Source organism: Lissotriton vulgaris, chromosome 7, assembly GCF_964263255.1.
Source record: "Lissotriton vulgaris chromosome 7, aLisVul1.2, whole genome shotgun sequence".
Taxonomy (NCBI): domain Eukaryota; kingdom Metazoa; phylum Chordata; class Amphibia; order Caudata; family Salamandridae; genus Lissotriton; species Lissotriton vulgaris.
This window is the reverse complement of record NC_141695.1, coordinates 937,841,790-937,913,582: the sequence shown is the minus strand read 5'-3', so window position 1 is coordinate 937,913,582 and position 71,793 is coordinate 937,841,790. Positions and strand designations below refer to the sequence as shown.

The window sequence follows — 71,793 nt, the reverse complement described above, 5'->3', positions numbered from 1 at the left end:
ACATGTCCTAAATGAAGTGTTTCTTACTTCACTTGAAACTCCCTTCTCTTCTCCTGGGCCCTTAGCAGAGAAAAATAGACAACAGGGAAGCTGTGAGTGGGACTATCCCTGTTATATCCGCTGCGGTCAAATGGCCTGCAATGTCCCATTCTCTACCCCTAGCATTTTGTTGAATTGATGTCCTCTGTATAAAGAAGTATGACCGCTAGGCAGCAAGCTAGAAAACCTAGCTAGAGCATGTAGGAAAGTGCCTGGCCTTGTTTCCGTGTCCTGGTATGAAGCTTTTACCCATGGCTCCCATTGCCTGCATCTTGCCCAGAAAGGCTAGCTGTGCTGTTCATCATTTAAGGGGCACAGCATGGTCAATGAGACCGGAAAAGCCCAGACAATGTGTGCATTGACTATGCCGAGTGCCCCTGCAAGTTACTAATAGCTATTTAGCCACATACCTTGTGATTGTTTCTTCGTATAAGCAGAGGTAGTTTCGGGGGCTAAAGGAACCTATGAGATTACATCAACAGAAATGGAGAGATGTGTCCATGTATTTTAAAAGTATAATGTCAAAATAATGACAGGGAGGAAGATGAATGGTTAAAGCAGCTGCTGGTGGGTGTGAGTAGTTTACATTCACATGGGTGGGCTGTGGTGCAGGTGCTTTGAGGAGCTTGGTGAATCGACATATTACAAAGCTCATTATGCATCTGTTCATGTTTGACTTCTTGTTGTTTTTTCCAGAAGTCTAAACAGTCTTAGATAGAAGTTACTGTCAGGTCAAAGGACTCCTCTTCCTAGCAGTGGTTCACACTCTGATGTGCTGTTAATTCAGCCCCATTGTTCTTTGATTAGTGAACTCAGCCTTACTGATAAGAGTCAGAACCCCTTGATGTAAGGTAGTTAATTCAGCCCTTTGCATCTCTCTGTTTAGTTGTAGATATGTTACGGAGCCTGTTTTTACTCCACGTGTGCTGGAATCGTATCTTCCCTTCCCAAACCCCCCTCGGTCTATCATATTGTTAATCAAAGCAGCTTATTTCTCCGATCCCTTGATTGATGATGCTGGTGCTTTATTTCTATGTATTTTCGTCGAGTCACAATGTTTCCTAGTTTAAATTGGTAAATGCGCACAAGCAGCGAGAAGCCTTGCAGGTAGTTGTACATTTTAATGTCTGCCTCAAGGTCAAATGACGCATCTCGTAACAATATATGATTCTGTGAAATAGGACTTATGCAAAAGTGGTGTATTTTAGCCCATGGTCATTCCATTTCTCTCAGGGGAAAGGAATTATAACTTCCTGCTCAGGATGGGCAGTACACCTCCATTCCAATCAGAGGGATTCTCCCTCCTGGGTATTTGCGCACTGCACCATGTCCGCCGATGGGTCCTTGGCCTACTGGAGGGCATCCATGCCCAATGTTGTGACCAATGCAAAAACCACAGTTGATGGAAAGAATGCAGAACAATGTCATACATTCACCCCAGTACAGAGATCTGGGCCTAAATCCATCTTTTTTTGCACTCCACACCACCCCAGTTCAGACATGGCCATATGCCAATCAGTCTGACCCTGTGCCTCATGGGAACAGTCCAGCCCGAACTGCCAAGCCATGTCTTCCCTGGACTGGAATCAAGCTTCCGAGGACCGGTTTCTGGCATTCCAGCCATCTTCAGCCCGGCTTGCTTGAATCCAGTGGTGTGGAGAGCATGGGACTCACGTCTGAGCATACCCATCCCACTCGGGGTGACAAATGCAAAAACCACAGTTGATGGAAAGAATGCAGAACAATGTCATACATTCACCCCAGTACAGAGATCTGGGCCTAAATCCAATGTTGTGACCAAGCAATGGTGTAAGGTACTGGGAACGTGATGGTCATGTGACACATTGAATGTCATCTTGGCCGATTGCCTCTTTGAAAGAAGAGATAAGCCCTCTAATCCATAATTCTGCCGTTTTGTGGGATGGTTGCAGTTAAACAGTGGCTATTTAACTAGTCCCAGCTGTCCATCTTCAACATGTCATGCAGCTGCCCTCTGGTCAGAATAAATGCAACACTCACCTGTTCATATGCAAGCTTTGAAGCTACCCAAAAGTTGTCTGTTGATGTCCTGACTTAAAAGAGTTGTCTGATGTGGTCTGTCGACGTTGTATGCCTGGACATAGTGTTTGCTGTTAATACTGGATACTGGTGTAATCAGGGCAGGTCCCTCCTGACCCACAAGAAGATAACCACAGTAGATCAGGGAAGATGCCACACTGCACTCATATTAACGGCTAGAGTAAAATATGGGTTAGTAATTCATTGAATATGAAAATTCGGTACAATGGGCCAGATTTGTATGCTTTCCTGATCCTGGACAAAAGTAGAGTGTATCTGGACTCAGTCAACATTTTGCCAATGCTCAAGAAAATCCACTCGGCATGTTTTGGCCCATGTGTTTGTGATGATACTTACACATGGCACACATACAGACAGATCTGTTCTTGATATCCAGTGCAAGGTTGGTTAAAGTTAATGGTTGGCAAGAGTTACCAAGACCTCAGGAAAATCACACTCTGGCATTGCACTAGAAAGAACACTGTGCTGCGTGAAGAGGTGTGCAGCCCTGCTGCAGCTTTCCATACACTTCTGCTTTTTAACTGATAGCCACAAAGACGAAGGTACCAGAATGTACTGTTAAATCACTTGAATAATTTCCATGCCAAAAATAATGTTTGAGAAATATGTTTAAGTTTTTGGTATCATCATCGTCACATAGGCTTAACGGAGCACGTTTCCTTCTGTGACAGTTTTTTTTTTCAATAACAGCACATCATATCTTGGACGTGCACCAGTTGTTCAGGTGAGAATGTCTAAATCATAACCACTGTGTTATTTAAAGAAAATCTGCCAAAGTGATCGGCTCGTCAGTGGGAGTGAAGGAATATATATCACTGAAATGTAGGAACTTAGGTGAAAGAGAAAATGAAGACAGATCAAGAGGTCTGACCAGAAGTAGTGCCCTGCAGTGTTTCGGTTCTTGCAGTTATCAGTATGGACACTAAGAGAGGCTGCTCAATAACCAGAGAGAGAAAGCTTGCCATGATGCAACCAAACATGTGATGCAAGTACATGGAAGAGCAGAGACTGGGATCAGTGAAGCTTGGTACTTTGCAGGACCATCCTCCATGACCAGACCACTATTATTTCTGGACAGATAAGATAATGTTAAAGTGAGTGATACCTCTTCCTGACATGGCTGAAACAACAAGAAGCTGTTACTCTGGGGCACAGACACCGAGGTGCTGTTACAAAAAGGGGTGGTGCTGGACGGAGCATCTGAATCAATCAAACACTCACACCCAGTCAAAAGATCTGGGTTTAATCCATCACCGTTCTTTAGCCCGCTCTGCCACCCCAGTTCCGTGTGGACACTTTCTCCTCACTTCTGACACTTTTCCTTTTTTAGGTCTCGGCATCGAGACCTATTGTTATGGAGTTCGCTCTGAAGGGACCTAGAGCTGTGAACGCGCCGACCAGGGTCCGTGAACGCGCACACACACAGGCAGGCATGGCCGTGCACACACAGACACACACAGAAACAGACACACGCACACACGCACGCACACACACACCCCATCCCTCTCTGCCCACTCCCTCTCTGCCGCCCCCCCCCCTCTCTACCCACACTCACCGGGCTCTTTCCCTCTACAGTTGGTCAGTCATGGCAGCAGGCAGACTCGTGTCTTCTCCGGCGATCCTTCAGCTGATGTGCACGCCCACGCTGCGTCACGTGCGCGCCCACCACGCTGTTTTCACGCCCGTTGATCCTCAGCTTGTTATATACTTTGGCTATGGACAATTAGACCACCGTTTTGCTCCGTCAATCATGTTTTCTTGGGCTGCGGTGTCTACAAGGCAAGGGGGCAGTGCACTGCACATGGATTTATCCTCGTCACGCCAATCGGTATTGTTTAATTTTATTTATTTCGATCAGCATGTTTTTTTGTAATCTCTGGGAGAGCCGACGCTGGGACTTGAACCCCATTCCACAGTGTCAAAGTCTGGACACGGAGTGAAAGAACGTGGCTGTGCAAGCTACCACTGGACCCACTATACTCAGTTACCATGAGGTGGCGATATCTGCCACTCACTTTCCTCACTGCACCTTTGTGTTAGCCACGATGATCATAATCATTTCTATCCACTTTCATAATAGGCTTGTATTTTCAAAGATATCCTCTAATACTGAAAAAAAATTTAGGGCAATAAATATCTATACAGCAGAGTACGTAAACACAAAATGTCATGACATTTTGCACACTGTTGCAGGTCCGCTGTAGTCAAGGAGATTGTCTTCTGAGAAGTGTTTACATCCTCAAAATGACTTTCCAGTGTAGAGGACCATTGGTGCACCTGCTTATCTGGCAATATGCATAAGGATTACTACCTATCTCACTAATATTTTATCTTCGTAAATAGTTTGTTCACAGTACATTGTAAATTGTTTTCACATCATGGGAGCTCTAAAAATTGAATTCTGTTCATCGCTTCTAAATGAGGCGCTTTTTGGCATTCTTCGACAATGCTTTCAAATTAATTTCTGCTACTGCGGTAGATGGATGGCACTCCGGAGAATATTGTGTTGATCGGTATAGCTCTATAAGCCGTGCGCGCCCCTGGTGACCCTCCCGCCCGACCCCAGGTCTGCCCAGTAGAACGGCGCTCACTTCATCCCTCTGTGAGGCAGAAGGTGAGTGTGAGTGCAGAGTGCGCAGAGTGCGAAGTAGTGAGTGCAGAGTGAGTGTGCAGAGTGCAGAGTAGTGAGTGTGCAGAGTAGTGAGTGTGCAGAGTAGTGAGTGTGCAGAGTAGTGAGTGTGTAGAGTAGTGAGTGTGTAGAGTAGTGAGTGCAGGGTAGTGAGTGCAGGGTAGTGAGTGCAGGGTAGTGAGTGCAGGGTAGTGAGTGCAGGGTAGTGAGTGCAGAGTAGTGAGTGCAGAGTGTTAGACGGACCGGGAGGGTCGGCCGAGATTACGGGGAGAGGTCTCCAGGGAGAGCCGTCTCCAACGACTGTACAGGTAAGTAACTTCCCCCCCACAGACGGACACCACACAAGATTGAAGGTTAACGAGACTTTATATGCAATTCTTAGGTTACGTCGTTATGATACAAGGAGGTCTGGACTCAGGGGTCCCCTCGGTTCTGATCTCTGGTTGAGGAGAAAGGGTAGCGGGACAGTCTTAGTTACCAAGGAGTTAAATAGCTCTCAATCCTCGAGCTCGGCGTGGTTGCTGATCGGGCCGTGGAGGAGCCAAGCAGGTCCCGAGATGGATGAAGGATGGTCGACGGGCCGTGGAGAAGCCAAGCAGGTCCCGATGAAGATGATGGTTACAACGGTCCGCGGCCTCGCCAGCAGATCCGGACGACGGTGAAGAATGAAGGTTACGACGGCTGTGGCAGCGCCGACAGGCAGGACGATGGTGCACAGGACAGAGCTACGGCAGCGCCAGTAGTCCGTCCAGGATGAGTTCCTCTTACGTCTCTCGACTCCAAGATACAACTGACTTCCTGCTCTGGAGCTGCCCCAGTTATAGGGCTGGCGTGCTTTGATGTCCGGACCCTCGCACTTGGAGGTCGGGAGGTCCGGGATGAGGGAGTCCAGACACCCAGCAGGGGGGTGGAGCCAGCGCCCGGGGAGGCGATGGGCGAGCGGCACTGGGCGGGGGGAGAGCCATCGGCACCTCTTTCTCCCATTGACTTGCCAAGTAGCCCGCTCACCTCCTGGGTGGAGGGTGGTGCCGGATTGTCTGAGGCTGGGCTAGGCCCAGGGTTGAGGTCGATCGGGGGCCAGGCGGCCTCGTGGCGAGGTGTCCAAGATGGCGGCCCGGGCTGGGTGCATGGGCCGGCAGTGGATCGGACCCACGAGGTTATCATGTTCGAGGGCAGGGGTCCCTGAGGGGACGCAGGGCGTGCAATGGTGGTGTGTGGTGCTTGCGTGACTGGGCTCGGGCCTGGTCGAGCCGGGGGAGAGCGGCCCGTCATGTGGCCTGTCCAACATGCGTCCCCCCCAGCCGAAGGCGGGGAGAGTTACCCATCCTCTTGGGGACTCTCTTCGTCGAGGCGGAAAAACCGGGACAGGCCATCGGCGTTGGCGTGGTCGGACCCAGGCCGGTGTTCGACTGTGAAGTCCATACCTTGTAAGGAGATGGACCAGCGTAGCAATTTTGGGTTTTCCCCCCGCATATGCATCAACCACTGCAGGGGTCGGTGGTCAGTCTGCACCCGAAAGTGGGTGCCAAAAAGGTAGGGCCGGAGCTTCTTGAGGGCCCATACCACAGCGAAGGCTTCCCTCTCTATGGTGCTCCAGCGTTGTTCCCGGGGTAGGAGTCTCCGGCTGATGAAGGCCACCGGTTGATCGAGGCCTTCGGTGTTCACTTGGGACAGGACCGCCCCAATGCCCTGGTCGGAGGCGTCCGTCTGGACGACGAACTCCCGGCTGTAGTCTGGGGCCTGGAGCACAGGAGCGGAACACATGGCGGCCTTTAACTGTTCGAACGCCGCTTGACACTCTGGGGTCCAGTTCACCTTCTTGGGCTGATTTTTTGACGTGAGTTCGGTGAGAGGCCCCACGATGGTACCATAGTCTTTCACGAACCTTCGGTAGTAGCCCGTGAGGCCCAGGAAGGCTCGCACCTCAGTTTGAGTGATAGGGGGTTGCCAGTTCTGGATGGCGGCAATTTTCAGCTGTAGGGGGGCCACTAGGCCGCTTCCCACCTGGTGTCCGAGGTAGGTCACCGACCCTTGTCCAATTTGGCATTTGCTGGCCTTGATCGTGAGGCCAGCTCGCTGAAGGGCTTGCAGCACTGCTTGGAGGTGGTGGAGGTGCTCGGTCCAATGGTGGCTGTACACAGCGATGTCGTCCAGGTAGGCGGCGCTGAACTCTTCGAGCCCCGCCAGGACCTGATTGACGAGCCGTTGGAACGTCGCTGGGGCATTCTTCATGCCGAAGGGCATGACCGTAAAGTGATAGTGGCCATCGGGGGTGGAGAAGGCAGAGCGTTCTTGTGCTCGGGGTGTGAGGCCGATCTGCCAATAACCTGCCGTCAGGTCGAAGATGCTGAGGTAGCGGGCAGCGCCCATTCGGTCGACCAGTTCATCTGCCCGGGGGATGGGGTGTGCGTCCGTTCTGGTGACTTCATTCAGGCCCCGGTAGTCGACACAGAACCGGAGTTCTGGTGTGGTCCCGGGGGCGGCTGCTTTGGGGACCAGTACGACCGGGCTGGCCCATGGACTGTCTGAGGGCTCGATGACCCCGAGCGTGAGCATCTTAGCTACTTCCGCCTGGATGCAGGCCCGTACCCGATCAGGTACGCGGTAGGCCCGGTGGCGGATAGGAGGGCTGTCTCCGGTGTCCACATCGTGCACACACCAGGAAGTGACACCCGGGGTGAGGGAGAACAGACTGGCGAACCGTGATAGGAGGGCTTGGCACTCTTGCCGTTGTTCTCTGGTGAGGGTCTCCGAGAGTCGGACCCCATCCACGGAGCCGTCTTGCTCCTGGGTCCGCAAGAGGTCAGGGAGAGGCTCGGAGTCGTCTTCAACCCCATTGTCTGTGGCCATCAAGAGGCTGAGTTCTGTTCGTGCAAAGTGGGGTTTCAGTCTGTTGGTGTGGAGGACTCGGAGCGGATTCCGGGCGGACTCCATATCGATCAGATAGGTGGCAGGACCCTTGCGCTCGATTACCTTGAAGGGTCCCGTCCATTTGTCTTGGAGAGCGCACGGTTCTGTGGGGGACATTACCCAGACCTGTTGCCCCGGCTCGAATTCAATGGATGAGGCGTTCTGGTCATACCATTTCTTCATGTCCTCTTGACTGGCCTCTAGGTTGGCTTTTGCTAGGTCTCTGAACCGCCGGGACTGGTTGCGGAGGGTGAGGAGGTACCGGAAGACATCTGGAGGACTCTTGGCCGGAGGCATCTCCCAGCCTTCTTTGATCAGGCTGAGTGGCCCCCGTACTGGGTGCCCATAGAGCAGCTCGAAGGGGCTGAAGCCTAGGGACTTCTGTGGGACCTCCCGGTAGGCGAAGAGGAGGCACGGCAGCAGCACGTCCCACTGGCGACGGAGGGGCTCTTCCAATCCCCCGATCATCCCTTTTAGCGTGCGATTGAACCGCTCAACAAGTCCGTTTCCTTGGGGGTGATAGGGGGTCGTGAAGCGGTAGGTGACCCCACACTGTTGCCAGAGGGACTTCATATATTTAGAAATAAAGTTCGTGCCTCTGTCACTGACGACTTCCCGGGGGAACCCCACACGGGAGAAGATCCCCATCAGGGCCCGGCCGACCACTGGGGCTGTCACGGTCCGGAGAGGAATAGCCTCAGGGTAGCGGGTGGCGTGGTCCACTAGTACCAGGATGAAGCGATGGCCTTGTCTTGTACGCGGGTCCAGGGGTCCCACAATGTCTATCCCGACCCTCTCAAATGGGGTTGTGACTACTGGAAAGGGTTGCAGGGGAGCCTTTAATTTGCGGCCGCTCTTCCCACTGGCTTGGCACGTGGGGCAAGATCGGCAATGCTGGTGCACATCGTTTCTCATTTTGGGCCAGAAGAAGTGGGTCACTAGGCGGCTGTAGGTTTTATCCTGTCCCAGGTGCCCTGCCAGGGGGGCATCGTGGGCCAGGTTTAGCAGGAAGTCTCTAAAGCGGAGGGGCACCACTAGTACTCGGTTGGCCCCCAGCTCGGCGATTCGTTGCTCGCTGTACAATAGATCATTGTCCCAGTAGACCCAATGAGTTCCGGAGGTATCCCCGGCGCTTTGGGCGAGCGCTTGTTGTCGGAGTCCCTCAAGGGAGGGACAGGTCTTCTGTTCCTGACGAAATTGTTCTTGTGTGGGTCCCCCTTCTTGAGCCCACTGATCAAGATTAGCGAGGTCGGAAGGTTGAGCAAGTTCGAGGGGGATGCCATGGTCGGGGGTCTCGGCGGGGGCGACCGGAGGCGGTGGCGCCGGCCATTCGGGTTCTTCCGGGTGATGGTTGGCACGGGCGGCCATGGACCGGGTGGTGACGCACGCCCAGTCTGGGACGCCCAACATCCCCAAGTGTTCTTTTCGCTCCACGGCTGCCCACGGGGAGCTTTCCAGGTCATTTCCGAGGAGGCATTCCACGGGGGCGTCGTCTCGGACCGTTACCTTCAACATGCCGGAGACCCCTCCCCACTCAAAGGGGACGCAGGCCATCCGACACAGACTTTCCGAGTTGTCGGCTGATCGCACAGGGCAGAGAACGTTCGGTAGATATTGTTCTGGGGTCACCAGATGACAGCGGACGGCTGTCACACTGGCCCCGGTGTCTCGAAGGGCTTCGGCCCGTTGTCCATTGATGCTCACCCATTGGCTGTACTTCTGGGTGTTAGCGGGTAGGGGGACCCGCGGGACCATGTCTCCTCCCCCTAAGCACGCGAGAGTCATGGCGGCTGGCTCCCACTCTTGATACTCTTGCTCGCCTGTTTCTTGTTCCTCGGAGATCTGTTCTTCCCCTAGTGCCGCGGCGGCCACCTGGCGGGGTCTTGGACTCTGATACTGCGGGCAGCTTGGGTCGTTTGCATAGTGGCCGACTCGTTGGCATCGGTGACATGTAACATTGGCTCTGTATCCCGGTCGCGCCGGGGTGCTGCCCCGGTTGGCCGGGGGGGTGGTGCTGGTAGCGGGGGCGGCCGGAGTATTGTCTCTTCCTCGTCCTTGGCCCCCTCCTCCTCCTCTGGGTCGGTAGTGACCATTGTTGTTCCTGTTCTGCTCGTAGGACCCATTCCGGCCCACTCTGGTGATCTCCCACCGGTCAGCTTCGGCTGCGAGCTGCCGGGGATCGGTTAACTTGCTGTCGAGGAGGTGTTGGCGTAGTTCAATGAAGCAATTGTTGGACAGATGCTCCCATACCATCAGATTGAACAGCTGCTCGTAGGTCGTGACGTTGTTCCCTCTGATCCAGCCTTCGAAGGCTCGGCTAAAGTACGTTACATAGTCCACCCAAGTTGTACCTGGAATGCGTGTGCAGTCTCGGAACCTCTGACGGTACATCTCGGGCGTGAGGCCATAGCGGGTGAGGAGGGCCGCTTTCATATGGTCGTAGGAGGTCATCTGGTGGTCTGGGAGCTGTAACAGAGTATCGCGGCCCTCATTGAGGAATTTGCCCCATAGGCCGGCTCCCCAGTCGGCTCTATCGATCCGGTGCGCAGTCATCGCGATTTCATAGGCCTTAAACCATTGCTGGATGTCGTCTTCTCGAAAATATTCTCGGACCACATCCTTGGGGATGTGCACTTTTTTCTCCGCGGTCCCTGGGGTGGACGGTCTGTCGGGCACCCCTAACTCTTTATTTTGTTTGCGCAGGTTGATCTCGGCTAGGTTCCGTTCGTGCTCGTACGTTAGTCTTTTTTCCTCGAGCTCCCTTTGCCTCTGTTTCTCCTCTCTTTCTTCTCGGAGGCGAAGGTGCTCTAAGTTTATTTTTTGCTCGGCCAATTTGAGTTCTATGTCCATCTTGAGTCGGGCCATTTCGAGTTCGTGTAGTCGGGCTTTTTCTCTTTCTTGGATCTCGTCTTGCGAGAGACTGGTTCTTTGCCCCTCAGGGGCCGTGTTGGTATTTTTCGCGGTGCTTTGCTCAGGGGCTTCGACATCCCCGGTCTCTGCCCAAGATTCTAGGGCATGCTTAAAATCGTCCTTGGTACTTAGTCCGGTGGTAGCGATACCTAGTTCGATGCAGAACTGCTTTAGTTCACGATGGCTGTATTCCTCTAGTTTTTCCATTTGGAACTTCTCAGTTGATCCGCTCTCTTTAGTCGACATTGTTGTTCGTTGTGGGGTGAGCTACTCTCTGTACGTTATGCGGTGATTCGGATCGCGCCGCTGGCCACCAATGTTAGACGGACCGGGAGGGTCGGCCGAGATTACGGGGAGAGGTCTCCAGGGAGAGCCGTCTCCAACGACTGTACAGGTAAGTAACTTCCCCCCCACAGACGGACACCACACAAGATTGAAGGTTAACGAGACTTTATATGCAATTCTTAGGTTACGTCGTTATGATACAAGGAGGTCTGGACTCAGGGGTCCCCTCGGTTCTGATCTCTGGTTGAGGAGAAAGGGTAGCGGGACAGTCTTAGTTACCAAGGAGTTAAATAGCTCTCAATCCTCGAGCTCGGCGTGGTTGCTGATCGGGCCGTGGAGGAGCCAAGCAGGTCCCGAGATGGATGAAGGATGGTCGACGGGCCGTGGAGAAGCCAAGCAGGTCCCGATGAAGATGATGGTTACAACGGTCCGCGGCCTCGCCAGCAGATCCGGACGACGGTGAAGAATGAAGGTTACGACGGCTGTGGCAGCGCCGACAGGCAGGACGATGGTGCACAGGACAGAGCTACGGCAGCGCCAGTAGTCCGTCCAGGATGAGTTCCTCTTACGTCTCTCGACTCCAAGATACAACTGACTTCCTGCTCTGGAGCTGCCCCAGTTATAGGGCTGGCGTGCTTTGATGTCCGGACCCTCGCACTTGGAGGTCGGGAGGTCCGGGATGAGGGAGTCCAGACACCCAGCAGGGGGGTGGAGCCAGCGCCCGGGGAGGCGATGGGCGAGCGGCACTGGGCGGGGGGAGAGCCATCGGCACCTCTTTCTCCCATTGACTTGCCAAGTAGCCCGCTCACCTCCTGGGTGGAGGGTGGTGCCGGATTGTCTGAGGCTGGGCTAGGCCCAGGGTTGAGGTCGATCGGGGGCCAGGCGGCCTCGTGGCGAGGTGTCCAAGATGGCGGCCCGGGCTGGGTGCATGGGCCGGCAGTGGATCGGACCCACGAGGTTATCATGTTCGAGGGCAGGGGTCCCTGAGGGGACGCAGGGCGTGCAATGGTGGTGTGTGGTGCTTGCGTGACTGGGCTCGGGCCTGGTCGAGCCGGGGGAGAGCGGCCCGTCATGTGGCCTGTCCAACACAGAGTAGTGAGTGCAGAGTAGTGAGTGCAGAGTGCAGAGTAGTGAGTGCAGAGTAGTGAGTGCAGAGTAGTGAGTGCAGAGTAGTGAGTGCAGAGTAGTGAGTGCAGAGTAGTGAGTGCAGAGTGCAGAGTAGTGAGTGCAGAGTGCGGAGTAGTGAGTGCAGAGTAGTGAGTGCAGAGTAGTGAGTGCAGAGTAGTGAGTGCAGAATGCAGATTAGTGAGTGCAGAGTGGAGAGTAGTGAGTGCAGAGTGGAGAGTAGTGAGTGCAGAGTGCAGAGTAGTGAGTGCAGAGTGCAGAGTAGTGAGTGCAGAGTGCAGAGTAGTGAGTGCAGAGTAGTGAGTGCAGAGTAGTGAGTGCAGAGTGCAGAGTAGTGAGTGCAGAGTAGTGAGTGCAGAGTAGTGAGTGCAGAGTAGTGAGTGCAGAGTAGTGAGTGCAGAGTAGTGAGTGCAGAGTGCAGAGTAGTGAGTGCAGAGTAGTGAGTGCAGAGTGCAGAGTAGTGAGTGCAGAGTAGTGAGTGCAGAGTGCAGAGTAGTGAGTGCGGAGTGCAGAATAGTGAGTGCAGAGTGCAGAATAGTGAGTGCAGAATAGTGAGTGCAGAATAGTGAGTGCCTAGTAGTGAGTGCCTAGTAGTGAGTGCCTAGTAGTGAGTGCAGAGTAGTGAGTGCAGAGTAGTGAGTGCAGAGTAGTGAGTGCAGAGTAGTGAGTGCAGAGTAGTGAGTGCAGAGTGCAGAGTAGTGAGTGCAGGGTGCAGAGTAGTGAGTGCAGAGTGCAGAGTAGTGAGTGCAGAGTGCAGAGTAGTGAGTGCAGAGTGCAGAGTAGTGAGTGCAGAGTGCAGAGTAGTGAGTGCAGAGTAGTGAGTGCAGAGTGCAGATTAGTGAGTGCGGAGTGCAGAGTAGTGAGTGCAGAGTAGTGAGTGCAGAGTAGTGAGTGCAGAGTAGTGAGTGCAGAGTAGTGAGTGCAGAGTGCAGAGTAGTGAGTGCAGAGTGCAGAATAGTGAGTGCAGAATAGTGAGTGCAGAATAGTGAGTGCAGAATAGTGAGTGCCTAGTAGTGAGTGCCTAGTAGTTAGTGCAGAGTAGTGAGTGCAGAGTAGTGAGTGCAGAGTAGTGAGTGCAGAGTAGTGAGTGCAGAGTAGTGAGTGCAGAGTAGTGAGTGCAGAGTAGTGAGTGCAGGGTGCAGAGTAGTGAGTGCAGGGTGCAGAGTAGTGAGTGCAGAGTGCAGAGTAGTGAGTGCAGAGTGCAGAGTAGTGAGTGCAGAGTAGTGAGTGCAGAGTAGTGAGTGCAGAGTAGTGAGTGCAGAGTAGTGAGTGCAGAGTAGTGAGTGCAGAGTAGTGAGTGCAGAGTGCAGAGTAGTGAGTGCAGAGTAGTGAGTGCAGAGTGCAGAGTAGTGAGTGCAGAGTAGTGAGTGCAGAGTGCAGAGTAGTGAGTGCAGAGTGCAGAGTAGTGAGTGCAGAGTAGAGAGTGCAGAGTAGAGAGTGCAGAGTAGAGAGTGCAGAGTAGAGAGTGCAGAGTAGAGAGTGCAGAGTAGTGAGTGCAGAGTGCAGAGTAGTGAGTGCAGAGTAGTGAGTGCAGAGTAGAGAGTGCAGAGTAGTGAGTGCAGAGTGCAGAGTAGTGAGTGCAGAGTAGTGAGTGCAGAGTAGAGAGTGCAGAGTAGTGAGTGCAGAGTGCAGAGTAGTGAGTGCAGAGTAGTGAGTGCAGAGTAGTGAGTGCAGAGTAGTGAGTGCAGAGTAGTGAGTGCAGAGTAGTGAGTGCAGAGTGCAGAGTAGTGAGTGCAGAGTAGTGAGTGCAGAGTAGTGAGTGCAGAGTGCAGAGTAGTGAGTGCAGAGTGCAGAGTAGTGAGTGCAGAGTAGAGAGTGCAGAGTAGTGAGTGCAGAGTAGTGAGTGCAGAGTAGTGAGTGCAGAGTGCAGAGTAGTGAGTGCAGAGTGCAGAGTAGTGAGTGCAGAGTAGTGAGTGCAGAGTAGTGAGTGCAGAGTAGTGAGTGCAGAGTAGTGAGTGCAGAGTGCAGAGTAGTGAGTGCAGAGTGCAGAGTAGTGAGTGCAGAGTAGTGAGTGCAGAGTAGTGAGTGCAGAGTAGTGAGTGCAGAGTAGAGAGTGCAGAGTAGAGAGTGCAGAGTAGAGAGTGCAGAGTAGAGAGTGCAGAGTAGTGAGTGCAGAGTGCAGAGTAGTGAGTGCAGAGTAGTGAGTGCAGAGTAGAGAGTGCAGAGTAGTGAGTGCAGAGTGCAGAGTAGTGAGTGCAGAGTAGTGAGTGCAGAGTAGTGAGTGCAGAGTAGTGAGTGCAGAGTAGTGAGTGCAGAGTGCAGAGTAGTGAGTGCAGAGTAGTGAGTGCAGAGTGCAGAGTAGTGAGTGCAGAGTGCAGAGTAGTGAGTGCAGAGTGCAGAGTAGTGAGTGCAGAGTAGAGAGTGCAGAGTAGTGAGTGCAGAGTAGTGAGTGCAGAGTAGTGAGTGCAGAGTGCAGAGTAGTGAGTGCAGAGTGCAGAGTAGTGAGTGCAGAGTAGTGAGTGCAGAGTAGTGAGTGCAGAGTAGTGAGTGCAGAGTAGTGAGTGCAGAGTAGTGAGTGCAGAGTGCAGAGTAGTGAGTGCAGAGTGCAGAGTAGTGAGTGCAGAGTAGTGAGTGCAGAGTAGTGAGTGCAGAGTAGAGAGTGCAGAGTAGAGAGTGCAGAGTAGAGAGTGCAGAGTAGTGAGTGCAGAGTGCAGAGTAGTGAGTGCAGAGTGCAGAGTAGAGAGTGCAGAGTAGAGAGTGCAGAGTAGTGAGTGCAGAGTAGAGAGTGCAGAGTAGTGAGTGCAGAGTGCAGAGTAGTGAGTGCAGAGTGCAGAGTAGTGAGTGCAGAGTAGTGAGTGCAGAGTAGAGAGTGCAGAGTAGAGAGTGCAGAGTAGAGAGTGCAGAGTAGAGAGTGCAGAGTAGAGAGTGCAGAGTAGTGAGTGCAGAGTAGTGAGTGCAGAGTAGAGAGTGCAGAGTAGAGAGTGCAGAGTAGAGAGTGCAGAGTAGAGAGTGCAGAGTGCAGAGTAGAGAGTGCAGAGTAGAGAGTGCAGAGTAGTGAGTGCAGAGTAGTGAGTGCAGAGTGCAGAGTAGAGAGTGCAGAGTAGTGAGTGCAGAGTGCAGAGTAGTGAGTGCAGAGTGCAGAGTAGTGAGTGCAGAGTAGTGAGTGCAGAGTAGTGAGTGCAGAGTAGTGAGTGCAGAGTAGTGATTGCAGAGTGCAGAGTAGTGAGTGCAGAGTAGTGATTGCAGAGTGCAGAGTAGTGAGTGCAGAGTAGTGAGTGCAGAGTAGTGAGTGCAGAGTAGTGAGTGCAGAGTAGTGAGTGCAGAGTGCAGAGTAGTGAGTGCAGAGTGCAGAGTAGTGAGTGCAGAGTAGTGAGTGCAGAGAGTGCAGAGTAGTGAGTGCAGAGTAGTGAGTGCAGAGTATTGAGTGCAGAGAGTGCAGAGTAGTGAGTGCAGAGTGCAGAGTAGTGAGTGCAGAGTGCAGAGTAGTGAGTGCAGAGTGCAGAGTAGTGAGTGCAGAGTGTAGAGTAGTGAGTGCAGAGTAGAGAGTGCAGAGTGCAGAGTGCAGAGTAGTGAGTGCAGAGTGCAGAGTAGTGAGTGCAGAGTGCAGAGTAGTGAGTGCAGAGTGCAGAGTAGTGAGTGCAGAGTAGTGAGTGCAGAGTAGTGAGTGCAGAGAGTGCAGAGTAGTGAGTGCAGAGTAGTGAGTGCAGAGTAGTGAGTGCAGAGTAGTGAGTGCAGAGTAGTGAGTGCAGAGTAGTGAGTGCAGAGTGCAGAGTAGTGAGTGCAGAGTGCAGAGTAGTGAGTGCAGAGTGCAGAGTAGTGAGTGCAGAGTAGTGAGTGCAGAGTAGTGAGTGCAGAGTAGTGAGTGCAGAGTAGTGAGTGCAGAGAGTGCAGAGTAGTGAGTGCAGAGTAGTGAGTGCAGAGTGCAGAGTAGTGAGTGCAGAGTGCAAAGTAGTGAGTGCAGAGTGCAAAGTAGTGAGTGCAGAGTGCAAAGTAGTGAGTGCAGAGTGCAAAGTAGTGAGTGCAGAGTGCAAAGTAGTGAGTGCAGAGTAGTGAGTGCAGAGTAGAGAGTGCAGAGTAGAGAGTGCAGAGTAGAGAGTGCAGAGTAGAGAGTGCAGAGTAGAGAGTGCAGAGTAGTGAGTGCAGAGTGCAGAGTAGTGAGTGCAGAGAGTGCAGAGTAGTGAGTGCAGAGTAGTGAGTGCAGAGTAGTGAGTGCAGAGTAGTGAGTGCAGAGTAGTGAGTGCAGAGTAGTGAGTGCAGAGTAGAGAGTGCAGAGTAGAGAGTGCAGAGTAGAGAGTGCAGAGTAGAGAGTGCAGAGTAGAGAGTGCAGAGTAGAGAGTGCAGAGTAGAGAGTGCAGAGTAGTGAGTGCAGAGTAGTGAGTGCAGAGTAGTGAGTGCAGAGTAGTGAGTGCAGAGTGCAGAGTAGTGAGTGCAGAGTGCAGAGTAGTGAGTGCAGAGTAGTGAGTGCAGAGAGTGCAGAGTAGTGAGTGCAGAGTAGGGAGTGCAGAGTAGTGAGTGCAGAGTAGTGAGTGCAGAGAGTGCAGAGTAGTGAGTGCAGAGTGCAGAGTAGTGAGTGCAGAGTGCAGAGTAGTGAGTGCAGAGTGCAGAGTAGTGAGTGCAGAGTGCAGAGTAGTGAGTGCAGAGTGCAGAGTAGTGAGTGCAGAGTAGTGAGTGCAGAGTGCAGAGTGCAGAGTAGTGAGTGCAGAGTGCAGAGTAGTGAGTGCAGAGTGCAGAGTAGTGAGTGCAGAGTGCAGAGTAGTGAGTGCAGAGTGCAGAGTAGTGAGTGCAGAGTGCAGAGTAGTGAGTGCAGAGTAGTGAGTGCAGAGTAGTGAGTGCAGAGTAGTGAGTGCAGAGTAGTGAGTGCAGAGTAGTGAGTGCAGAGTAGTGAGTGCAGAGTGCAGAGTAGTGAGTGCAGAGTGCAGAGTAGTGAGTGCAGAGTAGTGAGTGCAGAGTAGTGAGTGCAGAGTAGTGAGTGCAGAGTAGTGAGTGCAGAGTAGTGAGTGCAGATGCAAAGTAGGAGTGGCAGAGTGAAGAGTAGTGAGTGCAGAGGAGTGCAGAGTAGTGAGTGCAGGAGTGCAGAGTAGTGAGTGCAGAGTAGTGAGTGCAGAGTAGGAGTGCAAGTGCAGAGTAGTGAGTGCAGAGTAGTGAGTGCAGAGTAGTGAAGTGCAGAGTAAGTGAGTGCAGAGTAGTGAGTGCAGAGGTGCAGAGTAGTGAGTGCAGAGTGCAAGAGTGAGTGCAGAGTGCAGAGTAGTGAGTGCAGAGTGCAGAGTAGTGAGTGCAGGAGTAGTGAGTGCAGAGTAGTGAGTGCAGAGTGCAGAGTAGTGAGTGCAGAGTAGTGAGTGCAGAGTAGTGAGTGAAGGAGAGTGTGAGTGCGAGTAGTGAGTGCAGAGTGCAGAGTAGTGAGTGCTGGAGTGAGAGTAGTGAGTGCAGAGTAGTGAGTGCAGAGTAGTGAGTGCAGAGTGCGCAGAGTGGTGAGTGCAAGGGAGTAGTGAGTGCAGAGTCAAGGTAGTTGCAGAGTGAGTGATGCAAAGTAGTGAGTGCAGAGTGCAGAAGTAGTGAGTGCAGAGTGCAAAGTAGTGAGTGCAGAGTGCAGAGTGAGTGCAGAGTGCAGAGTAGTGAGTGCAGAGTGCAGAGTAGTGAGTGCAGAGTGCTAAAAGTAGTGAGTGCAGAGTGAAAGTAGTAGGGAGTGCAGAGTAGTGAGTGCAGAGTGCAGAGTAGTGAGTGCAGAGTGCAAGTGAGTGCAGAGTGCAGAGTAGTGAGTGCAGAGTGCAGAGTAGTGAGTGCAGAGTGCAGAGTGAGTGCAGAGTAGTGAGTGCAGAGTTAGTGAGTGCAGAGTGCAGATAGTGAGTGCAGAGTGCAGAGTAGTGAGTGCAGAGTGCAGAGTAGTGAGTGCAGAGAGCAGAGTAGTGAGTGCAGAGTAGTGAGTGCAGAGTGCAAAGTAGTGAGTGCAGGTGCAGAGTGCAAAGTAGTGAGTGCAGAGTGCAAAGTAGTGAGTGCAGAGTGCAAAGTAGTGAGTGCAGAGTGCAAAGTAGTGAGTTGCAGAGTGCAAGTTAGTGAGTGCAGAGTGCAAAAGTAGTAGTGAGTGCAGAGTGCAGAGTAGTGAGTGCAGAGTAGTGAGTGCAGAGTAGTGAGTGCAGAGTAGTGAGTGCAGAGTAGTCAGTGCAGAGTAGTGAGTGCAGAGTGCAGAGTAGTGAGTGCAGAGTGCAGAGTAGTGAGTGCAGAGTAGTGAGTGCAGAGTAGTGAGTGCGAGTGAGTGCAGAGTAGTGAGTGCAGAGTAGTGAGTGCAGAGTAGTGAGTGCAGAGTAGTGAGTGCAGAGTGCAGAGTAGTGAGTGCAGAGTGCAGAGTAGTGAGTGCAGAGTGCAAAGTAGTGAGTGCAGAGTAGTGAGTGCAGAGTAGTGAGTGCAGAGTAGTGAGTGCAGAGTAGTGAGTGCAGAGTAGTGAGTGCAGAGTAGTGAGTGCAGAGTAGAGTGTGCAGAGTAGTGAGTGCAGAGTGCAGAGTAGAGAGTGCAGAGTAGTGAGTGCAGAGTGCAGAATAGTGAGTGCAGAGTGCAGAGTAGTGAGTGCAGAGTAGTGAGTGCAGAGTAGTGAGTGCAGAGTAGTGAGTGCAGAGTAGTGAGTGCAGAGTAGTGAGTGCAGAGTAGTGAGTGCAGAGTAGTGAGTGCAGAGTGCAGAGTAGAGAGTGCAGAGTAGTGAGTGCAGAGTGCAGAATAGTGAGTGCAGAGTGCAGAGTAGTGAGTGCAGAGTAGTGAGTGCAGAGTAGTGAGTGCAGAGTAGTGAGTGCAGAGTAGTGAGTGCAGAGTGCAGAGTAGTGAGTGCAGAGTAGTGAGTGCAGAGTAGTGAGTGCAGAGAGTGCAGAGTAGTGAGTGCAGAGTAGTGAGTGCAGAGTAGTGAGTGCAGAGTAGTGAGTGCAGAGTAGTGAGTGCAGAGTAGTGAGTGCAGATTGCAAAGTAGTGAGTGCAGAGTGCAAAGTAGTGAGTGCAGAGTGCAAAGTAGTGAGTGCAGAGTAGTGAGTGCAGAGTGCAGAGTAGTGAGTGCAGAGTGCAGAGTAGTGAGTGCAGAGTGCAGAGTAGTGAGTGCAGAGTGCAGAGTAGTGAGTGCAGAGTAGTGAGTGCAGAGTGCAGAGTAGTGAGTGCAGAGTAGTGAGTGCAGAGTAGTGAGTGCAGAGTAGTGAGTGCAGAGTAGTGAGTGCAGAGTGCAGAGTAGTGAGTGCAGAGTGAAGAGTAGTGAGTAGTGAGTGCAGAGTAGTGAGTGCAAAGTAGTGAGTGCAAAGTAGTGAGTGCAAAGTAGTGAGTGCAAAGTGAAGAGTAGTGAGTAGTGAGTGCAGAGTAGTGAGTGCAAAGTAGTGAGTGCAAAGTGAAGAGTAGTGAGTGCAGAGTAGTGAGTGCAAAGTAGTGAGTGCAAAGTGAAGAGTAGTGAGTAGTGAGTGCAGAGTAGTGAGTGCAAAGTAGTGAGTGCAAAGTGAAGAGTAGTGAGTAGTGAGTGCAGAGTAGTGAGTGCAAAGTAGTGAGTGCAAAGTGAAGAGTAGTGAGTAGTGAGTGCAGAGTAGTGAGTGCAAAGTAGTGAGTGCAAAGTGAAGAGTAGTGAGTGCAGAGTAGTGAGTGCAAAGTAGTGAGTGCAAAGTGAAGAGTAGTGAGTAGTGAGTGCAGAGTAGTGAGTGCAAAGTAGTGAGTGCAAAGTGAAGAGTAGTGAGTAGTGAGTGCAGAGTAGTGAGTGCAGAGTAGTGAGTGCAGAGTAGTGAGTGCAAAGTAGTGAGTGCAGAGTAGTGAGTGCAGAATGCAGAGTTGTGAGCGCAGAGTTGTGAGCGCAGAGTTGTGAGCGCAGAGTTGTGAGCGCAGAGTTGTGAGCGCAGAGTTGTGAGCGCAGAGTTGTGAGCGCAGAGTTGTGAGCGCAGAATGCAGAGTTGCGAGCGCAGAGTTGTGAGCGCAGAATGCAGAGTTGCGAGCGCAGAGTTGTGAGCTCAGAATGCAGAGTTGCGAGCGCAGAGTTGTGAGCTCAGAATGCAGAGTTGCGAGCGCAGAGTTGTGAGCGCAGAATGCAGAGTTGCGAGCGCAGAGTTGTGAGCGCAGAATGCAGAGTTGTGAGCGCAGAGGAGTGAGCGCAGAATGCAGAGTTGTGAGCGCAGAGGAGTGAGCGCAGAGGAGTGAGCGCAGAGTTGTGAGCGCAGAGTTGTGAGCGCAGAGTTGTGAGCGCAGAGTTGTGAGCGCAGAGTTGTGAGCGCAGAGTTGTGAGCGCAGAGTTGTGAGCGCAGAGTTGTGAGCGCAGAATGCAGAGTTGCGAGCGCAGAGTTGTGAGCGCAGAATGCAGAGTTGCGAGCGCAGAGTTGTGAGCGCAGAATGCAGAGTTGCGAGCGCAGAGGAGTGAGCGCAGAATGCAGAGTTGTGAGCGCAGAGGAGTGAGCGCAGAATGCAGAGTGAGTGTGCAGAGCAGTAAGTGCAGGTGCAGAGCGGTGTGTGCTGTTGAGTGCAGAGCGGTGTGTGCTGTTGAGTGCAGAGCGCTGTGTGCTGTTGAGTGCAGAGCGCTGTGTATTGGCAATGTAAATGACAATGTCATTTGTTTATGATTTAAAGAAAAAAAAAGAAATGTCATGAGCAATGCCAATAGCTCTTCCTTTAATGATGCCGAGACCATTGCATTGTAAATGCTTGTTTTACACATGTTTTCACTATTGCGATGTCTATTGCTACATTTATGTGTCATGCTTGTTAAGGTGAGCTAATATTTGTGGTGTGTGATGATTTAGATTGAAGCTGTGCTTTAAATGGAAAAGAGAAGTGCCGTACTCACCAAATTCATGGGGGCGGATTTGAAAGGGGCGTGGCTTTGAGGCAGGCATTTACCATATCGGCACTTTCTTCTTCAATGTAAAGTGCCCTATTGCCCTTTGGCCAAGTTCAGCTCATAGATGCAGGCCGTAATTGGCATTTTTTTGTAGTTTTTTATAGCCTGAACTTGGCCCGAGGGAATTCAAGCATTTTACTTGAAAAGCAGAATTTTTACGTGAAAGCATACTTCTTTGGTTTCATGGTATGGGGAGATTTAAGTGATTTGCCCAGAATCACAGGATGTTGAGCTGATGCTGATGCTTATCCTTGTGCCATAAAAAAAAAAATGCTTTCATGTACAACTTGTGATTCTCATGTAAAGCATTTTAATTCCCTCCTGCCAACTTCACACTATATATAACAGCAAAAAAAGTACTAATTGTGCCCAACACACAGCACCCGATCTTGGCCACAGGGTGTTAGGCTCTCTGACAGACAGACAATGGAAAATGTATTCCAGTGTTGCAACTTTACGCTGTGACTGACCGCGTGCCCGTTTTGGTGTCGGGAGCGTTAGCCATCAAGCTACATCTCCTTATTCCTGTTGCGCTGTCAGTTAGAGAGTAAGGCTGCAGGAGCAACTGAGCACTATAAATACTTCTCATTAACTGTCTGAGCGGCTCACATGCGTGCTCCATGTGAAAGTTTTGTATTCAGTAGCACCTGCGCTGCATGTAGCCATACTCCAGAGCCTGACCCCAGCATGCCACTAAGGAGTACAGATACAAGGAAAAAAGTCTCGGTACTCAATGGGAGAACTTTAAGAAGTGCTGGTACGCAGTACCGGTGAGCACCGGCCCATTTAGACCACTGGAATAAAGAATAGACTAATTATGAGATGCAATTTCAGTTGAATCTCAGACGCTACTACAAATGGCTAAAATACGGCATATACGGGGACACTGTTTGCATTGTGGTTGCATTGTACAATGTACATTAAAGGTAAAAGTCTATCTGAGCGTAAACATTTTATAATTTCTTGATAGAAAGGATACGCACACCTTCTACCTACTTCTACGACTCTTAGGTAGGATGCCAACCACTACAATTTATTGCATTCTCTCTAACCCGTTGCTCGCATGCACCCTATTACAGTAGTTATCCTAGTCAATAAAATAACCTTACCAAAAATGCAGAGATTTTGACGTCTGCCTGCAAGCTGTCGGGTCATTTTACATTGTTTAAACGTATCCCTGATACCTCTACACTCAATCCCGAAGATGGCTTTCTGATTAGTCTGCGTTACTTTAGAGAACTTTGTAGCGTGTGATTGCAATTCTTAGACTCGGCCACAAGATGCCGCTATTGTCCGATACTCAGCAGGAGTTGACGCCAAAGATCCTTTGGAGCGTGCAGCAGGCCCATTGTATTATCTCAGAGAAGATCAGCAGGCGCTCGTCACGGAGGGATTTTCCTCAGCAGCGGAAAGCATAAACAGACCATTTTATTCTAAAGCGGGTTCTTTCCTGGGATTACCTTGGTGTGGATGCGCATTGATCGTTTGAGAACGTGTGTCTACAGTCTTTATAATAGTTTGCTAACTACTGAGGTTCTCAGCCTGCGGGTAGAATGAAAGCACATGCCGGGGAAGCGGAGCCGCGAGGCAGAGGGCAGGTACTGTTTTATTTGCTATTTTTCTGGCTCTGTGAGGCGGGGTCTGCGCACATGGAATATTCTATTGCTGAAGAAATGAAAAGGGGTTCCGTGGTTGGAAACCTTGCCAAAGATTTGGGGTTAAATGTGAAGGATTTGTCGAACAGAGATTTGCGTATTGTGTCTGCAGCTGGCAACAAATATTTTGCATTAAATACAGAAACGGGCAACATGCAGATAAACGGCAGGATAGACAGAGAGGAAATGTGCGGGGAATTGCCGATATGTTCCATCAGCTTCGACACCGTCGTGGAGAATCCTCTCAACGTTTTTCACGTAAACATCCTCATACGGGATATTAATGACAACACGCCGAGTTTTTTTAAGAATTCCGTTGCTTTAGAAATCGTCGAAACCACGTTGCCGGGAGCGCGCATTACACTTGGCAATGCCCGGGATCCGGATATCGGCGTTAACGCCCTGCAGGGCTATAGACTGAGCGATAACCAACATTTTGTCTTGGAAGAGAGAGAAAGCAGTGATGGCTTCAGACATGCAGAGCTAATCATACAGACTGCGCTAGACCGTGAAACGCAGAGTCGACATCATTTGGTCCTCACTGCTTTTGATGGAGGGGATCCAATGAAATCGAGCACCGTGGATATTAATATTAATGTTCTTGATGTCAATGACAATTTCCCAGTGTTCAGTCAAGAGGTCTACAGAACCAGCATCAGTGAAGGGACAGCAATTAACTCAGTGGTGCTTCAAGTAAAAGCCACAGACAAGGATGAAGGTTCAAATTCCAAGATCACCTACTCCTTCAGCAGCATCTCTGATAATGCACAAAATACATTCAGTTTAGATGTAGAAACTGGAGAAATAAAAGTTAAGAATTTGCTCGATTTTGAGAAGAAAAATACTTACAAAATGGCGGTGGAAGCAAAAGATGGCGGGGGACTGGTTGCTCATTGTAGGGTGCTGATGGAGGTTACTGATGAAAATGACAACGCTCCGGAGTTAACTTTTACTTCTGTCACCAGCCCAGTTCCTGAGGACGCAGCTCCTGGCACGGTGGTAGCGCTAATAAATGTGCATGACGAAGATTCAGGGAATAATGGGGACGTTGCTTGTCATATTGAAGGAAGTCTGCCTTTTAAGTTAATCTCAACATCTGGGCAGTTTTATAAACTCATCACAGCTTCTAGCCTAGATAGAGAAACTGTCCCAGAGTATAATATCACTGTTATAGCCACAGACAAAGGGTCGAGTCCCCTTAGTGCTAGCAGAATTCTCTGGTTACAAATATCTGACATGAACGATAACCCTCCAGTTTTTGACAAACCTCTTTACCAGGCATATGTGAAAGAGAACAATCCGCCAGGTGCTTCTGTTTACCGTGTTTATGCATCTGATATAGACCTGGATCAAAATTCTTTTCTTACCTATTCAATTATTAATCAGATGGAAGAAGTCCCACAGTCATCCCACATCTCCATCAACTCCCAGACAGGTGTGATCTACGCTCAGCGCTCCTATGACTATGAACAGCTCAGGGAATTTAATTTCCTGGTCAAGGTTCAGGACTCTGGGATTCCTCCTCTCAGCAGTAATGTCACTGTGAGGGTATTTATTGTGGATGAGAATGACAACCCGCCTGAAATCCTGTACCCTGCACTCAGCTCTGATAGTTCTGTGCTATTCGAGATGGTCCCTCCATCCTCTGATCAAGGTTACCTGATCACGAAGGTGGTGGCTGTGGATGCGGATTCTGGACACAATGCATGGCTCTCCTACTATCTGATTCAGGTACCAGAAACATTATTTTTCAAAATTGGCCTCCACACTGGAGAAATCAGAACTTCAAGAATCATCATGGAAAAAGATGTTCTAAAGCAGAAATTGGTCATTCTTGTGAAGGACAACGGGCAGCCTTGTCTGTCGGCCACAGTTACTCTAACCATGGTGCTTGCAGAAAACATGCAGGAAGTACTTCCAGAGCTAAGTAGCCAACCAATTGACATGGAAACCGAATCTGATTTAAAGGTCTATTTAGCTGTAGCTTTAGCCTTGATTTCATTTTTGTTCATTTTCACTTTAATGTTAGTGGTCATCTTTAAATGCAGACAACCCAGGACACCAATGGGCTTGGATGCCATGAGACCTGGCCTTTATTCACCGGGTGATCAAAATTACTCATCCAATTACCAAAATGGATCTCTGCCACTGCCCTACTCCTATGAGGTTGCAGTTGCTCTGGATGCAGGGGAAAATAAGTTCACTTTTCTTAAACCCAGTCAAGAGGTTCCAACTGGTATCCTCTTTTCTGCAAATGATTTCGGACAAGGAAACGAGTCTCCTGGAGAAGGTACTGGGAATGAAAGTCTGACCCAGGTAAGACATATTCACCAGAGTTTGGGTACATTTAAAATTCTTTCTTAGTGCTAATATTCCATGAATAGAAATTATTTGCTCATTTTTATAAATGATTAAATCATATCTATGCTTATTGACGTGTAGTACATCTCTCAACAGCTCACTTTCCTTTGTTCAGTAATAACAATAGCAAATACTGGCCTCATCTGCACTTGAATATCTTAAAGAAGTGCCTTTACATGTTCTTTAAACATTCAATACCCTAGTAAGGTTATTTTTTTTTAAGAATTACTAATCTGCATATGGGTCAAATATCTCAAAGTATATGATATGTGATTGGTGCATTTTGTGAGTAATGTTGTGCTATATACTTCGTAATTATAGTATTGTCTCACTAAATACTTTTAATGAGTTTAGTGTTCACATTTTTTTTCTTTAATACACATCTCAGAAATTGCAATATTATATCTAAACAGTCATCCTCTTTGTGATATGTGTTGTGTGCCAGTTACTGGTAACTCATCAGATGGAAGATGAGAAGCTGAGTTTGCTCTCCCTGGGTGTGAGTTAACAGTCTGTTCTGTATGTATTCACTCTTTGGCCTCTCTGTGGAGTTTTGAACTCTGTTAACATATAGAATTATAGATGGGTAACCGTGGGATTCATGGACATTTTTCACTGATGAATTCTAAATGATAAAACATAGACACAAAGAGGAAACTCTAGCTTTTTATGTCATTTAGAACCCAAAGTTGAAAAACATCCCTGTATCTCACTGTTACCAATCTATAGTTGTATGTTATGTATGTCCCCCATATTATCTTCCCTGCTTATAACTGCTATGCTGAGGCAATGGGGTAATGTGGGAGGGATACATAATATGGCCGCTCCCCTTTGTCCAAGTGTGACAAAATGCCTTGTATGCCATATTAACCAACCCCACCACCTCCCCTCCCCCTCCTGCAGATGTGCATTCTCCTTTTAATTAAAGCAGACAGCCAGTTCTGCAATGACAGGCTCTCAGAGAGTCCTTGCAGTCTGTCTTAGGAGGCCTTTATGACGTAGCGACAGTGGGTAACAAACTGTGTTTTAAACGGCTGCTGTCATAGCAGTGAGATACCAGATTCAGAATATGGTGTAAACAATAGAGACTCGCTTTAGAAGCCCTGTTGTACAAAAGTGTTCCCATCACACTGTCATTTACTTCCTTGGTCTCTCTGTGGATGGGTGAGCTCTTGAGTGGAAGTGAAGATGGAAGATAATCAATTGTATCTAGTTAGTCCTTGTCCTATGGGTGTAGGATAATTTATTTTTTAGCCATGTTAATTTGCTCACCTCCAATAAGAGATGCTCTCCTGGATGACACCTTGTTCTTCTATAAACTCCTTTGGACTTCTAAAGGCACCTCTTACTCCCATTTATTTAAATTGGGTATTCTGTGTTAAGTCTACTGAAAATATGTAGAGGCCCGTACAAGGATGGCTTGCTGTGTTTTCCGGGTCAAACAAGTATGCACAGTGGACTTAGTGCAAATAATCTTTGATTGTGCATTCCAGTTGATAATTTGTGCAATCTTCTCTTGGATATATCATGTTGCTAGAAGATGATCCCAGAGTATTGGGCCTACAAGGGCTTAGCTTGTCTCATTGATGAAGGAGGAAGTTCAGTACAGCCACCTATGAGGAAACAGGTACTGAGCTTTTCCCTGTACCATGAGGTCTATCACAGTGTGGATGATTGGCAGTTTGGTAAATCTATTCTGTAGGTTATATTTAGAAGCAATCCTCTAAATAGTAATCCTGACCATTTGAGGCAAAGTTTCTAATAGGCAAATGACTGTCTTTTGAGTTCATTGATAAACTATGCATTCCCTTGTAAAGCTGCATAAACGGTTCCATCTTTTGGAGACAAAGCCTACTTGTGCGTCCGGGGAGAAGGGAGGTTTACATTTCAACGTGCGTTGCAGCTCTGTTAGAAAAGATAAGAGATAAACACCAGAGAACAAAAAGGACTGAGAAAATAACTTGTCTGATGCCCCTTGGTAAGTTATAACACATATCCTTGAAGGGAACATATGAATCCAGTATTACCAAAGCTAGAAAAGAGAAAAGGGTAGTTGGGTTAACATTCATCTCCTTTTGTAATTAAAAGTCGGAAGGTTGGATTCCACTGGGTTTGGAGCGCTGCAAGCACATGACGGTTTTCACCCCTATATCTTATGTCCCATCAGCAAGGGCATTGCAAGATGTGATAATTGCCTGTTTATTCTGAAATAAGGCTCTCTGGTTAATGTGTAATGTGAACGACACCAATTTGCTTGCTGTAAGTCAGTTGCTATTTCTAGACTTTTCTGTTGTACATGTGATTTTGTATTTTTACTTTGCTGTAAGGTTTCTGTTTCTTTTATGTGCCACATAAGCTGTGAGCTCATTTACTCACATATCATTAACTTTATCACTCCTCATGCAAAGATAGTGCATTTGTTTTGTGCTGCTACAATTGGCCTTGCTTTTGAGAAGATATCATTTCAAGTGTTGTTTATTTTTCAACAATGAATGATATCTAATGGCACAAAAACACTTTGCTGAAATTAATAGCTTGCACGGCTAATGTGGGCCAGTTATTAAGCTGGCAAAGGATCATTCATTCCGTGATAAGCAATTGGGTGGGAATGTTAAAGAAATTGGGAACATATGGCAAATGGAAAAAGGAAAAGTAAACATTTTAATTCTTGCAATGAGAAATCTTCAATATTTTAAGATATTTGCTCATTAAAAGTGTGGTTAACTTTCATATTCTGCACAAATGTTGATATGTCTTATGATTCGTTTGTCTTGTCCCTTGTGTTGTCAGCATTGGTCTGTAGGCCAGCATGACCAAAATAAAAAGTATATCTCAACCTCTAATTCCTTGGCTTGTCAACCCAAATATCTGTGTTTGTGACTTAATTTTGCACTTGGTCCTCATGTGTTATGGTTCTTTGCCTCCTGTCTTCCAATGAGAGACCTTCTGGCCTTCAATACAACATCTAAAGCTATTGTCTCTCGATTGTTCTGTCACTGTAAGAAACTAGGCATATTCGTTTAGGGGGTTGAGAGCCCACCTCGAATAATAATCACATTCTTGTCAAGGTGAAGTGCAAAAGTCACTAAATAAGCCTGCGCACAAAGCAGTCAGGCTTAACTTAGAGGCAACGAGTAATGTATTTGTGCAGTATTAAAACAGTAATCAAGTCCAGATGCAAAACTATTTTTTTAAATGAATTTGAAAAATAAAGTAAGATGTATTAAGTAAAATGACAACAATCCAATAATAGGAATCAGTGTTGTGATGTTTTAAACTTTTAAATAGTGCCAAAAAGAAAAAAAATGACAATGATGGTCAATGGTTGGGGTAGAACAGGACCTTCAAGCAATTTGACACTAACCCAACCAGGTTTGATCTGGTTAATGTTTTTATGTTCTGATATTAGTCCTTTATATTCCAAGACACAACAGGAGTGCACTTCTTAACCCCCAAGACATTAGAGGAGACCCATAGAGACTCATAGGGTGGCATGTAGAGTCCACATTAGGGTCTAGTCCTGATCAGTTGGACAGTTGCATGAAAGGCCTCTAGCATCATGTTGTGCATCAAAGGGGAGGTCAGCCTCATGACCCTTGGAGTCCACTTCTTTCTTCAGGGTACAAGAGGAGAGCAGGTCCAGTCTTCAGGGATTTTATTTCATCACAGACTGCAGGGCAGTTATTTTGTTGTTCTTAGACCCAGAGAGTGATCTGAAATGGGCCCCTGGTGGTGCTCCATGTGTGCCTGGCATAAACTAGTGGATATGATTGAACCTGGGGGACACCCTGACCAATGGAATTAAGGTTCACTGTGTCAACCCTACCCACTATGGGCATTTTTGAATACGACAGAAATATTCATCCACGCTAAACTTGGTCTTTGAGAGTTGTATGTGTGTATGGGAAGGGAGATGCAGTATGATGATCGTAGTGTCCTCCACATCCAACAAATACCAGTTTGAGGCAGTCCTTGTATCCTTAAGAAACTCAGTGACAGAAGACTGGCAGAAAAAAAAAGCTGACCATTCAGCGGCCAGACTGTGAATATACAAGAAATGTCTTGGTAGCCTGTGAAGTGTACCCCGAGTGGTATATGTAAACCTGCAGCAGAGCTGTCACTGTAATGTCAAAAAGAGGACCACTGTGATCGGAACCTGACTGGCTAGCTGGTACAAAGAGGGGACAGTTAGCTTTACCTGTGACAGGAGAGGCCACCTTTTGTAGTTAATCATGTCATAGGCCCACTCCTCCGGCCATCCTGCCAGAGGAAGGGATCCACCACCCCACACAGAAGACCCTTTGTCTTCTGTCTTGGAGCATTACATATGCACCCTAGGGTAGACATTAAGTGCCAGGTGACCATGGCCACTGGTAGTAAAGCCATAAGGCCTGAAAATTAGAACTTTTTTAAAGTGTCATTTTCAAAATAGAAATATAAAATCCGATTTTACCATTACGTTGGATTTAAATTACTATTAAAATGAGTCCTTGAAATATTTCTCTAGCTGCTCCCAAACTGTAATAGGATAAACAAGAGTTAGTCCATGGGAGGTCAGCCTTGTCACAGTGGAAAACTGATTTAATGGTTTTTCAATGCCAAAATATTAAATATGCATGTCCTACTTTTTAAATGCCATGTACCTTGCTCTGTGGGCCTTTAAGGCCTAACTTATGCGTGTGTGATGTATGAGTATTAAAAAGGATGGTTTAGGCCTGGCAAATATTTTATTTTGACAGGTCGAAATGGCAGTCTTAAACTGCCATCTTAGACTACAATGGCAGGCCTGAGACATGCTTTACAGTGTTACTTTAATGTGTTGCACAATGAGTAATGCATCTCACTTGTAGATTTAATTTACAGGCCCCGGGTATCTGTAGTATGATACGCTAGAGACTTTTATGTAAATTAAATGCGGCAATCATGTATATTACTATGTTTAAAACGCAGAGCACAAGCACTTTCACCATTAGTTAGAAGGAATGACTGAAACAAAAACAGAATGTGTTGTGAAAGCTGTGTTACTGTTTGTAGTTGTCACTCCCTTCTCTTCTCCTAGGCCCTTTGCAGTGAATAGGAGACCATGGAGTAGCTGTGAGTGAGATAAGGGTCATCCCAGGGGTATACTGTGGGGTACATGGTGACCGATGTCCTTTCACTACTCCTGGCATTTTGTGAAATTGAGCCCCATGATTTTTTTTGTTTACATTCCTTCATTGATTTTTTTTCATTATTGCATTTCACCTCAGGTTACAATGTTTTTTTTTACATTTCCAACTTGACTGAATAATTCTTCCTGAGCCGGTTTGTAGCAAAGCACTGTCTAAACTGAACCTAAAAATCTTACTCAACATTGTAGTAATGGCTTGGCTAGCCTAGTGAATATATGACAGGGCTATTTGTCGCATAACATTTATCTAACAAGAACAGAAAAAAAGAACACATTGACTCCTTTTCTTAAAGTTACAACATTAAAACAGTGCGAAACGGTACACATCATATATGATCCTGCTATGGGGCCTATCTGTTGCCTACGCGCAGCGCTTGGTTGTTGAAATTGAGCTCCATGATAATACGCAATATGAGCTCTAGGCAGCGGGTGAGGAAACCTAGCTAGAACATGCAGGATAGTGTATTTGAACTTGTTTCCAGGTCATGGTATGAACCTTTCACTTTCACCCATGACTCCTTTTGCCTGAGTCATACTCTACAGAAGCTAGCTGTGCTGGCCCTCACTTAGGAGGAATGACAGGGCTAGTGATGCAGCATGGTCTGTGGGGTGGGACATTAATAAATAGGCAGGCAGTGGGTGCAAGAGTGTGCCTGGTGTCCCCATAAGTTGTTAACAGTGATTTAACCATGCACCTTTGTACGGGGGTGAGCATGTGTGAGCTTTCGAGGTTATCATAATGACTTCATTCAAGATCAGAGGCAGTATCGGAGCCTACAGGAGCCTCTGAGGTTGCATCAAAAGACAATGGAGAGACCAGGTGGGTCTGGTGCTTTGGCATTAATATGTGTTTATTAATCTATATATATCATAAAGAATAATGTCAGAACAAAGCCTGCGAGGACAATGAATGGGCAAAGCACCTGCTAGTGGGTGTGAATAGTTTGCATTTACACAGGTGGGCAGTAGTGCAGGTGCTGTGTGGTGCTGGTGCCTGGACACATTACACATCTCAATACGCATCTGGTACACTTGACTTCTTGACAACATTGCACGGTTTTATTAGGTTGCCCTGTTGCTTGTAGAGGTGGAAGTCTTTAACCGTTCTGACCACCACAGAAGGGATCTGGCACAAAAGGCACATCCTTCTTTTTACTGGCACCGTATTAGCTCCATTTTTATATTTCTTAACCCACAGCTAATTTAAGTTTCTAAATATCCACTAACCGGAATGACGTCATCCATTGCCACGCCCATCTTGAGAACAGAGAGCCTGGTGGCCTCCCTCTTAACTCCATCCCTGATGAGCAGTGTGTCTCGGTTCTGAGAAGGCTGGTGGAACTTGCATGATGGCGTATTTTACTCTAAATAAAACAACTTATACTTTCCGATTCGAGTGGTCTATTAGAATTTGGGTTTTGGCGACACCGTTTTGATACATCTTTTCATGTAGAAATTTGTGGGCATCAACAGTGTAAAACGTCCGGTCCTGTGTTTAGAAAACTCAGGTCTGATGGCGTGCTATCCTTTTCACTGAAAACAATGATCCCTTTGTGCTCTGTTTTTATACACACAACACACACATACTACTTCCGATCATAACTTAAAAATATAATATCTAGATCTCAAATCAACACCCTGAACCACATGAGAAAAAACTTAGAAAACAATCCCATGTAAGTGCTCTTGCATCACATACAATGATCACAGAGGTGTTATTTTTGTACACAGGGTGTTGTTACAAAATTGTTAACATGTTAAGCATCACCACTCAGCTGCACGCGAGCTGGTACATTATATTACTTGGGACCAGGTTAACTATTCTCCGCCAATCACTGCAACAAATATTGTACTGGGAAAAAAGAAAAATAACGGGCAAAGAGCAACACACATTGGACTCAGCCTCGAGATAGGTGGGCGTTTTCCTGGAATGCCAGTTTCATTGCAGCCCTAGCTTCAGTGACGTCCCCAGAATGTTTTGTTTTTTAGAATTCTAAACAGCATTAGATAGAAGTTACTGCCAGGTCAAAGGGCTCCTTCTTAGCATGGCACGCGCCCTGGGGTGCTGTTACTCAGGCCTTTGCAGCTCTCTCTTTAGTAGTAGATATGTTACCGAGCTGTGTAGTTACACCGGTGCTGCCGGAACCGTCTCTTCCCTGCCCAGAGCCGCCTTGGCCCATCATATTGTTCATGAAAGCAGCGCTGTTGTCCACCCCTTGGCTAATGACGTTTCTGCGGTGTTCCATTGAAGGACAATGTGCCCCAGTTAACATTGCGAAATGCGCTCAAGCAGAGGGTGACCGCGCATGTAGTTGTAGAATGTAACCCTTTTGATGTCTGCCTCAAGGTCAGAGGACATATCTCGCTAGAATATATGGTTCTGCGACCCAGGCATCGTGTAAAAGTGATGTATTTTGGTTCATGTCCGTTCCATGTCTTTCAGGGCGAACAGGTGAAAGGAATTATAACTTCTCCCTCGGAATGGGCAGGAGTGATAAAGGGTAGAGTCAGGACAGAAGACCTGTCTTTGGGCAGGGATAGACACCTTATCCCACCCCATTCCTTACAAACAGGACCTCATGAGCCTCAAATACTCCCTTGCCTAAGTTAAGTTTCATTCTGGCGTTAAGTGATAGGGCCCTCATTCATATTTTTGCGACCGTTCTGTATTTTAATTATAAGCACAAACAATACGATGCTAGAAAGTTTTGGCTTTTATTTTAAAGAATTGATAGCTCAATGTTCATGCAAGAGCAATAAATACATTTGTATGTTTTTAGTATGGTAATTGCCAAATGACTTGAATCTAGCGTGTTTCTTTCTAAGACAGAATTACACATAAAAGTGCAACATCATTTTTTGAACACACTCCAGATGTTCCACGTTTTTCAAAAATGACCTCATTCCTCTCTTTCTTTTTAAAAGAGTGCACCGTCTCATAACCAGTCGTTGGAGTAAACCCTCGTAGACTCTTGACAGAGTGTGCACAAATATGCTCTTTAGTTTTCTTTATATTGAGTGCTGTAACTGTGGCAACATAAAGAGCAAGAGACAACAGGAGTGCTGTACAGCAGCAGCGTTTCACTTCCTGCAGTTGTTGCTATCGACACTGAGCGACGCTGTTCACCAACTAGATTGAAGAGGCTAGCATATATCCACCAGAGCATGTGATACACAAACAGAAGAGACTTGGGATCGGCTGAGCTCTCTCTGGGAAGCTCCGTGTGCAGCAGGGTCATTCGCCAGAACGTTATTTGTTTTCACATAGACAACCTGGTGTTCACCTGAGAGATGCATCGTCCTCACATGGCAGAAACACAGAGACAGTCCTCCTTCGAGGCTCAGACAATGAGAAGGTGTTATTCCGGGACTCGTGCACCGATGCGCTGTTACTCTGGGGCTCTGGCATCGAGGCGCTGTTGCTCCGGGGCTCAGGCATCGAGGTGCTGTGACTCCGAGGCTCAGGCATCGAGGCGCTGTTACTCCGGTGCTCAGGCATCGAGGCGCTGTTACTCCGGGGCTCAGTCATCGAGGCGCTGTTACTCCGGGGCTCCTCTGCTGCTTCTTGTTGCTTTGCTGTCAGTCTGTGGAGCCGCTTCCGGGCAGCTGCGTTATTCCATTCCCGAGGAGACGAGGAAAGGCTCTTTTGTTGGGAATGTGGCTCTGGATCTGGGGATGGATACAAAGGAGTTATCAGAGGGAGGAGCCCGCATTGTGTCTAGAGGTAGGAAGCAGTATTTTGTTCTTAATTTTAATAAGGGACATTTGTATATTAATGAAAGGGTTGATAGGGAAATTATCTGCGGGCACATTGCCCAGTGTCTTTTAAATATAGAAATTATTTCAAAGAACATGATGAAAGTGTATGCAGTAGAAGTAGAAATCCAAGATATTAATGACAATGCCCCGAATTTTATTGATGACCAGATTTCATTGCAAGTCGTCGAAAGCACTGCACCGGGAGCACGCTTTGTACTGCAAGGTGCCCAAGATGCAGATGTGGGGATCAACTCCCTTAAGGACTATCAGCTGAGTGAAAATAAACACTTCACCCTGGATGTAAAGCATAGAACCGATGGTACAAAATATGCCGACTTAGTCCTAAAGAAATCACTGGACCGGGAGGAACAGGCTGTCCATCAACTGGTGCTCACAGCCACAGATGGAGGGGACCCGGTTAGGTCAGGCACTGCACAGATCCGGGTCACTGTTCTTGATGCCAATGATAATGCCCCCGTGTTTAATCAGACTGTCTATAAGATCACAGTTATGGAAAATGTGTCGAAGGGTGCTGTGGTGGGCGTTATCAGTGCTACGGATATTGACGAAGAACAACATTCCCAAATAATCTATTCATTTGACAACATCAAGGAAATGGCTTTGCGCAAATTTAGCCTGAATTCTAAAACTGGTGAATTAGCATTGACTGAACTATTGGATTTTGAAGAATCTGAATCTTATGAATTTGAAGTCAGAGGAAGTGACGGGAGTCTGTCATCAAGCTGCAAAGTCCTTTTAGAAGTTATAAATGTCAATGATAATACACCACAAATTGTGATGTCATCTCTGATCAAACAGATACCGGAAAATAGTCCTCCTGGTACAGAAGTTGCTCTTCTAGAAGTATACGATGGTGATGCAGGAGAACATGGACATGTAACCTGTGTTCTCTCTCCATATGTTCCATTTCAGTTAAAGAGGTTAATTGGAAGCTACTACAGTTTGGTGACTGATGGTGTCTTAGACCGAGAACAGGTTTCAGAATACAACATAACTATTACAGCCACAGACAGTGGAATTCCTACATTGTCTAAAACCGAAACCATAAACCTTCAGATTACTGATGAAAATGACAACCCACCGTTTTTTCAGCAAATAACCTACAGTGCCTATGTCAGGGAAAACATGCCCCAAGGCACTTCAATTTTTGCGCCCAAAGCAAACGATTTGGATTGCGGCAAGAATGCCAAGATTTCTTATTCCATCACAGATGGACACATTGGTGATACACCATTGTCTTCTTACATTTCCATTAATTCTGAATCAGGTGTTATCTATGCTCTTCAATCTTTTGACTTTGAGATATTAAGAGAGTTTCAAATCCAAGTGGAGGCTCGGGATGAAGGTTCTCCACCACTTCAGAGTAATGTCACTGTGAAATTCTTCATAGAGGATCAAAATGACAACACTCCTGAAATATTATATCCATCAGCTCCCACAGATGGCTCTTCTGGGGTAGAGGTGGCTTCTCGCTCCTCTGAACCAGGATATCTGATCACTAAGGTGGTAGCTGTCGATGCTGACGCTGGCCAAAATGCTTGGCTCTCCTACCATCCACTGAAGTCAACAGACCAGGGATTGTTTACTGTAGGTCTTCACACTGGAGAAATCAGGACAGTCCGTCCCATTATGGAAAAAGATGCCATAAAGCAGTTCTTGGTGGTGTTAGTGAAGGACAACGGGCAGACTCCTCTCTCTTCTTCAGTTACAGTCACCATCGTGTTGGCAGACAGTGTGCCGGAAATGCTTCATGATATAAGTAACCCTTCAGCTCCCTCAGACATGGAGTCAAACCTCACCCTGTATCTGGTGATCGCTGTTGCTGTTGTTTCCTTCTTGTTCCTTTTCCTGATCATCCTTCTTTTGGTCATCAGGATTCACCGCTGGAGGGAATCTCGGCTCTGGGAATCTTCCAGGGATAACTTCAATTCCCTTCCTAGCTCTCATTTAGTGGGCATTGATGGAGTCCGAGCTTTTCTTCAGACATATTCTCATGATTTATATGTTACAACAGATTCAGTGAAACACCAATTTAACGTACCAATTTCAAACAGCACCAATACTCTTTCAGGAAACCAAGATTGTCAGAAGCAAGGATCAGTGATTAGCGAAAATTGCGTAAGTGCAGTCAAAGAGGACGGGTCATCAACTGAGGTAATTTTATTTATTTTTTAAATATTGATTTCTTATAAAAAGAAGTATGTTGAATATCAAGTAATGCATTCTGTTTATATGTGAAAATGTCTCCTGTTTTAATACCATAGAGTAGCCAATAATAAATTCATTTTAGACAGAGAATTTCTGTAAATCTTTAAGTTCTACTTAAGCTCTTACCATGAATAAAATATTGTTTAATATTGCCTGGTATGCATCATTTACACTCACTGTCTTGGAATGCTTCCGGCACCTGGCAGTTGGTCATTATATGTTATGTTTATTTGTGAACTGCACAATCACCTGAACGGGGATTCTGACACTGAGCAGGTGTGATTCTAGCCTCGTCTAGAGCATGCAGGAGGGACTATTGGAAGATCTAGATCTTCAGCCTATTGCAGAACTCAAGAATTGAGGAAGGGGCTGCGACATGTGGCGGCAGGTCATTCCATGCTTTGGTAGTAATGTAGGAGAAGGCCTGATAGCCAGATCTGGTTCTGTATATGCGTGGGATGTGTGCAAGTAGGAGTCCTACCAAGCGGAGGTGTCTGGATGGTTTCTGGAATGAAATCATCTATTGAGGCAGGCATGGTCAGTGTTGTTTAGTGCTTTGAAGATGTGAACAAGGAGTTTGAACTGTGCTCACTTGTTTATATGGAGCTAGTGGTGCTTCTTCAGGTGCAGTATGTGTGTGCATCAAGGGAGGCTAAGTTTGATTCTTTCAGCTGACTTCTGAATGGTTTGCAGTTGTCTGGTGGGTTGCTTGCAGATTCAGACACATAGGGTGTTCCCATAGTCCAGCTTGATTGTGACGTGGGTAAGTCATGTCGAATTTGCTCTCAATGATGATCCAGAGGTACTTGGAATGGGTGGTGGGGATGAGTGTTGGTCTTTGTCCAGCTGGCCACAGGGTGGAGTCACATGGTGAGGTGTTCTTCCCATAGGCCACAACTTTTGTCTTATTGGTTTAAAGTTTGAGGCAGTTGGTCTTCATCTAGTCTGCAACTTTGATCATGCAGGCAGTGAACTTGTTCCAGGTTAAGGGGTCTTGTCCAAGAAGCAGAGTATAAGTTGCATGTTGTAGTAGGAAAGGACGTAGATGTTTTGGGTGTGGATAACGCTTGCTAGTGGGATCAAGTATACATTGAAGATGGTAGGCTTGATCAATGATTCTTGAGGTACTCCACCAATGAGGTTGCAGCGCCCAAAGAGTAGGAGGCCAGGCTTCCTGACTATGTCCTCCCAGTTAGGAAAGAGTAGCGAGCAAGTCCTTTGTTTCCACTCTTCTGATGGCTCCAGATGAGGATGAGCTGGGAAGCCATGTGGAAAGCTGTGGAGAGGTCCAGGAGGTTGAGTGCAGCTGTGTCCCCGCTGTCCAGATCATGCAGATGTCTTTGGGGTCAGTGGGGGCTGTTTATGTGCTGTGGTTTGGTCTGAAACTGGTATGTGTGACATTGAGGTGCTAGCGAGGCACCTGTTGAAGAGTCTCACTAGGACTTTGACTGGATACAGTACTAGGGCGATTGGTCGTTTTTTGTTGAGTGTTGATCGGTTCACGGAGGGCTCATGGAGCAGGGGGAGGACTGTGCTTTGTTTCCATGTGCCATATTTGAATTTGTAATATGTATTGTTACTGGATTTCAATTTGTGAATTGATTGAACAAATTAATATTGCAGTTTTTATACTTGTCAATATACAGAGTTATGTTTCTGTCAACTTTACAACTTTTTCCTTTAATTTCGATTTCTTTTTAGTATTTTTTCCATTAGGGTCCCTGTGCCCACTTCTTGCTCTCTTATGCTTTGTAGATGTATTTTCATTGTTTCAAGGACCTCTGAGCTATATTTTGTATCATGGTTGTAAAAGTAAGTTACTATAGGTCGTGTGGGGGTTCAGATTAAACTGTTGAAACATAATGAGTTGCAAGTTCACTGGAACCTCCCGCACTTCTTTAGATGGACAACAAGCGACAACATCAATTATTAGATTGGGATTGTTGATAATAGCCTGCATTTTGGAGAATGACATTTCAACGAATACGTGCATTTTACAATATATTCATATGTATATGCTCACCTGCCTACTCCTATGTCTATTGCGTTGGGTGACAAACATTGCATCGTATGCACATTAACCGGCTCCTTACAATCGGCCTCATGCGAAAAAACGTTTTAATTATTATTATATTTTTAAATGTGTACAGGAACTAATAAAACGAGAAGATGGTGTTTTTCGAGAGTTTTGGTGAGGTCCTGCATATTTTACATTTTTGAATGTGTGCTAGATTAACAGGTGCATTTAATTTCCATTTCTTATTAAATAAAGTGTGTTGAGATATTTTGCGTAACTTGTGAGACCGCTATACTATTCAGTTGCTATTCAGAGCCAGGCCACACGATGCCGCTGTTGTCTGATGTTCGGCGGCAGTCGATGCCATAGATCATAGGAGCCTGCTTCAGGCTTACTGCAGGTCATTCGGAACAGCAGACGAACTCTGAACGGAGGATATTTTTTCGGAAGCAGACTGCACAAGCAAATAGCGTCTTTTAAACTTGCTTATTTTGCCGAATAATATTGGTAGATGTGCATTTATTGCCTGAGGACGCGTGTCTCTGCGATTGTGGAAAACAGCATCACAAGAAACACACAAACAACCGAGACGCTGCCCACGGTCACAATGGGAACCCAGCCCGGCGAAGCTGAGCTGAGATGCAGACGGCAAGTACTGGCTTGTTTGTTGTTTTTGTGGCTCTGCGAGACTGTGTCTGGGCAGATAGAATATTCCATAGATGAAGAATTGAAGCAAGGTGCAATCGTAGGAAACATAGCAAAGGATTTAGGATTGAATGTGAACAAATTGTCTGACAGTAAATTGCGTATAGCCTCTGCCGCTGGAAACAGATATTTTACAATAAATGGAGAAACGGGGAGCATTCAGATAAACAGAAGAATAGACAGGGAGGAAATGTGCGGGGAAATGACGAAATGCTCCATCAGCTTCGATACAATTGTGGAGAATCCTCTTAACGTTTTCCACGTTGAAGTCCTCATCAGGGATATTAATGACAACACCCCGAGCTTTTTGAAGAATGCAGTTGATTTAGAGATAGTTGAGTTCACGTTGCCGGGAGCGCGCATTGTCCTTGGCAATGCCCGAGATCCTGACATTGGCATTAATGCCCTGCAGGGCTATAAGCTGAGTCCAAACCCACATTTTGTCTTAGAAGAGAGAGAAAGTAGTGATGGCTTCAAACATGCAGAGTTGGTGCTGAAGAATGCGCTAGACCGTGAAACGCAGAGTCACCATCACTTGGTTTTGACCGCTTATGACGGGGGCGATCCAACTAGGTCGAGCACAGTGGATATAAATATTAATGTTCTTGATGCCAATGACAATGTCCCAGTGTTCAGTCAAGAGGTCTACAAAGCGAGAGTTAGTGAAGGGGCAGCAATTAAATCTGTGGTGCTTCAGGTGAAAGCCACAGATGACGATGAAGGTTCAAATTCCAAGATCACCTACTCCTTCAGCAGCATCTCTGACAATGCCCAAAATACATTCAGTATGGATGCAGAAACTGGAGAAATAATAATTAAGAATTTGCTCGATTTTGAGAAGAAACATGCATATAAGATGGTGGTGGAAGCAAAAGATGGCGGGGGACTGGTTGCTCATTGTAGGGTGCTGATGGAGGTTACTGATGAAAATGACAACGCTCCGGAGTTAACTTTTACTTCTGTCACCAGCCCAGTTCCTGAGGACGCAGCTCCTGGCACGGTGGTAGCGCTAATAAATGTGCATGACGAAGATTCAGGGAATAATGGGGACGTTGCTTGTCATATTGAAGGAAGTCTGCCTTTTAAGTTAATCTCAACATCTGGGCAGTTTTATAAACTCATCACAGCTTCTAGCCTAGATAGAGAAACTGTCCCAGAGTATAATATCACTGTTATAGCCACAGACAAAGGATCAAGTCCCCTTAGTGCTAGCAAAATTCTCCGGTTACAAATATCTGACGTGAACGATAACCCTCCAGTTTTTGACAAACCTTTCTACCAGATATATGTGAAAGAGAACAATCCGCCAGGTGCTTCTGTTTACCGTGTTTATGCATCTGATATAGACCTGGACCAAAATTCTTTTCTTACCTATTCAATTATTAATCAGATGGAAGAAGTCCCACTGTCATCCCACATATCCATCAACTCCCAGACAGGTGTGATCTACGCTCAGCGCTCCTATGACTATGAACAGCTCAGGGAGTTTCATTTCCTGGTCAAGGTTCAGGACTCTGGGTCTCCTCCTCTCAGCAGTAATGTCACTGTGAAGGTATTTATTGTGGATGAGAATGACAACCCGCCTGAAATCCTGTACCCTGCACTCAGCCCTGATAGTTCTGTGCTATTCGAGATGGTCCCTCCTTCCTCTGATCAAGGTTACCTGATCACGAAGGTGGTGGCTGTGGATGCTGATTCTGGACACAATGCATGGCTCTCCTACCAGCTGATTCAGGTACCAGAAACATCATTTTTCAAAATTGGCCTCCACACTGGAGAAATCAGAACTTCAAGAATCCTCATGGAGAAAGATCTTCTCAAGCAGAAATTGGTCATTCTTGTGAAGGACAACGGGCAGCCATGTCTGTCGGCCACAGTTACTCTAACCATGGTGCTTGCAGAAAACATGCAGGAAATACTTCCTGAGCTCAGTAGTGAACCAATTGACATGGAAACCGAATCTGATTTAAAGGTCTATTTAGCCGTAGCTTTAGCCTTGATTTCATTTTTGTTCATTTTCACTTTAATGTTAGTGGTGTTCTTTAAATGTAGACTTCCCAGGACACCAATGGGCTTGGATGCTCTGAGGCCTGGCCTTTATTCATCGGGTGATCAAAATTACTCATCCAATTACCAAAATGGGTCTCTGCCACTACCCTACTCCTATGAGGTTGCTGTTGCTCTGGATTCGGTGAAAAATGAGTTCAGTTTTCTTAAACCCAGTCAAGAGGTTCCAACAGGTATTCTATTTTCTGCAAATGAGTTGGGACTAGGAAACCAGTCTATTGGAGAAAGTACTGGAACTGAAAACCTGACCCAGGTAAGACATGTTTACAAGAGTTTGAGGAACTTTAACATTCTTTCCTAGTGTTATTGTTCTGTGAATAAGAAATGTTTTGCTCTTATTTATACATTGTTAACAGTTATTCCATTTGTTTATTCAAATATGGAGTACAATTCGCAACAGCTCACGTTCGTTTGGTTTTGTGTATTGCTAACAATAGCAAATTTTGGCCTCACCTGCAGTGCTACACTTAAATGTTATTTTGCATAGTGAGTCAAACACTGCCATGTTCAGTGGATTTGGCGGGTGCATTTTGTGAATAACGTCATGCTCTATACTTTGTAATAATGTTATTGTTTTACCAATTGTTTCCAGTGAGTTTACTGATAATATAATAGTTTCATGTAATTGAACACCTCTTAACTTGTTATAATGTTGATATCTGAAAGGTCATCCTCTTTGTCTGTGAGTTACTGGTAATTCAAAAGATGCAAGATGTGAGCATGGTAACCAAAGTAGAATAGGCTGATAGCCAACAGGTGTGTATTGCTGCATACATGGTTTGGAGGAATTGTTGGATGATGCAAATCTGTTTGCCTTTATAACTGCCTTTTCACCCATGTGGAAATGTAAGTTTACATTCACTAGATGCCTTGGCACCACAGGAGACAATACTGTATCTAAATATAGAACATGGAATTTGTTACAAAATGTATCTAAACATTTTATGTACAATTAGAAGATGATGCGACAGAAAGCACCATCAATCGTTAGTCATCATACAGTTTGCATTAGCAGCTTGTGTTCCAGCTCCAAACTGATTGACCCGCCATTTTGATCCCAAAAACTTGCACAACACGGATATCTTTACAATGATAAAATAGACACACACTACAGTCACCATAATACTACCCATCAATTGCCATCAATGAAGAGAATTGCTGCTGTCTGGTTAGCAGCTGTGCAGTCACCTTCCCAAGTCTCCATCCTTTTCCTTGCCTCTCTGGCCTTTTTAAATCATGAAACAAAGGGAGCATTATAGAAGCTTCATAACGGCATCCAAATGTACATCCAATCACAGTTTATTCCCTAGTAATTGATATTATAGAATAAAGGGCATCAAGAAATGTATTTAGCTCAGCCAGAATCATTCCTATTTTGAAACAAAAACTTTGTATTTGCCCAGTTGAACCTCTGTTTGGCATTCAACCCCTCCTAGGCGCGAGCACTCCACAGCACTGACCCTACAACTCCTGTGATCTGAAATGGACTCATCAAAGCCTGCTTTGTGGAGAACAATTAGCAGCATTAGGACTGAGGAAGCAGTCTTAGTTAGGCTGAAGAAGGACAAAACTAGCATGTTTTTAGTGGAGTTCACAGCTGGGAAGGGCAGTTCTGCCACACATGAAGGACAGGAAAACCAGGGCCCCAACAGAGGCTCAGGAAAATAACATGTTGGTAAGCATTATTTACAAATGGAGGTCCTTTCCCCGACTGTGATTAGAGATAAAGAACCACGGTCATTTCCAACCCTATGTCAACATGAGCTCCTAATTTCCAACCACCACATATTACAACCAAGCAGTAAACTGTGTTGACCAGGTTGCCTGGTAGTGACCCAATGTACTCTAAAGTTGCTCTATCTAATCTTGATGAGCTCTAAGTTAGATCCAATCTCTATTGAGGGCCTACAAACAGACATTTTCCAATTTGGAGGGTGGTTTTGCCTTGGATTAAAGTTCATTTTCATATTGGGTGTGATATCTAATGGCTTCTATTTGTTTTGTAAATATTTTTCATTTTTTGAATAAGGTTTCCTTTGTTATTTTCAATCAAAATTATAATCTAATGACCAAATAACACATATGTCAAACGTAGATCTATTTGAAGCTTTAATTTCCACAGTGGTAGCACCTCCTACTTGTCACCAACGATTTCCACTGCTAATGTCTCTATAAATATCCCTGAGATCTATTTGGTGTACCATTGTCTTATTCATCTTTTCAGAACTGTGGAATGTTGAAAGAGTTATTGGTCACACTGACTATGAATGTGAAGTTTGGATAAATAAAAGATCAGCAGAGCAAAACTGAGATATGAATGTGTTTCGGGAAGTGACAGTTAAATCATCTAGAGTCAATAGTATATGGTTACAGAAGTAGGAAAGCAGAGATTTATAGAGGTTTAATAAAGAGAACATAGGTATTTACGACAGACAGAGAGCAGCAGCTGCATAAAACGAATGACAAGTGGTGAGTAAAACATCCTATTTGAAAACACTAAACGTGGCCAAAACGAATGGAAAATATTGAAAATGTAGTATGTTGGAACATAAAAACACATCTGTGGACTAATATTTGGCTGCACTGACCAGTGTGAGGCTATCTGGCTGCTACTGATGACATCATTTACTTCAATGTTTGTAGAGGCAGGAGATATTTTGCTTATATTGAAGTTAAATCCTTCCCACTGCACTCGAATTTTCTATTCCTTGTCAGAGGTCGCCGTTTGTAAATCATTCACATGCATTAACATTAGTCAGAAATTGAAGGTTTCACCTGCTACTGTTTATGAAACACCAGGCAAACTGGCTTGAATAGAAAGAGAAAACGATGTGGAAAAGGTTGTAGACAAATTACGGTTTATGACAATTGGCAACTACATCAAGGTAACTGTTCTAGGGAGGATCAAGAGTTGTATACATGGATCTGCAAATAAATAGTCAAGGATGAGATGAAGGGCACAGTGCAGTGAAACGTATGTAAATCATGGATCAATTAAAGTTGAACACCTAGAGACAAAAGCAGACAGAACATTATGAATGAGGCAAGGGATAATCGATGATGTTGAAAGGACAAAGTAGGGAAAAAGAGAAAAGATAGGAATACAGTATTAATTATGAAAAAGACGATAATGACAGGAGCAACAAGAATTTACGAAATCAAGACAATCAAAGACACCTTTCTTGGGCAATAGCAACTAAATGGAAGAGCAAAGCAGGTAACTGTTCAAGACTTTCAGTGAGGGGCAAGGGAATTAATATGGGGCTGAGGTATGGTGAAGATCTGACAGCACTGGCACTGTATACACATTTACAATTGCCTATTTATACATCTTGAATGCTGTTCAAAGTGGGTGTGGTATAATGTCAATGCACCTCAATACAGGGATAAAAGCATTGATGGAGCACGTGGCACAACTAGCATATTTAATTGTACTATACATTGGATAGTGGTAAGATTGTCTCTTTACACTTTTATTGTAATGTCTGTGGTATTATCCTTCAGCGCTAATGCATCAGTGAATTATAGCATCTGCTGATAGTAACATAACTCACCCCATGTGTAACATTAGTCACATCTACACTTGCTACCATAAAAGCCTCAACATTTCTGATGTTCTTAAAAGTGTGTATCCTCTCCCGACTTTACTGCTGTAGTACCTAACTTACCTATTTTTTAGCTTAGGTTTAGCAGTTTGAGGCATGGTTTACAATCTACATCAATAAACATATTCATTATTGATAATCTGAAAGCTTGAATGACAGATTGATTTGGTATGCGAGATAATACACATTCAACAAAGTTACCTCTTGTGTCTGTGATATAAAAAACTAAAATATGGATAGATGGGGAGATGGATCATAAAAGCGTACCAATGTGAGTGATGCTTTGAGGTTTGTTTTTATTTGCCAAAGGGTATGTGATTGAGTATCCTGCAACTTACAAATATAAGTGAGAAAAATGTAAGATGGCCCTCATGTAGGAATATGTGACTCATTTTATGTTTTCATTATGATACATCTATTGCAAGAAGGTCTTTGTTCAAACAACTGTTGTGTAGTTGTGAAGAGTGCTTATAACATTTCCTTCCTGAGTACGTCAGTGCTGCACTGCGCAGTTGAAGGACTTGGTTACATTAACAGTCAATAGATAGTTTAACAGTTAAGTAGATTGACTGCCTACAAAGACATTAAAACTAATAGATTTGTTGTTTGTGCTGTCAATGAATTAGCTTTGTTTCATATTGATAGAGAATGATTTGCAGTTGTCAAGACTAATTTGTATGGGGGCTGCCATCACATCTGCTTTTTGAGTATCAGACTGAGTAAGGACCCTTTTATGTAATATTAAAATCTAAACAGTTAACGAGTGGTTGAAATATGAATATCTCACTGTCCATAGTTATATAAAAGAAATTGAGTTGTGTGCATGTAATATTGAGCTTTTTTTTTAGTTATGTTGAGTGTCCGTTTTAAATATATCCAAAGAAGGCCGTGTATTATGTCGTTCTCTCTAAAGTGCCATTAGAACTAGCAAATCTCTGTACTGGGGTGAATGTATGACATTGTTCTGCATTCTGTCCATCAACTGTTGTTTTTGCATTTGTCACCCCGAGTAGGACGGATATGCTCCGACGTGAGACCCGTGCTCTCCACGCCACTGGAGTCAAGCTATCCTGGCTGAAGACGGCTGATAGCCAGAAACCGGTCCTAGGATGATTGATTCCGGTCCAGGGAAGACATGGCTTGGCACTTCGGGTTGGTCTGTTCCCATGAGGCACAGGGTCAAGGCTGATTTGCATATGGCCATGTCTAAACTGGGGTGGTGTGCTGAGCACAAAAAAACGATGGATTTAGGCCCAGATCTCTGTACTGGGGTGAATGTATGACATTGTTCTGCATTCTGTCCATCAACTGTTGTTTTTGCTGTTGTTTTTGCACTATGGCATATGATGCCATCAGCCTTTTCTGGCTGTTCAGTAAAGCGCATGTTGCATTGTGGGGCTTGTAGTTTTGTTTTAACTCTCTTTAAGGTTTCAAATCAATAACACACAAAGTGTTGGCTGAAAATGCAGAATCTGTTGAATATGGTATACATGACATGGTGCTACTTGTCAGCTGTGTTTTATAAATTCACCTAGTCCGTTCAACAAACTGCTTGTTTAACACATAAAAGGAAAGGTAAGGCCTGCTTTCATATTCTGTAGGGGTTCACTCTTTTCATTCACATCATGCATTAAAACAAGCATTGAGAATGAAAATCATTTTGTTTTTTGTGTAGTGGAATGTTTTAAACCAAGCTTCTCAATACAAAAAAGGTGTAATGTGGACAGTGGCAGCACAATATTCCGTAACGCAGAGAATAAGTAAAGGGCAGGTGGTCCTAACAAGAAGACTATGACATAGTTCTCTCACTGAGAAAAGGTACAGCATAAAAGTAGCAACAAAAGATCCCCTCTCTCATGTGTGGCAGCTAGTGCAATCTTCCTTTCCCTCTAGGACAGAACCAGCCGGGCAGATTAGCACAAGCCTTCACATCTCACTGAACATGCAGGGTAAAGGCATGGGTGACATCTAGGTTAGAGAATGATCTCTGAAGCATGTATTCTACTCTCTGTGAGGATTGTAGGGGTGGATGAGTAAGTTAATATGTGTGTTTTAACAGGATTCTCACTTGGGTGATATTCTAAGTCGGCACCCTGAAAGTCCTGCTGCAGTCACTCGGAGACGGGCGATTTGTGCTTATTCTTTGGTTCTCCTTATATTTAAGAGTAGCCATTTCCTGGTAAGCCATTGTTATTTGGAGCAGAATATCCACCGCTCAATGGACTGTGATCTAGAGAGGCACTCAAGTTCCAACCTCTTCAAAAAGCTTTTGAAGTTGTGCACATCTGGTCATGTGCAATTCCAGCCTCAGTGATGATGCACCACTTAAAGAAGTTGAGAGCCACCACTGCTCTTATCAATAAGTCATTTTTAGCTCTGATCGCACCCCCCTCTTCTTGAGCATTAATTGTGCCACAGCTTCTCGACTAGCAGATTCTCATATCGTCTATTTAACTATCTTTATAGAAGAGCCAATTAATGTCTGTTTCAATGCTTTCTAACGAGTTTTATGTAAAGTTGCCCTATGAAAAAGTAGAAGCTGTCCTCAAAAGTGCTGTATTTGTTACCACATAAATGTGGGTATTAGTAAATGTTCAAGGTAGTGTTGCCATTACACTCTCTTGTGCAAACTAAATAACAAAACTGAAAACAGAAAAATAAAATACTTTTTTTAACTCAGACAATGTCCATTAATGCAGTCACTGTCTTCTGAATTAAATGTGTGCATGCCTGTGTTGCATGTGTATTGTGTGCTAATATTGGTGAAACAGCAAGTTAAGAGTGATCTTTTGGGATGTAAGGCATTACAACGCAGGTATCACAACGCAAGTCGTTACAACGACTTGCGCGGTAGGTGCTGGACTTAGGAATAGTACGATTTACTATTCCAACTCCAGCCTATGCAACAGTAGGGAAGGTGTTGGAATAGTAAATCTACTATTCCTTAGCCTCTAGCGCCATCCAGCGCAAGTCGTTGTAACGACTTGCGTTGTGATACCTGCGTTGTACTGGTAGCGCGGTGTAAACACTGCGTCGTAATGGATGTTCCCTTATCTTTTGTGTCCCCTTAATCATTTGGAAACTCTGTAAATCACGAGAGATACTTACTCCTCAATAAACAACAAGCCAATCGTTTTCCTTAAGCTTCTGTAAGAGGAGAGGGGTTTGCAGAAACTTTCCAGATTGAACCGGAGTCCAACTAAACCTTTATTCGTGACACAACTAGGATACAAGTTTCAGCTGTTTCTTTTTGTATGAAAGCCTTTCTTCAGTACTTTTCTAAATATAGAGTTTTCTAAAGTCAAGCTGGTGTTTCTTTCGCGTGATTGATCGTTATAAATGCAATAGCAGCATTGCACCTTTTTTTTATATCTAAGGTATGCATAGTGCATTTGAAAAGCATATGCTCAGTGAATGATGTAAAAGTTCTGTTTACTTTAAAGTACTGTGATTGATGGCTGCTAAGTGGGAATAGTTTACACGATCAGTCCTGTCAAGTATCACACATCAGGCGTGACTCTAACGCATTTCAGTGTGATGTTCCGCATCACCGCACTGAAATGCATTGTCACACATTTTTGCCCACTCTTCTGACAGCGCAGAAATGCTAAAAAACCATAATGCCCAGGGTGTAGGTAGCGCGCAGCGCAGGTTCTGTCTGGTGGTGCCTCTGACCACTGTGGCATTGCGGCTCGGCTGCTCAGCTCCGTAATTGACAATGTTGCTGCCCTCCGCCATTATCTCTGACTGTGCTGCTACAAGCCTACAATGTTGCTGAATTAATGGGCCGCGGGCACTGACGACATGATCCCACTCAACTGACTCACCACCTGCCCAATAAGACCGGCGGGGAGGCGGGCCTGTCCTCAAGTGGTCGTGCCTTTTCCTTAAGTGGTTTGTGCAGCAGCGCGACCTAGCGCCCATGTCAAATCCCGTTACACACAGGGAACAGGAAGTGAGGCTCGAGTCAGAAGCGGCGGGCGGGGACATGGAGGCGACTTCACTTGTGCTGCCTGCAGTGTGTCTCACAGCGATCATCATGTCGTCACCGACCGGCCCGTCCGCCGCACCGACCCATGGTCGTGTACCAGCCTGAACCGAGCCGTGGGCCTAATTCAACACCATGCCAAGGAAGTGAGGGAACTAGGTACACCTCACGGAACTTAAACCTCGGAGGGAGCTTCATCACGGAAAGCCGCTGGTGGGCTGTAGCTGCACAGAGCGTGCACTGTGGCTATGAGGGCGCCCCACGTTGCAGACTCCAAGCTTTATTGTCTGCCGCCACCGTCCGACTGCCTCATCCTTACGTCCTTAATCGCCCATATGGCCCTGCTGTCTGCAAGCGGCTGTGGCAGCTTAATGTCCGTCGTCATCACTTTCCTGCTGCCGCTGCTTCTGTTCCTTTTGCCGTTACTCCCCAGAGCAAGATGAGACTTTTAATTAAAAATTCGTCAAAAGAACGGGGGATCTCTGGAAGCTGCCTACAATATAGCACTCCAGTAGTCTAACCTTAAAATAAATGTGCACAACTGAATTCCATGTAGTACATTTATGTATCTCATGCAGTGTAGCAAGTTCTAAGCGCTAAGCATTTCAGCTTTGAATTTTTAGCTTCCTGTAATTTTGCCATTTAATATGAGGTTACTGGAGGGAGCACTAGGGTTAGCACCCTTCCATTTCTGGTGCTCTGCAGCAGTTTCAAGAATTTCTTGGAGTTTCTTGTTGCTCAAATGGCTGTAATTTCTGATATTTAGAAGTTTCCCTCGTCTTCATTGCATGATTTTTGCTTGCGAGAAAGTATCACTCATTTTTTAATTTTTTTATTTCTGGTATTTATAAAGCGCGACACTCATCCCAGGGGATATCACGGCGCTATAAAACAGAAGAGACTGCTGAGGACTGTGCTGGGAGTTAGTTTTTAGGGAAAAGGTGAGTTTTTAGTTTTTGGCGGAATTGAGGGTAGTTTATGGTGTGTCTGAGTTCTACAGGTAACTCATTCCACCTTTTGGCGGCCAGATATGAGAAGGCGCGTCCGCCGGTCCTTGCCTTGTAAATGCGCTTGGGTTTAGCCAGAGCTAATTGGTTCGATCTTAAGTTCCTGTTGGGGGTGTAGAATTCAATTTTCCCTTGGAGGATGGTGGGGCCAGTTTTATTAAGAGCTCTGTGCGCGTGACAGAGTATTTTGAAAGTAGCCCTCTGGCGCATTGGTAGCCAGTGGAGTTTCCTGAGGCATGCGGATGCTGAGTCTCGCTTGCCTTTATTGCAAACCAGTTTAGCCGCCTGGTTTTGTAGGACCTGTAGGCGGGAGAACAGTTGTTCGTTCATCCCTTCGAACAGGGCATTGCCATAATCCAGGCGGCTGACCAGTAGGGCCTGAGTGACTGTACGTCGGCAGTCCAGAGGTATCCAGGAAAATATTTTTGCCAGGAGTTTAAGTATTGCGAAGCCTTTGCCCCAGAGTGATCGTATGTGGTCCTTCATGGATAGGGCGTCGTCCATAATGATACCCAGATTTCTGGCATGCTGTTTTGGGGTGGGAGCTGACCCCAGTGATGGTGGCCACCATGTGTCGTTCCATGTAAGTTTGGCTCCTCCGAACAGTAGTATCTCTGATTTGCCGGCGTTTAATTTTAAGCAATGGTTGCGCATCCAATCCGCCATTTCGGAGAGACAGCTATGTAGCTTTTTCTTTGTTGTCTCCGCCCCTTCACCCATTGTTACCATCAGCTGTGTATCGTCGGCATAGGAGCATATGCCGATGCCCCACTTTCTTCCAATGTCAGCCAGAGATGAAACATAGACATTGAAGAGAGTGGGGCTCAGCGAGGCCCCTTGTGGGACCCCACAGCTGATGGGATAGGGTTTTGAGTGGTACTGGCCCATGTGCACTGCTTGGGTGCCCTTGCTGAGGAATGATTTAATCCAGCTCAAAGCTGTGGATTGCAATCCTTTACTCAGGAGGGTGTTTAGTAAGCAATCGTGTGCTACCGTATCAAACGCCGCTGACAGGTCAAGCAGTATCAGAGCCACAGATCCCCCTTGATCTGTGATGCATCTGACACTGTCCGACACTGCCAGCAACGTTGCTTCGGTGCTATTGTTGGCTCTGAAGCCGGTCTGGGAGGGGTCCAGGAGTGAATTGTCTTCCAGATATCGGGACAATTGTGTGTTAACCAGTTTATCCAAAGCCTTGGAAAGGTAAGGGAGCTGGGAAATTGGCCTGTAATTCTCCGGATTGGAGATATCGGATCCGGATTTCTTCAGGAGGGGGGTCACGGATGCGTGTTTCCAGGCTTCCGGAAAGGACGCGGTGGTGAGTGATTGATTGAAAAGTTTAGTAATAAAAGGGCAGAGCGTTGGTGCAATTTTGGAAAACACAAAATGGGGACACGGATCCACGGGAGAGCCGGATTTAATTGTCTTCAATGCCGATAGTACCTCATCATCAGAGAATGGTTGAAAACTGGTTAGACGCAGAGAGTTGCCAGCGTCTGGTTGGACATTGCATTTGTCCGGTGTTGGAGGATGCTTGTCGGAGTTATCTGGTAAGGTAGGGATGTTAGAGGGGGCGAAAGTAGAGTAAATTTTGTCAATTTTCTCAGCAAAGAAAGTGCTGATGCGCTCACAGGCCTCGGTTGAGGGGGTGAGGGTTTGTGAGATGCTGGATGGGTTACTGAGTTCCTTTACTATTTTAAACAATTCTTTTGCGGAATTGTGGCTTTCATGAATTCGTTGGGTGAAGTATGTTTTTTTTGCGTCTCGGATGGCTAAGATATACTGTTTTCGTTTGGTGACATAGTTTGCTCTGGTTTCTGAGTCTTTTGTTTGTCTCCATCGGTGTTCGTCCTTTTGGCATTCCTTTTTAAGGCTCTTGAGGAGGGGGGTGTACCATTTTTCCCTAGCAGTAGTTTTTTTCTTTGATTCCCGCATAGGGGCTATTTTATCCAGCGTTTGGCGAATTCCAGTGTCTAGAAGAGTGACATTACTGCAGATGGGAGAGTCATCCCGCAAGGTGACGTCTGTCTCGAGAAAGTGGTTTTGAAAATTGGAGTCATTAATTAGTCCCCAGGCTCTGTTGGTGATAAAGGGGGTGAATCTGTGCTTCAAGGGTTTACCAAGGAGTTTAAATGAAAAGGATAACATGGAGTGGTCCGACCAAGACAGGGGGAGGATTTCCTTTATGGTAGTTGACTCAATGTTGGTGAAAAGAAGATCCAGGGTATGCCCTGCTGAGTGCGTGGGGCCCTCAACCCACTGTTTGAGTTGTAAAATTTCCATGTCATATTTCAGCTGGGAAGATCCGGGGGCATTTGTTTTTTCGTAGTGGACGTTGAAGTCACCGACGACCATGTAATTTTTATGTTTTAAGCAAAATGGTAACAGTTGGTTCAGTAATTTAGCACCAATGCTGGCTTGTTGCCCTGGGGGGTTGTAGACAACTGCACCGGCTAGTATGATAAGGCCCTCGAGTAGAATTTTAAATGGTAATATCTCATGTTCGGGGTGAACAGTTATCGTTTCCGCGAGACATGTTAGGTGGTCTCTGAAAATTACAGCGACTCCACCTCCTTTTTTTTTTGCTTTGTCTATTTTGTGTAATTATTTTGTATTCAGGGGGAAGGGCATTAGCAAGATCTGGAGCGCTGGTATCAGATAGCCAGGTTTCAGTGATAAAAACCAGGTCAGGGGTCCTAGATGTCAACATGTCCCAGATATCCAGTGCATGTTTAGGTAGGGATCTGGCTGATTATTGGTGGAGATTGTGTGGTGGTCAGTTGGCGGTTGGCCCACACTTGACCATCGGCAAGAGAGACAGGAGATGGGTCCATAGGATAGGCCGGGGCCGGTTTGAATACATTGATGAGATCTAACATCCGTGGTAGCTTTGTTGAGGGCTAATAGTTTGCTGCGTGTATAACAGATGGGTTTAGGTATGGATAGGTTAGAACCTGTAGGGGGTATGGCCCCTAGTCCCGGTCGGTCGCGGACGGGCGCAGACGGGCTTGCCTTAGGCGCGCCTTCGGCGCGCAAACGTCGCGCCCGCTGCGCTCGCCCGCTCCGCGACCGAGGATTGCACATAATTTATGTTTCTCTGGGGTTGTGGATCGGGGGGCGTGGCCTGAAAGGGGCGTGGCCTCCGCTCGTGGCGGGAGGGCGCGAGGGGGAGAATGCGTGTGCCGTCAGCGCTGGCTCGGCTGCGTACACGACTATTCTGTCAGGTGCGTGAGGTAAAAACACAAGTGGTCTGTGCTTAAAATGCAGGTAATCTGTGACACAACATTTTGAAATAAACAGTCTGCCTTACTCCCGGCTTCCGCCTCAGGAGTCTGCTTTCAGTTTTGCTCGATGCCCTGACTCGGCGCCTTTTGTACGCGAGTGTTGTGGGGGCGTGGCGTGAAAGGGGCGTGGCCTCCGCTCGTGGCGGGAGGGCGCGAGGGGGAGAATGCGTGTGTCGTCAGCGCTGGCTCCGCTGCGTACACGACTATTCTGTCAGGTGAGTGAGGTAAAAACACAAGTGATCTGTGCTTAAAATGCAGGTAATCTGTGACACAAAATTTTAAAATAAACAGTCTGCCTTACTCCCGGCTTCCGCCTCAGGAGTCTGCTTTCAGTTTTGCTCGATGCCCTGACTCGGCGCCTTTTGTACGCGAGTGTTGTGGGGGCGTGGCCTGAAAGGGGCGTGGCCTCCGCTCGTGGCGGGAGGGCGCGAGGAGGAGAATGCGTGTGTCGTCAGCGCTGGCTCCGCTGCGTACACGACTATTCTGTCAGGTGAGTGAGGTAAAAACACAAGTGATCTGTGCTTAAAATGCAGGTAATCTGTGACACAAAATTTTGAAATAAACAGTCTGCCTTACTCCCGGCTTCCGCCTCAGGAGTCTGCTTTCATAGTCGCTGAAATGTCTCTCATAATTTCGCTGAAATTATGAAAATGTCACACATGGCAATCTGAAACCTTGGCAGCTATGCACGATAGGTTCCTATGTTGTGGTTTAGATTAACGTGCTCCGAGTTGCTTTGGGATGTAGTTTGCAGTTTAGAGACAGCGATCAGTTTCTGCCAGTAAATGTCGCTGCAGTCCAATGCTTTGTGAAAGTCTGTCGTAAGAGCAGCAAACCCGACAGGGTGGCACTATTACGGCGCTGTGTATTTCCCGCAAAATTCACACAACTGTCGAGGTATACTTTGACTTCTTTCACTTGGTGAAAGGCTGGACTTCTCTTACCACAAACAGAAGCAAGCAGTCCTGTGCATCCTGGAAGTGTGGGAAGGAGCTGAACTTCCACACCAAGAGTCAGATGACATGTACTAGTGCCATTGTTATTTCTCTGGTTCTGCAAGGAAGAGTCTCGGCATATACAATATTCTGTTGCTGAAGACATTAAGAGAGACGCCGCCATTGCAAATATCGTGAAGGATTTAGGCTTGAGCACGTGGATTTGGTAGACCGGAAACTACGTTTCGTTTCCACCCCCAGTCATTCATATTTTCATAATAAATGCGGAAACAGAGAATCTGCAGGCGAGTGGCAGTATAGACAGTGAGGAGCTGTGCGGAGGCGCGTCAACGTGACTCTTGTCTTTCGAGGCAGTTGTGGAAACCCCGTTTAATTTTTTCCGTGTCAACATTCTCATTCAGGACATCAATGACAACCCCGCGAGCTTTATGATGAATAATTTTGATTTAGAAATGCTGAGTTCACATTATCAGGAGCTTGCTTTTCAATTGGAAATGCAGGAGATGCCGATATTGGCATCAGTGCCCTGCAAGGCTATGGACTGAGCCCCGGCGAACATTTTGACCTGGAAGTGATGGAAAGAAAGCCTTGGTTCTGAACAATATGTTAGACCGTGAAAAGCAGAGCCATCACCGCCTGGTTTTAACCACTTATGATCACGGCTCGAGCCGAGGTGCCACGCGGATGGATGGCGTCCCCCCTACTTATTTTACCAGGAGCTCGATAACTGGAGCAAATGGAGCCACACATTCACTCTTTGGCCTCTCTGGAGCGAGATCGAAGCTCATTCAGAATGCTGCTCATGCGCTGGCTTCTCTGATGCAATCACATCTAAGGGGTGAGCTAGGGGAGGCAATGAGTCTGATGGTGCAAGCCACCTTTCGTGACGTCTCCTCCTGTTGTGACGTCAGCGTCCCCCCCACTTTTTTTTTTAGGACTTGTGCCCTGCTTATGATGGAGGAGAACCATTCAAATCATACAAAATATCACTGTTCCTGATGCCAGTGATAATGTTCCCACATTTAATCAAGAGATATATAGAGCCATCATCAGTGAAGGTGCAGAGAATAACCAAGTGATGCTTCAAGTAAAAGTCGTAGACAACGATGAGGGTTCAAATTCAAAAATCACTTACTCTTTCAGTACCATGTCAGACAATGCCCTTACTGCGTTTCTATGGGACACAGACATTAGAGAAATTAAAGTTGAGAGGCCCCTGGATTTTGAGAATGCACATTTGTACAATATGCCAGTGGAACGAGAGTTGGTGGGGGCAACGTTGGTCACTGTAGAGTGCTAATGGTGATTGTTGAAGAAAACAATGATAATCAGGCGATAATGTCTGCATCAGCCACGAGAGCGATTACTGAAGAGGCATCTCCGGGCACTGTAGTTGTATTAATCAATGTCCATGACATAGATTCGGGAGATAATGGGGAGGCAACGTGTCACATTCAGGAAAACGTGCTTTTCAAATTACTATCATCGACTGGAAGGTTTTACAAATTTGGAACTGCAGGTGCTCTTGATAGGGAAACCACAGCAGGCAACAGTATCACAGTTACAGCCACAGACAAGGGCTCTCCTGCTCTAGCCACAAGCAGAACTATACTGTCCGACACAAATGATAGACTTTCTGTCTTTTAGAAGCTTTCCAACTAAATCCATGTTCAACCAAACAATGCACTTAGCGCTTCCTTGTAACATGTAAAGGCTTTTGATCTAGATTTGGAAGAAAATGCTCACAAAAGCTACTCCATATTTTCTAAAAGCACAGGTAATGCTCCCTTGTCCTCCTACTTCTTGATTAACTCTCAGACTGGTGTAATCTATGCACAACAGTCCTATGACTATGAAACGCGCAGGGAGCTTAACTTCCAAATCAAGGCCCAGGACTCAAGGTCTCCTCCTCTCAACAGTAACGTCACTGGGAAGGTGTTTATTGTGGCTCGAAATGATACCTACCAGAAATGCTCTACCCTGCAGTTGGCAATGATGGTTCTGTGTTATTGAAGATGGCTCCGCCTTCTTCTGCTCCTGGTTACCTAACCATAAAAGTGGTTGCCCTGGATGCTGATTCTGGACACAGTGTGTGGTTCTTCGACCATCTACTGCAGACCTCTGAATCCTCACTTTTTTTGAAATAGGTGCTCAGAATTGGGTGATCAGGACACCATGAGCCTAATCGGAGAAAGATCTTCCCAAGCAGAAAAGGGTCATCTTAGTGAAGGACAGAGGACAACCACCTCTGTCGACTACAGTCACCATAAACATTGTGATTGCTGAAAACATACACGAAGATCTCCCTGTGCTAGGAAATCAATAACAAGAGTCTGACAAATCAGTCCAATTTGGAGATATATTTAGTGGTCTCTTTGGTGTTACTTTAATTTTTATTTGCTTTTACTCTGATGCTGGTAGTCATCTTAAAATGTAAAAAAAACAAATGGGCCCTGGAGGCTGGAGTCAGTTACTCATGTTCTAAATTCACATATTGAACCACTAATTCCTTTCAATTTCCAAAATGAGACTCAGCAACTGCCCTACTCCTATGAAGTCGCTGTATCTCTAATCAGTGGTAACAACAAGTTCACATTTCTCAAACAACATCAAGTTGTTGCCACAAATTATCTCATTCCTGCACATGATTCTGGCATTGGAAATGACTTTCTTGGCAGAACTATTAGCAATGATAGCTTAAATCAGGTCAGATGATTTTACAAATCTGCAGAAAGATAGTGTTCTAATTCTATACTGCCTTGTTTTCGTAGTGAGCAAAATGTGTTTTCTCGTTTTTAATTTGCCTAACAATAGTAACAGTAGCTAAATATTTCCTAATACATTTTTCTTCCAGAATCACAGTGCAGCTTTCCACAGTTCAATTGCTATTTTATAAGCAGATGTTTTTGGTCAGTTTGCTTCTTTAACCCCTTGTCTGCTGATGACGGAACCGCTCCGTCATCAGCTGCGGTGGCGCTGTGCTGATGACGGAGCGGTTCCGTCATGGCCCGCTCGCTGCTCATGCGCGGCGCGAATTCCGCGCCTGCGCTGAGCGTTCTATTGAGCGGGGCGGGCCGTGACGGAACCGCTCCATCATAAGCACAGCGCCACTGACGCTGGTCAAGGAGCGGTTCCGTCACCAGCATGCGGCCGCCGCGCGGCCGCCCCGCTCCCTTAGCACTGCGGCGGAATAGCCGCCGCAGTGAAGGGGTTAAACGGCTACAGAAGCACAGCCTGTAAATGTCACTAGGAAGTGTTGGTCCTTGCTTGTATCAATGAGTTAATTGTCCTGAATTTAATTTGTTAGGCTTTTTTTATCTTGAAGTTTTAGCTCTTTGTTTTCTTGTGTGCCATACTTTCTATTGTTCATATATAAGCTTCTCATCCGATTATTTCTTTGAATATGTCTAAATATCACCTGTACCTAATCTACTATGTTTATCGTTCTCATACTTTCCCAAAACATCCTCAAAACACTAGGTGCCATTTTTCCTTAACTTTTTTGTAATTATTGAGCGACTTTCAAGGCTGGTACTCATCCTACAATTAAAAGAACATTCATAAAAAAAGTTATTACCCTTTCATCATGTATTTAAAAAAATTACACATTATAGTGTTTGCTTCTTTTTTCCCAAAAAATCGAAAGTACTGGGTCAAGTTCCTAAAACTTTTTTTTTTAGTATATGTGTCTTACTATTTGAAATTCAGACTTAAGTCACGCCTTACGTAGGAAGTTGGGAGTGAGCCCCTACTCATTTAAAATTAATTGTGAAGTTGCCTAATCTTTACCGATGGCAAGTAAACATGATATCTTTCCTGAATAATAGTAGCTCAGTGGTGTTTCTGATTTAAGGATGAACACATTCATCCAGCATATTTTGCTTTCCATTGCCCATAAACATCTGATCCCCCCTCCCCTGAAGAACCTTCTCTTAAATCAAGTTACCTTGCAGAAATAACTTCTCAGTCAACCAGCCTACCTTCCCCAAGCGAGCTACCCTCTTCCCTACCATATGTATGGAGTTGAGTAACAAACCTGTTTCCATATACCAGTCTGAGCTAAGCCTGGAACTAATTGTAATGTAGTGATGAAAGCAAGCTGCCTTCTGTAAAATCGAGATTATTACCCCCCCCCCCTTTAATAAACTCTCAGCACCATGTTATGAAGTACTCTTTTACCCAAAATGTATCACTGCTTTGTCTCTGCATTTTTGACATAAAGCTGATTCAGTCTGTTTATGGGTAGCCCATCCAATGGAAAAAAAAGATCGTTCTATGTTTGCTGGACACCCTGAGTACTGCCTGCGGTCCCCGGGGGTCCGTCATAGACCGTACTGCTGCGGGAATACAGTCCAGAGATGCATGTCAAGCTTCAGCTGACCCATGTTCCATAAATACACCTGTTCCAAAGAGAAAGTCATTCCGTTCGCTTGCAGTGTGCTGGCAGCACCACAATTGATGTGCTGTGCTAGAAACATTGACCCTTCATACGTGTGTTATCGCTTAACTCCCTCACAGCTAAAACCCTTACTAGTCTCTATATACTTCCTCAGTGTGAAGTTTTCTATTGGTTCCCAAGGATCTCCTTTCTTTGCTGTTGCGGATATTAGATGATATACGGTCAACAAACAATGTATGAAAGCATGTGTTTCTTTGTTCAAGTTCTAGGCAGTTTCAAGTTAAATCCGTACATGAAAGGTTGTTGAGATCTATAAGAATGTTCGACTTGCACAAAAATGTTCTTTGTTTAAACAAAAACTGGCAAAAATAAAGCAGGGACTGAAACTGAGATATCCACGGCTTCAAAAGATGAAAGGGAGTTTGAGATATAAGTCACAGAAAGAACTTTCCCAACTCACTCCCCACTCTCGCTCTTTTTACGTCTGATGCCCCGTGACTTTCTCATCAGTCTGTCCTTAATAGGAAGTCAACTGCTTGCGACTCCCTTCTGGAGTACAACATGCATTTACTCTTGCTGGTAAAATTGATGTGAATTAGCGAGTCAATGAAAGTGAGCAGGGTCACTGGTCACAACGGGATGTACTGTAGCATTATTAAAAAATATCCCAAATTGTGTTTGCCCCTGTTTTCATATATACATTAATAATGCAACATATTGAAACGCTAGCTGGGGTCTCTAAAGACACTTAAGAATGGCACCAGAAAGATTATGTCTTTTTTAGATTCATTTCACTCTAGAACACAGCCAATACATTCACCGAGTTTGCACCAAACTCCAGCACTGGCTGTTATGGTCAACTTGTTTCCTATTTCTTGACTTCCATAAAAGTTAGTTACCGTTGACTAGTTCCTTATTTGGAAATAGATCAGTTGTTGGGAAATGGTACTTGATGCAATTTACCTAATTATTAGGTTACATAGTGCTACATCGACCAAAGTTATTCTAGTGTCAGGGGCCTTGTTTTAAAGGGGACTAATATTTAGAATGGCTTGAAAGAGGGTTGCGTTTCAGCAGTCCCCCTATTTTCCTTTTAAAGCAGATCTCCACGAATACACAGCATCCACAAGCAGATTTCCAACCAATGTTTTAACTTTTGAATTCATTTCTTTACACAGATGAATTTTCCTTCATTTCTGTACACCAAGAGCCTTTCAGTGCCAATAAGTTATTCAGCTTGGAAATATTTTTACAATTCTTCCATATTGCAAAATAGCAAGAAACCCAATTGTGATAATAAAGATTTTCTGCCTTACTTATTTCAAAACAAACAGACTGAATTTTAACATATCTGATGGGATTATGGCATCTGCTGCAGATATCTTAGTCTATCCCGCAAGATTCAGTGTGTAAGTGTGGGTGCATTAACACACGATAGAAGACGGTAGGCACCTAATCAGATGGTTATTTAAGGTATCTCCTGATGCCTCTCACAACTCTCAAAACCAAATGGGAAACAGACCTGGCCAGGGAGTTCACAGATAAGGAATGGGCCTGTTTCCTGGAATACTCCAAGTCAATATTGTGTAACTCAAGATTTAAATTCATTAAACTCTCCATACTACATATAGCATATCTCACACCCCACAAAATCAACAAAATGTTCCACACAGCTTCAGCGGCTTGTCCCCTGGCAGTGACCAAGAGGTTGTATGGGCTTGCCTCTTGCTGAGTACTGGGGAGGGATCTCAACAACACTAGAGTAACACTAGAGTAGCTGTCAGGCTTACAACAGTGCAATATCCCAGGGCAGTGTATATTGGGTCTAAACCACAACCTAAATACTTGAAGATCATAGTGCTCTTCATGACTCTATGAATATTGCTTGCAAAGCGACTAATTACTAAGTGCTGGAAGTCCTCTCCGGCCGCACGGTAGATGTATGGCAGGAGGAGGTGTTACATTAGAGCCTGTCCAAAAGTGAGGCCGTGAGGTTGGAAGAATACAGAGTCCTTTGTAAAATACCCATATCAATGGAATCTGACATGTTATTAGAGAGATTTAAGAACCAGGATGAGGAGCAGTGAGGGGGAGAGTTGAACATTATTTAGAAATCTAGCTGGAGCGGCTTCATTATTGGCATGGCTATGATTTCTCCGTCACTAAAAATGGGTCTTCCATGGGTGAGGCATGCCTTCTGCACCCCTTACCATACTCCGGTTGAGTCTGCCTCTACTTTCCAGCTGAGATGTTGAATACACGCATTCACATAATAATCTACACTGTTATATTCTACGTAGATGATGCTTTTCCTGCATGTGTTCTTGTATGTCACAGGCTGTCTTACACGTGGCAAATTTAAGTTTTGAAACGGGTGGGCTCGGCGAAAGTTTTTTTTTTTTTGTGGTTGTTGCTATATAGAATATGCCACATGTAACGTAAATCCTTTTTCCTTTATATGAAAGAATGACAAATTACTACACTGTTAGATTCTCCTATGTACAATTGTATTCTGATCTGAATGTATCCGTCTTTAATAAAATCAATAAACTTTGTGGTAAGAAAAGAGTGGTTAAATGATTCTTTTCTAAGTCTTACACAATATAAAATAGCATAGAGGCTAATGTGGCTTCTGCAGCACACACGGTGTAACTTTCATGACTCAGAATTGCAGTTCATGCAGTAAAGCTCAGTGAGTTAATACTTTTGTTGCAGATATTCTTTTATACCTACAGGGCACAAGTCATAAACCTGTTACGCTCAGTGACTTATGCGCCCAAGCATATAGCATGTAGAGTTTAGAAACTTGCAGACTTTTTCGTATTCTTTCATCTTTCTGTGGACGATAAAATGGTCACATTATGTAGTAATAATATGTAATTAAAGATATTGTTTGTTTAATTGCACCTATGGAAAGATACGCCATACAGACAGATGTACATGCCACTCTTACTTTGTTTGCATAGACCTACGCCTCTTACTTACAGAGATGAAAATACACTCCTAAATTTCAATTTATCTCTCAGCAACTTGTGAAGAGTCACACTCCGTGTCTTTTCTTGCTTTGATGGGTGTCTGAGGCTGAAGCAAGGTGGAAGGATCCAGCTATGACGCGGACCTCCAACTGCTCCCCAAAACAAATAAAAATAAATAAAAGGCACTCTTCACTCCATGCAGGTTGCTGCTCTGGAAGCAGGGTACGCTTAAAGTGCTTGTGTCCCAGTGTCACTAATAAGCGCATGGACACAGTCAGTACAATTCTCTGGGGCCAGCCTTGATTTTGGGTTCAATTCAGCTGCCAGGTTTGGAGTCTCGCTGTATCCTCAACTATTCCAGGACTGCTACCTGGGGCCCTAGAGGGGGAGTTAAGTAAACCCAAACAGTCTGCACATTTAAAAACATAGCAGGGATGTGCAGAATAAAGGCGGTGCGCCCTTTATTACACCACATGCACACATGTAGGGCTATTTCCTTCACGAGGCAACATGGTATATGTTTTCTAATTTAATTGTGAAAGAAGAATAAAAAAGATTAAACCGACGTTCTTGTGATTGCATATCAGCACAAAACAATGAATTGTTGGTGAATATGTTTTAATCTGACCTGTTAATTGTGTATTGTTTTTCTTTTAAATAAACATCTGTTTTTTATTGCTCTTTTAACTCTTTTGAGTCAGTGTCGAAATACTGAAGGAGCTATTTGTCAGTGCCTCAAATGTGCTGAGTCTTGGCTCTTTATTTGCCACATCATTTGCCTTTTCCTTGGTAGATACTTTATTCATCCCTGCTGAATCATTTTGTCGTCCATTGTTTCTCAAGTTGAGTGACCCTGTCAAAACTGATGTTCCTCAATACATGTCTGCCTCTCTGTCCATACATCTCTATCACTCTCAGTCAGCCTACAGTATCCATGGTTACAGTAATGACCCATGGCTTTTCCCTATTGGGATCAATTGCTCAGCACCTGGATAAAAAATAATAATAATAATAATTTCATCTACCAATGAGGACTTCAGGTGCTACATAAGTATTGCAGATCCGTCTTTCTTTTTGAATCCAGGACCAGCGTTCTCGGCTTAGTCTGAATAACCATATAAGGTGTTTTTTTATGGTGACTGTTTAAACTCACACCATTTATTCTGACAAGTCAGAGGCACAATTGAAATAACTTCAAATTTTTGTTGCACACCAGTTAAAAATATATAGCATTGGTGCAGCTTTGGATGTATATTGTTAGGCCGATGATAAGGAGAGGGAACAGTTGATGAGGTAGGCTCTGTCTTTCCAACAAAACCTCTTTCTGTCTTCATTTACTCACTCCATGTGTGATTAACTACAACCCTCCCCTGGCTGCTACATAATAACATGTTCCAAAAACAAGCAGTGGAGTGAAGCTCTAGCTGCAGAATTGTCACCCTACTTTTCCGGAATGTCAAAGGTTTAGAGCATTTTCTGGGACATAATGACATTTTGGATTTTCGGAGCCCACGATTTAGAATGTTTGAAATGTTTTAATCTTTAGTAAAGTCTTTCTTTCGGCCATATGCCATAAAAACACATAAAGCAAAAACATGCAATAAAACAGATACATTATATCATGTGAAATGGGCAGTATATTAAACATTAAGACAACTGATACCTCCTTTCTACTAAACAGGCTTCGAGAATGGGGTAGATTAAGCAATGAATCAAGAAGTAGCAGGCATCTCCCTTGACCACACATAAGAGGTTAGTTTAGGTTCAGGTGGTTCAGTGTGTTATGAAGGTCTTTTCTTGGCCCAGAGGGTTGACTTAAGTTATACATTTGTGTCAGACATTTTCCATTAAGTGGATTCTGTACATGTGAATGTATCATAGTGTGGAGATGAATATGTGGTCGTAGCTGGCATTACAACACAACTGCAAATACAATTATAAGCGCCTTCACTGTAAAGCACAAAATAACTTTGTGTTAAATCCAACAAAGGCTAAAGTGCTGAGTTTTACAGAATGAGGAATAAGCAGCAATATGGATGTGATCCATGGATAAAGATGGCACCCTCTTATAGCTTCCTTGCTCTGTATGTTATAGAAAGAGCCAATCACAAATGCAGGCAAGGTAGACACGTGATCAAATCAAAGCCTTGAACCATGTTATGTGATTTTTTCAGAGAGCAACTAATCACTCGTGAGGTGTCCAGGCGCTGAACTATGCTTGATCTCAGCTGTGTAATACACTGGCTGCCAGATAAGTGATCCATGTGTATCATTCATAGCAACAAAACTATTGCCCAGCCTGGCCTATGGCATTTGGCCTTCCCTGGATACTTGACCACATGAATGATTACGATCTAAGGCAGTGCATTCATCCCACTGTGCCATCTTCCATACTCTACCCCACAATCCTAAATGCCCCTGGACGTCAGCCTGTATAGCCAATCCCTTTACTCAAAATGACATTTCACGCTTTGATCTGCAAATCAAGGATCTCTGATGGCTACCATATTGTCAGACATTAGTAATAGTGTGAGTAATCAGTCCTATCCATGGTTTACCTACTTTCAAAAACCCTTGTCCAAATTGAAATTGACAGCTCAGTGAGATGTGGTAGATTCATATATAATCTCTTCAAACATATGGGTAAATGGAAGCTCGGAATCCTCTCTTACTGCAGGGACATGAATATATCTTCCACTCTAAAGCTGTCCTAGTATGTGCCATTCAATGCCGATCGTGGACCCACAAAGTTATCTACTGGCCCTTTTGCCTAAACAAACGAGAGGTACTATCTGCCTGAGATATTTACGAATCCACATATTCGATTTGAGTTTAGGAAATTATAGCTGATAGTTTTTAACCAGCTGGGCGACTGTATATTCTCTGGGTGGCATAAGAGTATTTAATTATTGTTCTTTGTGTTCGCTCTTTTATAATGTCTCTGCTTGAAACCAGAGTTCCACCGATACTTAGTACATTAAAAAAATGTCCTTGCTCAATGCAGCAGCATCATAATTAGTGTGGTGGTCGCAACGATTACCTTGATAAGGACACTTACACAGAAATACATCTCCATTGTGAACATCGAGAGTCACAAGAGAGGAGTTAGATATGCTTTTGGTTGGATTATATATTGCATTGTATTGGTAATTAGCTTTTTCCATATTCCTTGTTATATCAGGGATGTGGTTAAAGCGTGTTTTGTTTTTTGTTTTTGTGGTGCCCATCTGACCATGGCACAATGAAGAGTGGTGTTTTTATTTTGTATTGTTTGTAATGATTGTAATCATCAATAAACCTATAAACTGAAATGAACACGGGTAGTCCGGTTTCAACATTGTTCTGGGAATGGTGCCTTTTAAAATGGGCCTCGAGTCCATAAATTGAAGATACCGTCCGACGCAGCCTGTTTTACTCCCTGAATAGTTCATCTAATTCCGAACTTCAACAGTTGCTCCGGCATAATTTGGGAACAGAAAATGGTTCGCCCTATCTCTTTTTCATCAAACTGAGGTTTTCGGCTTGTTCTACTTCCGTTATGCATAGTCAGGCGCTGGTGAAGGGAATCTTGGGTTTGAAGCTAGACGTTTCTTGATTATGTCAGACTTCGCAAGAATCCCAGACAGTTGGGCTGTTTTCAGCTTACAAATGTCCCTGCCACTGACTTGTGGAACATCTTGGGTCTTGAAGGGGCGGAGCGAGAATGGTAAAGGGTGACGAGAAGGGTGGGCGATTGTCAGAGGGGAGTTCACAGGAGCGCTCCAGCAGGGGCAACATTGCTGGGGAGATGGGTAGTGTCAGCATGGCACAGTGTTTAAAGTGCTTGGTGAGCCTCGGGAGGTGCTGGCAGTGGGAACGCTGCTCTTTTTTAGGTCTGGCTTCATAGAACAGCAGCCTCCTTAAACTGTTGTTTACAATATAAATAGAGTGGTCTACTTAAACCATTTGCTTGTTTGTGGCACTCCATTTATTTTTTATTACAAGCTATATATTTTGAGATAAAGTTCAAAAGGCAGTACATCTGTGATAAATTGCAAATTCTATGAGTGGGTGCTTGATATGGGTCAATGGCTTTGACACAAAGGTATTAGAGCGCTGTTCATGAACACCAATTAAGGACACATTCATTTTTTTTAGGCACTGGAGATTAAGTGATTTAACCAGAATCACAGGATATTGAGCCTACGCCAAAACTGGAGCCTGGTTCCTCAGCTCCAAGATCGGCGGATTTGGCTGTTATGCCACGTCTTCTCCACTTGTAGGGTTTCTTGGTTAGTAGTTCCTTCTGTCATAGGCGGCGCTAATAGGAGCAATGGACTGATGCAAGCTGTCTCCTGGCGAGATACCCGACATTATTTTTTTCACAAATTAACTACGGGGTGCCTGCATTTTCGCTTGCCCCTGCATTTAATCAGAGAGATGGGGTGTATCAGACTTGTGGCATGGATGGCATCTAACGTGCATTTGCAATAGAGTAAACAGACAAATCCCGCAGTTCTTCTTCACCTCTCCGAGAATCCCTGGCGCTCAAGCAATAGTGTGGACGTTGCCTCTGATTCACTTATACAGTAACAATAAATTGAGAGCCGCAGCACATCACGCGAGATCACAGCTGTATTGTGGAGAACAGAGATCAGTAGATTCAGTAGCAAACTAGACGCTGACCAATGGAATCTTTATCGTTTCTCTTATCAGAAGAACCTAATTATCGAGCCGCAAAATATATTAACAAAGATATGGAGCTGAATGAGTACGAATTAGTCAAATATACACCGGAGAGGGCGCAGGCAGGCGCGCACTGTCTCCAAAAGCCATAGACCAACGTTACTTGATGTTTCGGCGCACTCCTCGTATAACAGATCCTCACGAGGATTGCGCGCGACAGTGGAATAACAGGCCTAATGTATATCTTAGAAAAACTGCGCCCCTCTCTGACCTCAAGTAGTGGCGCTTCATGTTAAGAAGACCCAATTATGAACATACACTTACCCATATTGTTCATGAGTTTCAGTTCTTGCAGTTATTACAAAGGACACTGAGCGCCGCTGTTCACTAAGTAAAGAATAACAGTGCATCGTTTGTAGACCACGTGGTACAAACACAGCCGAGAATGCAGAGGGGCGGATTGGAGGAGGTATTCATTTCGTAGGTTTAGTGCGGAAAACCATAACCTAATATCGGAACCACTGGTAATTCAGAAGACTCCGCAGCTCGCCATGGGTCAAACACCGAAAGGCTGTGACTTCGGAATTATGACACCAAGACGCTGTTACTCCGGGGCTGAGGTATCGAGGCGCTGTTACTCCCGTGCTGAGGCATCGAGGCGCCGTTTCTCCTGGGCTCAGGCACCGAGGAGCTTCTACTCCGGGACTCAGTCATCGAGGCGCTTTTACTCCGGGGCTCAGTCATCGAGGCGCGGGGATCAGTCATCGAGGCGCTGTTACTCCGGGGCTCAGGCTTCGAGGAGCTGTTACTCTGGGGGTCAGTCACCGAGGCGCTGTTACTCCGGGGCTCAGGCTTCGAGGCGCTGTTACTCCGGGGCTCAGGCATCTAGGCGCTGTTACTCCGGGGCTCAGTCATCGAGGCGCTGTTACTCCCGGGCTCCTCTGCTGCTTCTTGTTGCTCTGCTGACGGTCTGTGGAGCCGCTTCCGGGCAGCTGCGTTATTCCATTCCCGAGGAGATGAGGAAAGGCGCTTTTGTTGGGAATGTGGCTCTGGATCTGGGGATGGATACAAAGGAGTTATCAGAAGGCGGACCTCGGATTGAGTACAGAGGTAGGATGCAGTATTTTGCTCTCAACTCCGTTAAGGCGCATTTAACCGTCAATGACAGGATAGACAGAAAGGAGTTGTGTGGACGTGCTGTCTCTTGTCTGTTACAAATACAGGTTATTTTAGAGAGGGTTTTGAAAGTGTATGCAGTAGAAATAGAAATCCAAGATATTAATGATAACTCGCCCACGTTTATTGCTGATCAAATTGCACTACAGGTAATTGAAAACACAGTGCCTGGCGCACGATATGAGCTTCCAGGCGCTCGAGATGAAGATGTTGGAAATAACTCTCTCCAGCACTATCAGCTGAGCGCTAATAAACACTTCACCCTGGATGTAAACATAAGAGCAGATGGCACAAAGCATGCAGCGCTGGTCCTGGAGAATTCACTGGACCGGGAAGAACAAGATGTTCACCAACTGGTCCTCACAGCCATAGATGGAGGAAAACCTGCAAGGTCAGGCACAGTGCAGATCAAGGTCACAGTTCTTGATGCCAATGACAACGCCCCCGTATTTGACAAGTCTGTTTATAAAGTCAGTGTGTTGGAAAACGTGCAGAAGGGAACTACAGTGACAACTGTAAAAGCTGTTGACATTGATCAGGAACTAAACTCAGAGGTAACTTATTCATTCAGTAATGGTAGGGTCACGGATTTACAAACATTCACGTTGAATTCTAACACAGGAGAAATAATTTTGAGAGATAACCTGGATTTTGAAGTCAAACAATTTTACGAATTAGAGGTTCTCGGGAGTGATGGAAGTTTTTCTTCAAAATGCAAAGTTTTGATAGAAGTTATCAATGTGAATGACAATGCCCCAGAGATCATACTGTCCTCTCTGCTTAATCAAGTAGCCGAGAATAGCCCTGTGGGCACAGTCATCGCCCTTCTGCGGGTATTCGACCAAGATGCGGGAGATCATGGAAAAGTTACTTGTTCCCTCCCTCCTCATCTCCCCTTTCATTTAAAGAAGTCGATTGGAACTTATTACAGTTTGGTGACTAGTGGTCTTTTGGACAGGGAAGAATTCCAACAATATAACATAACAATCAAAGCCACAGACAGCGGCACTCCCCCATTGTTTAAAGTGGAAACTCTACAGCTACAGATCACCGATGAGAATGACAACCCCCCAGTATTTGATCGCCCCTCATACAGCGCCTACATAATGGAAAATATATCTTCAGGAACTTCCATTTTTGCAGCAAGAGCAAAAGATCTGGATATTGGTCTGAATGCAAGAATCACCTATTCCATCACTGAAGGGCACATTAAAGATGTTCTACTTTCTTCTTACATATCCATTAACTCTGAATCTGGTGTGATCTATGCACTTCGTTCCTTTGACTTTGAAGATTTCAGAGAGTTTCAGATTGAAGTGAAAGCTCAAGATGGCGGATCTCCAACTCTGATGAGTAATGTCACTGTGACATTCTTCATACAGGATCAGAATGACAACACTCCAGAAATATTATACCCATCACCCACTACAGATGGCTCCTCTGGGGTGGAGATGGCTTCTCGTTCCTCTGAACCAGGTTATCTGATCACTAAAGTGGTGGCTGTCGATGCTGACTCGGGGCAAAATGCCTGGCTCTCCTACCATCTACTGAAGTCCACAGACCAGGGGCTGTTTTTTTTAGGTGTTCACACTGGAGAAATCAGGACAGCCCGACCAATTATGGAAAAAGATGCTATAAAACATTTTCTGGTGGTTTTAGTGAAGGACAATGGAGAAACCCCTCTCTCATCTTCCGTTACAGTCACTGTAGTGTTGGCAGACAGTATGCCGGAAATGCTTCATGATATAAGTTACCCTTCAGCACCCGCAGACATGGAGTCAAACCTCACCCTATATCTGGTGATCTCTGTTGCTGTTGTTTCCTTCTTGTTCCTTTTCCTGATCATTCTTCTTTTGGCGATCAGGCTTCAGCACTGGAGGGAATCTCATCTCAGAGACACATCCGGTGCTAACTTCAACGCACTTCCTGCCTCCCATTTTGTTGGTATTGATGGAGTCAGAGCTTTTCTGCAGACGTATTCCCACGATGTATGTTTAACAACAGATTCAGTGAACACTCAGTTTAAGAATCCCATTTCAAGCGATTCAAATACCCTTTCAGAAAATAAGAACTTTGAGAATCAAGGGTCCGTGCTTATTGATGATTTTTTATGTATTGGAAAAGAGGATCAGCCCTTTATTCAGGTAGGAATGTTACTTTTTGGAACTTTTTAACTGAAAATCAACAATGCATCATGTTTTACCTGATAAAAGTTCCCACATGTGAACTGCAGACAGCATAATCTAATATTTTACATTATGTTAAGCCATGTACCAATTTATGTGGGGCTGAAATGTTATCGTTTGAGTTCAAATGTGCTTCATTAACCCGTTTACGGCGGCGGACATTCCGCCACAGGGCGGGCGTTTCCCTGGAGTGGGTGGGGCTCTGTCGGCCGTTGGTCGTGCTTTGGCCGATGCGAGCATGCAACGGGTAATGTATTCTTGTTTAGAAGACTCAATGTAAACAAGTGAAGCCTTTCTCCTAACCCAAACTAGAAAAGTGGCAAAAATTGACATTCAAAATTATCCCATTATACTAAAGAATATGTAACAAGCTACAAGATAGATTATCTTAACACCTGTTAATGAAAGACAAGATGTGCATTAATGACTTTCCCAGTTCCCGGCTTTAACGGTCCTGAATGTTTTTACACGACAATAGGAATGTCAAACAACACAGCATTTCTCTCATTCATTTAAAGTAACATGATCTCCAAACTGCAGATCCACACCGTTGCACTCACGCACACCACATACAGGTTGTGTATGACCCCGAGTGAGACTTATTGCCTCTCTTGGTGTGAGATGAGTCAAATTCAATCTTCTGGAGTAAATATCAATTATTTGTTAGAAACAAAAAGTGTGGTAACTCTCAGTAGTGACAGCGGAACCCTCCATTAGTTGAATGTTGCCTGCTTTGGTGATTTTCTGCAATATTTTTCAGCTGCATTCCGTATTTGCTATAAAAAGAATTTTCTAAATGCTAGCCTTTCATTAACATTTTGTACTTATGTAGATTACTCCTCCAGAACTTTTAATGCAATTACAATTGCCCGAAAACTGATTTCAAGTCATGCCTCTAGCAATCACAAACGCCAAACATTATACTCATTATGCGTTCAACTTATCACATAGCAAGATGTCTACAAGTAAGGCCTATTAAAAATATGCCTTTTTAGATTTATTAGCATTGTTCAGCATGGCTAATAGGGATAACACTGCAATTCGATTAAATTATGAAATACCCAGTGCCACAACCTGTCTGTGTTCCATGAGTTTGCTGGTTATATGACCACCTTTTTCTTCCTTACGCAGCCGTAACATTCCCTTGTCAAAGTCCACAATGCGTTATTTGCTAATTATTTCTTGTCTGCTTTTATCTTCAGAGTTTCTTGCATACAGTGATTACTATAATTCGATTGCTGGCAGCAGGTTAAAATGACATGTCATGTAATAAAAAAAATTGTGAAAAAAGAGATTGGATCTGAAAATGTAACCTTTTTCTTTTTTAGATGTGAACATGGTTAGCAGCTTCATGTTGGTTCATGTTTTTAGTTGAATTTATTTTGATTGTTGTGAGTGGCTTCTGAGTGCTGTTTGCAGTCTATCTGCAGTTCTCATGCAGAGCCACAATGTGTCTCTGTTGCTAATACAATTCAAGGACTCTAACTAGAGCTCCTCTGGTGGTTCCAAGAGTCCCAGTTTCTACTACACTGTATTTCCAACAACAACAAACCAACTCTTTTCATGGTATTATCACTAGAGGTGGGCAAGCCAACAAAGTAATAAAAAGAGCTAAGCCAAGTGTCAGGCTTGGCTTTGAGGTTCCGTGCACAAACTGAGTCAAGAAAATATTTGGCAAATAAATTGCATAACAAACCTAATTTAAAAATGTGATAAAGTATCTTAAACGTTTATGAAAAAATGTGTTTGTCTAACCCGTGGGATTGTTTGACCTTGGTGCATCAGGTTATATCACTGTTTTAAGAGGCATTATTAAAACACAAACTTAGAAACATGTTTGCCTCATCCCTCCTCCATGAGAATGACATAAGTGAAGTAGGAGACAAGTCGGTTGTCATCCGCACCCTAGATGATTAATATATGTGGAGCAGCATTATAGTCAGGGTGGGAGATAAATTAAATTCTGTCAACAGAGTTTTGCTGGAGTTCCATCAGAATGCCACCAAGTGTAGCTTGGCAGAATTTTTTCTTGCATGTGGCAAGCCAAGGGTAAGTGGGCGAGTGAGATTTGGCATTTGCTATCGTAATTATCGGTTGCTAGTCGGGCACCCGGCGAGAGTTCCCCAATGCAGACCGTTATTGACGGTTGCTATTGTTTATAGTACTTAATCTGCCTTTTGAGTAGAAAATCTACTTGAGCAAAAACAAAATCTACTCGAGAAGCCTCGCCCTCTGCAACGCTGTGTAATGACATTCACACTGATTTATTAGCATGACACGAGCTCTCAGCTCTAAAAATTAGCAGAAGCAGTGTGACACGCCTATATCTTCCCGTTTGCAGAACTCTGCAAAATCTTGTAGAGTTTTCAGGTAAATCCACAGAATTCCGCAGAGTGAAAGTCCATGAGTTCCACCCAACCCTAATTGTAGTCTGTTCACTCAGTTAGAGAGGTTATTCTACAATGCACCTTTAATTTATATATTTGAGGGTGCTTCCTATGTGATAATGAAAAAAAGGTAGGTTAATTGAAATAAAGTATTTACCTAGGGTCACACAATTTGGTTAAGTGGGTAAGCTCCAATTAAGCTACTAGAAGGGTATCTCTTTCTCTCTCCCCCCTTTTACATCAAAGGTTAATGTTTTGTCTTTAATTCTTGGTGTACAATATTACCGCTTGGGTGCGAAGGTTAACCCATGTGAAAACTTGGCTCATTTTGGGCTTGAGGATCCAAGAGAACCTCAAGCTGAGCCAGAGTCCAGTGTTTGGCTTGATCTTAGGTAAAACCTTCTGTTGCAGCTGACCTTTCAGTACCATTGTGTTGAATCAATATAATA

The 71,793-nt window shown here is 45.4% G+C and overlaps 4 pseudogenes; all 4 read left to right on the top strand.

The window, feature by feature from the left end:
• Window positions 1–22,306: 22,306 nt before the first annotated feature.
• On the top strand, window positions 22,307–24,772 carry LOC147702758 (protocadherin gamma-B4 pseudogene; annotated as a pseudogene).
• Window positions 24,773–33,320: 8,548 nt separating this feature from the next.
• Window positions 33,321–35,894, top strand: LOC147702757 (protocadherin gamma-A11 pseudogene; annotated as a pseudogene).
• A 2,565-nt stretch (window positions 35,895–38,459) lies between these two features.
• Window positions 38,460–54,101, top strand: LOC147702756 (protocadherin gamma-B5 pseudogene; annotated as a pseudogene).
• Window positions 54,102–66,146: 12,045 nt separating this feature from the next.
• LOC147702755 (protocadherin gamma-A11 pseudogene) lies at window positions 66,147–68,945 on the top strand (annotated as a pseudogene).
• The last annotated feature ends 2,848 nt before the right edge of the window (window positions 68,946–71,793 follow it).